General features: G+C 44.4%; 1 protein-coding gene across 1 annotated transcript; it reads right to left on the minus strand.

Moving 5' to 3' along the window:
- Positions 1–13,933: 13,933 nt before the first annotated feature.
- Positions 13,934–42,632, minus strand: PXDC1 (PX domain containing 1). The gene is made up of 5 exons (XM_082330117.1): positions 42,122–42,632; positions 28,772–28,863; positions 28,381–28,498; positions 24,335–24,446; positions 13,934–17,333 (listed from the first exon to the last, which is right to left on the minus strand). The coding sequence occupies exons 1-5, from the start codon at positions 42,375–42,377 to the stop codon at positions 17,216–17,218; spliced, it is 696 nt and encodes a 231-aa protein (XP_082186243.1). The 5' UTR covers positions 42,378–42,632; the 3' UTR covers positions 13,934–17,215.
- Positions 42,633–72,089: the final 29,457 nt, after the last annotated feature.

Below are 72,089 nucleotides of genomic sequence, written 5' to 3' on the forward strand. Positions count from 1 at the left end.
CCAGTCAACAGCCCCAGCGCGGCCAGGCCTGTGTCCCAGTCTACAAAAGTAGCCACTGCTGCTGCTGTTTGCCTGCCATTTCAGTCCAATGAAATGCTTCTCTGTCTCTAAGCTGCTTTTGGAAAAGCAGATGTGAGCTCCTCAGTCACTTAGGTATTACTGAAAATTCCACCCTGCTCATATTAATTAAGAGGAGAATAACACTCATTACAGATCCTAATTAGCACTAGATTTGGCAGAAGGTTTTGTATCATAAATGTGTGATATTTAATGAGTGTGTGGCAGATGTTAGTTATCCCATTTAACACACAGCTGGCAGAGGTTCCTCTCACAACAGAGTAGGATGGTAAAGAGGAGCCAACCACAAACACTGCTTGGACCTAAACTGTCCTTTGCAGAAGTGTTCCTGGGTTGCTAGCTGACTTGTGTTTGGTTGTTTTTTTTTTTTTTTTTTCTTTTTTTTTTCTTTTTCACCCCCATCACTGATTCCTAGAGGTCCACCTTGATTTTTGTGGAGCTGGCAGAGCCCCACATTTTCCCAGGGCTGCTGCATGTCTCAAAGATGAAGGCAAAGCTGTAAGAGGTTACTTTCATGAAGTAAAAGGGATAAAACCCTGCAGAGCCAGGCAAATGGTAGTTTACAGAGGCACACATACAATTATTGCTGCATGTCTTAGAGCAGTCCCAATTGTCTCCAAATTTGGTTTGACTAGAGCTGTGCTCTATGGCTACCAGCAGCGTAAGAAGTGACCGCCATAGACATCTCTATCAGGTGATTAAGAACACCAAGAAATATCCGTCAAAAATTCTCCCCATCAAGGGGTCGCTGCCTTGTCAGGAGAGCCTCATGGCTGGCAGGTGGCTGTTGTGGTGGCCGAGCATCAGCAGCAAGCTGTGCCCAGCCATGTGCTCGGCTGAAACCTATCCATCACAGCAAGTAGTTCCTTAACTCTTCAGCTCTGGCAGCATTACAAGAACACTCTATTAAATATGAATATCCTATGGTGTTAAGCTGCCACCTGCTATAAATAGCAAGGCATTCATTTTAATCATTTTATTGGAATATGGAAGCTTGGAAATGTCTTGCTTTGGGATTTGAATATTTATTGCCATTTGCAATGTTCTACTGCTCAGTAAGCTTCCCTAAACAGTTAGCCGCTTCTTCCATCAAAAATTTATTTTATTTTTCTTAAGTACTGCAGAGCTGAACTGTAGAAGTTGCAAATAAAAAGACATCTGCAACTTGGACTTTATAAGAAAAACACATTTAAAAAATTGGGTGGCTTTTTGGCTGTATTTAGCCAAAAGACTCATTTTTAACTGTAGTTAAATTAAGGTTTTATAACAATTAATGAAAATAAAACAAATCAGAATAAATCCTTTGATAGTCTTGCCTGGAACATCAGTTAGTCCCCTCAGTGTGTTTATCAGCATCTATGAGATGCAGCTGCACTCACCTTGGAAATTTTGTTGATGCTTGCTCAAATAAACAGTTCTGTGTTAAAGTGGTAAAGAGCTACAGTTAAACACTGTGAAGGAGCAGAACAAGAGAAGTCACCAAGGTCAATGTGTCATGTAGGATTTTTCTTCCTTTATTGCTTTTTCTTCCCCTTTCTCTTCATTACGGTCAGGACTTGCAGGAGAGCATTAACCAAAGTTACCTGACTGGCAATTACCACTCCAGATTAAAAATTTTTTGTAAAGCGTTGCTTAGTTATCCCCTAGCTCCTTACTCCAGGCTACAAATGCATGCAGAGGCTCTGTGCTGGCCTTTTCAGAAAGGCCTGCTAGCTCACCCACTGCGTTTGTAGTGCGGGCTTCCTCAAATTTTGTAGCAGAGGCAAGGAGTTCTTCAGCGACAGCCATGGGACCAAGGCTTGCTTCAGGTTTACAGCAACCCGTGTGTGTGACCACACAGCATCTTCATAAGAAGATTTTTGCACATTGTAACAACATGCCCTGCACTCCTGTAGATGTGTCCAACACTATTCCTGGGTTCAGCAAACCAAGTGCTGTACAGAGCTGGTCAGAGCCGCAAGTACTTGCCAATGGTACCAAGGAGTGCAAAGGCAAGGAGAGAACCACGCATCTCTCCCAAAGCTCCAGACTTCTCCATTTTATTTGGAGGAAAGAACAAAATGGAAGTGTATAATTCTGAATAAGAGGGAGAAAGCACTTTTCTTTCTTACACAAGAAAATTGCACAACTTGGTTCAGTAGCATATTTTGCAACATAGCCTGTTTCCTGCCCTTTAATAAACACTCAAGAGACCACAGAAATCAGAGTGCTTTCAGCCATCTAAAAAGACCTAATGGTAAAGGAGAGCGCTACATTTCACAGTAAGACAAGGGGGTTAAGAATAACATCTATTTTTCCAATTTCACATTGGCTTTTACCTAGGGTGGAATGGCCATTACAGATACAGAGCACATTTCCCCTGTCCCAGATGCACTGGTTTGTGTATTTGCTCTCTGCAGATCTCTCACTCCAAGAGCAGCCGTATCCTCGTAACCATGGAAACCACTCGTGGCAAATTCCCTCAAAACACAAAAGCAGAAGGATGGAAAGGAACAAACATTTTAAGAAGGTTGTACACAAAGAGCAAGACAGCATCTTATCTTCACAGAAGTGTTCCTGATGGCTTCGGGAATACGCAGGACAGGAGAAAACAACAGTTTCTTGATGCTGGAGGGTCAGTTGTCAGGCTGCTTACCTTCCTCACTGGACAATAAAATAGAGGACTTCATCTAATGCTTTTCTTTAGCATCACAGTTGTACTCTGCGAAGACTTGCATGCATGCAGTGTCAAAGCTTCTCTGAATATTTGGCAGATGAAAGGACTCAATAGTGAATTTTCATGGTAGTATACGACAACCTTGCATCATGCCTAGGATAGATGTGGTTTGAAATAAGAATGTAACTTAGATTTTGTCTCCCAAACTAAAAAAAAAAAAAAAAAAAAGGTATGCTTCCATGTAAAATCATAACAACAAAGGAAGAGTCACATCTGAGCAGACCTTGGTCCACCTAGTCCAGTTTTCTGCCTTCAACAGTGCCTGTAAATGAGGAAGAGTAAGTACCACTCAGGAGGCACTTTCACCCTAATGCTCTCCCCATCTCCGACTCTCCCCAGCCTCAGGGGACTCCCTGACCATGTTGTGGTTTGTCTAGATAGTAAACCTCAAAGAAGCTCTATTCCAAACACTTCTACAGGCTCCTTTCCAAACCATCCTTTGGCAGGTAGTACAACAGGCCTCATTCACTCCAGATGAACAACCACCTCCTGTTTGCATTGAGCCTACCTCCTACTAGTGTCACTTGATGGCTCCCTGTTCTCATGCCAGAAGAAATAACAAACAATCAACCTCTATTCACCCTTCCCATGTCACTCATGGTTTTGTAGATCTCCATCATATCATCCATCCATCCTTGGAAAAGGACTATGTAAAGTTCAACCTACTTAACTGTTCCTTGAACAGATCCTCTTATACCTTTGCTCACACGCATTGCCTTTCTTCAGACTTTCTCCTGCTATAATATATCTTGAGATGAGAGGATCAGAACTGCATGGAGGCAGTAAACCTTGGAGTCATGCAGTGGCTTTTTTATCTCTATTCTCTTCCCAGAAAGTAATAATATTTCTTCCCCACCCCCCCCCCACCCCCGTTGCTGCTGAGCGCTAACCTGTTGGTTTCATGGAACTATTACGAACCCACAGTCTCACTCTTAAGTGACAATAATGAAGTCATAGCTCAGATTATTATATGTGAGGCCAGGACTACTTTTACCCAGGAGTTACATTTACCTGCACTGAATTTCATCTGCTTACTATCCATCTCAAATTCAGCAGATCATTCTTCAGTCTACCCTTGAGCTCCTCCAGAACACTTGGGTGATTAGCACCAGCCAAAAAAAAAAAAAAAAAAAAAAAAAATCAGTTAATTTTCATTTTGTTTATTTGTACCTCAACTTGTTCCATAATTACTTCAAATTTTAGGCTGATCATTTGCTGAATCACTGCTAAAAAGAATGGCGTGGCGAATCTCCCCCAGGTTCTTCTACAGCAAGCAGACACAAATAATTATCTTCTCTGCAGTAGTCTTGTCCACATGGCTATCAGATGGCCACACCAACTTTCTGGTGGACTTTTTGTTCTCGGTGTTAGGCCCTGCAGCCTCTTCTCCCTCTCCCAGGGCCCTGATAGCCATTGCTCAAGGCCAGCCCTGATACGGTGCAGCTGTGAGACCTTGGACAAGACTGCTGGGAACAGAGCTGGGAAAAGCCTTGCTGGGGGCTTCTGCTCCTTCCAGAGCATTTAAGCTCAAGCCCTTGCCCTTGGTCCCTGCCCGAGCTATGCTGCAGGTGGCCCTGTGCCCACCCTTGCCCCTCACCAACCCAGACCCTGACCCAACTTGCTAAAGTTAATCGCAAACTTCCAAGTTTTCCCAGCTCCAGTCAGGGCTGTTGCTGTTGACATTTGTTACAGGGAGGGAGGGAGGGAGGGAGGAAGGAAGGAGCGTTAACTTCCCAGCCTTGGACCTGCTTGTCACTATGGACTCATCTGGCGAGCTGGACTCCTGGCTGCCCCAGGTCACTGTCACCCGACCCACACTGCTCTCTCTGCCTGGGCACTGTGGGACTAGGACCCATCATGAGGGCACTGTCCTACCTGCTTTCCTTCACCTTCACTCCCGGTTCCCCTTTCCCTGTGGAGCAGCCTCAGCCCCATTGCTGCTTGGCAGACAGGCTGGAAGGAGGACCAATTCCTTTACCTAGCTGATCCTTGGATTTGGATTCATATTATATTATCATAATATATTTCAAACTCATGAAGACTAAACCTGGGGAATATTTTTGGAGAGAGATGTGGAAAGGAGGAGAAACACGGGCCTCCAGTTTATCCTGGTGTTAGCGGAGGAGGCTTGACAGCTGCGTACTCCACACACATTCCCTGTGCGCAACCTTGATCTGGTTGCTTAACTGCTCCCTGTTAGTTTCTCTGGCTTTAAAAAGGGATTAAACTTTCCTCCTGAGAACAAAAGAATGCTCCTTCCTCCCTGTAACAAATGTCAACAGCAACAGCCCTGACTGGAGATGGGAAAACTTGGAAGCTTACAATTAACTTTAGCAAGTTAAGAAAGAGGCTTCATTTACAGAGCAGGGACAAGATGAACTACAGAAAAAAATTTGGTCCGCCTCTGTTCAACATGTATAAACACACTAGCACATGAGGTTGGGCATCGTTCCTGAGCCTTGTAAAAATACACTTAGAAAATTGCAGAAAGCAGCTTTTTGTTCTGAAGCACCAAAAATTTGCTAGTGAGTATAATGCATTAAATGGCTTGTGTCAACGTAGCCAGCTTGTAGCCTCAGCTAGCAGGCTTTCCTTTGAAAAATAGAATAAAATAAAAAAAATAAATCCATATTTTGGCAACAATTTTACTATGGCAGGCTACAAAGGAGATGACTCAGTTTTCCACTCCCTACGCTTTAGAAAAATCTCTCCTACAATACTAATTATCAGTATGGCCTTCAAAAAGAATGCTAATGCAGTTTTGATAACTGTGTTTTGAGGAACACATACAGGCACCGACAGTTACAAATAAAACTCAGCCTGAGCTCTCTAGTCACGTTTCAGCAAGCCGTAAATGAACTTCTGCAAGGCGGGGGCAGAAGCAGGGAGAGCACCTCAGAAAGGCAGGAGGTCAGAACACCAGGTTTTATTGGCATAAAACCCACCTGTGATACTAAAATACCTTGTCATTTTTCCTGATTCCATTCAAGAAAACTAAGGCAGTTTTACAGTGCTCTACATTTTAATTGGTATGATTTTTCCCTTCTCTCTTTCCTCTCTCTTTTGTTGCACCTTTCTTAGTGGTAAAGTGACAAGAGAGGAACAGGGAGGAAAAACTGGGATACAAATATCAGAGGGAAACAAGAAAAATTTGAATATATCTTATTACAATGCAACTGTTCAGAGTGAAAACTGCTTTAAAAAAAGCCTTGCCATAATGGTATAGGAATACATTGAAAAGCAGGCCTGGAGGCTGAAACAATATTTGTGGGTTGTTTTGTTTTAAACCAATAGAGATAGTTGGTAAAGTTTTTAGGAACATAGTAAAGCTTATGAAGGAATTCTGTACCTAAAAGCTTCACCTTTTCTCCCTCCATTCATGTCAGTTGCTCTTACTAAAACGTAACTCCCTACAAATTTTGCCTCTTAAAAAAAAAAGTTGGCATACGTACATTCATATCTATTTACATTTAACTCAGCTGCCCAAAATGTTTATCTTAAATCAGATTCCAGTGTCATCTCTAAGAATAAGCAGCACTGGCATTAACAGGGTAAAATGAAAACAGGCATGGTAATTTCCTCACTTTTAACGTTTAACATTAGTCCTGCATTTGAGTGTCCCAACTTGGCTTCTGAACGGGGAATTCCACGCAGCATCTACCCAGAGTATGGGAAAGGTTATTGATAATAATAATTGCAATGGATTACAAGACACTCCTCAGCTCTGCAGATTAAATGGAATAAGGACTTGGAAAGCTGGCCCGAAAGGCTCCCAGAAAGGGCTTAATATATACTACATAAACTTAAGCAACAGATCATAGTCAAAGGAAAAGGCCCTGAGGAATCAGCATCGTTCGTTGCATGTCACATCCCTTCTCCCAGCCCCTTGCCTTCAAAAGGTTTAAACTGTTGAGCTGGATCTAAAGAGAGAGGTAAACAGGCCTTACCTTAAATCTGCAAGGTGGTGCATCTACACTGGGTGACTGAGTAGCAGATCCTGCTACAAGCCTTGTGCTGACACTAATTTAGAGGTGGCTTATTTGGGGATAGCGTGGTTATCTGAACACCCTGCAGGATTGTGCAGAGCAGAGACATCTCAAGTCCTGATCTAAGCAGAAATTCAATTTCACCACTTTTTGAAATGTGGCAACAGCCAGGTGGGAAGCTGGCTTTTCCCACCTAGGGAAATTATTCCTATGCTCTAGAAAGCTCACTACAGGTTTTAATTGTTCAGAGTAACACTTCTTCCAAATGTGTGCCCCACACACCTCCTTTAACCAAGAATTCAACATTCATAAGTGCTATTGGTGTCTATGTTTCTAGGCTGTAACCGTAGCCTCCGCCGCAGTCTTAAGCCGTACGCAGCTATTTTTAGCACAGCAGCCTGGAGTCCCATTTGATGTGTGTTATGTCGGAGGCTGCTCTGCCAACCAGAATGATAACAGTACCATGCACAGGGAGCATATTTTTCCCCTCTTCAGGCTAATCAAATGTGTTAGGGGAGGTTCCCGAGTGAGAGCATCTAACTGCATATAAAATACAAAATATATCCATCTTCCTTCGCAGCTATTAACGAATCACCATTTACCCGCCTAATAAACTTGCACATTAAATTCTAATCGCATCCTGCTTCCCTCATTAACCTGAAGCACTCTACTGGTGAAAAGCCTATTCTTCTAGGAGGCACTGCAGTGCCTCATACTCCCCGACCAGGCTAAAACCCTGAGTCTGGATCTGCAATCTCAGAGCCGCCTAAAGTGGTAATTCCATCTTTTCTATTTATCATGGCCATGCAACTGCTCTGCAACTCTCTCCTGACTCACTGAGCTATATATTTCTCTGCCCTGCTTCTTGCTTCATAAAAATCCTGTCTGTCACTGTGGTCCCATGGAAAATAATGTCTATTTTCCATGTAAATGCTTCAGACAGCTTAAGCCAAAGCCCAGTAAGTCCATTATATATCGCTGTAGTACTACATAAACTGTTACTATACTCCTTGACTGGCATTCTTGCTCCTGTTTTGCTAACATCTGCTTACACCCATTAGCAGCCAGCTTTTTCTCCCCTCAGTCACGTATCTAATCACCCATCCTCCACAGCTGGTTTGCCTCCTTCATCATTTCTCAGGTTGTTAAGCACAAAGGAGACAAACTTAATCACGAGTCTTCTTCCAGCCTAGAAACTGCAGTTCTGCGCATTTCAGCACAGATTGGTTAAATATCCCTGTTGTCTCCTCGACTTGAGGAGTGGGACTCTCAGCCCCCTTAACCTGCTCACAACCAAACCCCAGGGTGTTATGATATTTTCCCATCTGCACTTCAGTTGTGATTAAGTAGAAAGGAGATCAAAAGTGTTCTTTCTGAAAAGCATATTGCTTGTACATTCAACACCACCAGCAGTGATTGTGCAGACTCTGTAGCAATGTCCCACCTATCAAAACCCTGACTTTTATGGACCGTCTGCCAGGGGACACCTCCACTCTTCCTCCTGCAATGATCACATTTGCCACCTGGAGTCACTGAGTATATGGCCAATATGGGTTTGATTTTATGATTACTACAATGCCAGCTCATTTGCCCAAATTGAATATTTACTCATTCTACAGAGGTATAACACCAATAAGCCGCTTCAAGTGAACTGCCCATTGATAAAGTCTGTACCAATACAGGCTGGAATCAAAAGAGGAACACAAGAAAATCTTGCAGTAACCAATCATCAGTCTCAAAGCCTGCAAATTGATTATTTCTGGAAGTTACATGTGAACATATTTCATCATTTTATTCTAAAACCCAGAACATCATTAATGCCTCATAATCATCAATGTCACATCAACGTTTTCTAGCAGTTGAGCCATCAAGCAGCTATACTCTCCAAACCAAGCTAACTACACTATTAACTCATGCATTATACAAAGAATATATTCCCGAGAACGCAGTCTCTTTAGACATCTCCAGGAAGTGCTCCCCTGTAGCAGGAGGTTCATGCTCATATCATGCTCATTGTAAAGACGAGGTTTCTCACAATAAGTGAAACAGGGGAACTCACTGTGAGCGGAGCAGGGTGGTGACAGCAATGGCTCCCATCAGCTATCCAGCAAGCATCAGGCAACGTACATGCCAGGTCAGAGGGCAGCCCAGAAAACCCCCACAACAGCTCTGGAGCAGGACTAAGGGCAGCCTGTCTTGCAGCTCATCATAGGAAAGAATTAAGAGCTCTGGGCTGAGCTGAAGCAGAGCCCCTGGTGAGAGGGTGTGGGTGGACTCCCAGGTGAGGGTGGTCAGGGCAATCAAAGCCTGTTAATGCCCTCACACCTGCAGCCACGTGCATTTTTAGTCCTAAAATATGGAAAGGAAGCATGCAGTGTAAGATGCATGAGGGGCTGATTGAAACAGAAGTTGAGTTGTTAAACCCTTTACATTAGCTGTGCAGTGCCTTAAAAGGGTCAATCACAATAAATTTTGTTGCTGCAAAATGTCTGTTTCCAAAAAGTTCAGCCCGCTCATTTTATACAAGGGCTCCTGATTAGACACAGACATCACCTCCGTTCAACAAAACCAACCAGGGCTCATACCGTTCCTTGCAGGATAACGGGTGAGAAACAGCGTGATTCAGCTCCCAGACACTGCCAGTACAAGAGTGCACAAGCCCACTCTCACTCTGACAAAGATGACTTATTGCAGCTTCAAGACTGAAACTGTCCCTGGAGATCTCCTCTGTTTGCACTACAATCCTTCCCTTATTTCTCCATCCCTCTCCTTCCAAGCCATCCCTGCGCCTCCTGCCCCCCCTTCCACATACACCCACTGCTTGCTTTTATATCTGAAGGTCACTTCAAGATGGCTGAATGCAGCATGTGGTATCACTGCGCTCAACCACTGAAGCCAGCTCCCATGAGACAAAAGGAAACTTGGCAAAATTCGGGAAATTTCTGTTTTGAAAAGAGCATGTGTTCATTCAGAAGCCATGGATTCTGTTCAACTTAATTTTAATAGCTACAAGGGAAAATAATGGACAATGGTTGTTTTGCTCATGGTGGTGCTGGTGGGTTTTTTTTTTTCATTTTACATAACAAAGTTGGCTTCTGGGACATGTAATTATTTCTATCTCCAGCCTGCCCAGTACAAGGTGATACAGCTAGACAAAAGGTCGTGATTACTTGCAGATGGTTCCTAAACTAAACTACAATGCTAAACGAAGATAACTTACTACTGGAAATTACTGAGGTCGCTTGGAGCCCCCCAGAATGCTGGAGGCATTTTAAGGTTACGACACAGAGCTCTGTAGAGAGGACCAGTGCCTCCGAGGAGTTGAGCACCTCCCGTGAGATAGATGCCAAGGGAGCCAAAGGAGGCTCAGTGGCTCACAGACCTTATAAACACACATGCTGCAACTGTGGCCAAGTATTGATTTTTGCCAGGTTGTGTCAGAAATAGCTGTACCAGGGGGACATGCAAGGTCTTATATGGAGCTCCAACATATGCTGTAAAAGATTTTAGAGAAGAATCCTCTATTTTTTGAAGTTCACTTGAAAAACACACACAGAGCTGATGCTGGGATGCTTTTAATCAAGATTAAGTGCTCACATTTGGGTTTTCTTCATGCCAGTGTATCAGCTGTCATTTCTATCTAGAAGTTTCTGAAAATTGTTTAGCAGAATTTGAGGACTAGAAGATAGGTGTTGAAGGCATCTCCGCAGCCCAGGTGGGGGCTGGGGTCTAATCCAGTCCTTTCTGGCAGTAGCAGGCCATCGCGCAGCTGAGAGCTGATCTGGAACCAGCCAGCTCTTCAGTTCAGACATGCAGGTAGCCTCACCAGACAACAGAAAATGAATTTTATTACTATGCAAAGTTTGAAAAGGTATCTTTAGAGAACAAGGAGCTTTCCTCTAAATCCTTACCTGAGCAGGTTCCCTTAATAGCAGCCTTTCAAGTGAAGGACGTCAACCTAAACCTCTGCAGCAGCTCCTGTCCTACGGGGCAAGGCATCTGCCTCGTAGATGTCCTGCTAGGACAAAAACTAAGCACTGCAAAACCCTGTCTCAGCCACCTCTTGGCATCCCATCTCCCCTTCTGTGATATGAAACTTCAAGCTGTTCTCTCTCTCAACAGAGCACGGTGGGGTTATATATATTAATTGTAAGAAACACAGACGTGACAACAGGGGTTAAGAAACCTCGAGAAAGTCTGAATTCATACAATTCAATTGTTAAATGCATCCAAGCAATTTCCACATCTTCACTGCTGCTGTGGACTTTTAGGTGAATGCAAATGCTCCATTTATTAAATCTAGATATATTGTGCATAATATTACCTCGGTATTTTTCCTTTACCTAAATCCCCCAACGTATGTATTACTAACAATGTTAATTACAACAAGAATGCTTTTAGAGCAAGAAGAAATTACCTGACAACACTGAAAATGGGACTGCTCTGTGTGCTATAAAACTTGGGAACTGCACTTCAGGGTGTGAATATTTCCATAAGAAAGCAATTACATTGATGAAAGCTGACCAATAAAATAGCCTGAATAATTTGTGTATGTGTGGGGAAGGGAGTTCAGAGATAGCTGACTGGAACAGGCATGAATATTATTATAGGAAGCAATTAGAAAACATTCATATATGTTTTTTTAAAGAGTTTGATGCTGAGCTGTAGAGTACTGTTGTAAAGAATGGCCTTGGAATCCAAGGCTGAGCTTTTTAAAAGTATTCGCTATAACAAAAAAATAACAAAAAGACTGGTGGACAAGACGTAGTGTGGTGTGATACCCTTTCTCTTCCCAAACTCTCTCAAGATTTGGCAACTTTATAATGCCAGCATATTTCATGACCTGAAAAATAAAAACCAAATGATTTTGTCATCATTATTCCTCCCAAGAGACACATACCTCCTGTTCCTTGACTAGGCACCAGCATACCTCAACTCTCTTCTGCTCATGCAGGTAATAGTAAGGGCTGGTACGCACAATCCCCCCGCAGCGTGCCAAAGGGAGAAGCCAAAGCTGCAGGGAAAATAAAGACCAGCTTTTTAACAACATGGCTTACATAGGAATTGGCTTTGTGTTGTGGAGAAGGGTTTGGGGATAAAGTCCTTTTGCTACTCACTTCTGTTAGACTCATAAGATGGTAACTCAGGAATAATGCTGAAAATTACATGCTCATTGTTAGATTTCTGAAGAAACGTGCCACCGAGATGGATTGCAGCACTTCGCATCCCCCGTGATATTTTTCACAGGGTTCTGCAGACCTGAGCATGGGGGATTTTACCAGCTACAATGGGTTCAGAGGGGAGAGGGCTGTTTAGAAATCTAAGAGATGGAATTTTATTTCAGCTACATTTTTCTTAAATGATGAAAGACGGGGTTTTGTTTGTTTGGGTTTTTTTTTGACTGCAATAATGCAGCAATAACCGAATTCTGCACCATGTTTCATGTCCCCAGAATATCAGGGTACCTGTTTAACTGTGGTAAAAATAAATGTACTTCCAAAACACGCAGGACAAAAATCCTGAGCATCCAGGCCCCAAGGGCACCCACAGGCCCAGCTGTCCCTGCCTGCCCCTGGGCTCCCCCCACCTGCCCACGGCCCAGGACCCCACGTCAGCCCCCCAAGGCCATCAGCCCCTGCCCCAGCAACACCACGGCAGGGCCAGCCTCCAGCTTCCCACAGCAGGCCCACGTCCCAGCCGGTCCTTGTCCCACCGCTCCTGGCAGGGCGGTGGGACAGGCCCCGGCTGCAGCCAGGACGCTCTGGCACCGGCGAAGGCTGCCCACAAGGCAGCTGCGGCTGCGGCCACGGCCCCAGCAGGCGGAGGGAAGGCAAGCCCTGCACGCTCAGCCTGCTTGCTCAGAGGTTTCTTTCCAGTTCACGTGAGAGTCACTGTGCAGCAACACCGGGAGCGTGCTTCGCCGATAGCTTTTGCCTGTGTGTTTATGCTCTCAGTACATCAAGAGGATTGTTTATATAAACCCATATAAATGGGCAGAGCATCCCCGTACAGATGGATGTGCATTAACTGCCCACCGCCACGGCTCCAAGTTGTGTATAAACCCACCCTCTTACTCCTTTTCAGCAGGACTGGCTGATGGAAATGGCCACTTCCCCACCAGCTACCATGAAACAAGGAATGGGAGAGCCTACCTGTGCTCCGGGACCCCCTGCCCTTGCCTGGGGATTGCTTTGTGCCCCCACCGCCTCAGCCAAGGAGCAAGCCAGGGCTCTGGTGCAATCAGGCAGCCATGAGCTGCACAGACACATGCTCTTTCTGACAGATCGGGTTCAGAAACGAGTGACAGCGGCCCAGTGACAACCAACCGTGGACAAAAATTAAGGCAAATATCCAAAGCAGAGAGATTTCAGGATGAATCCCTGTTTCTCAAGACTCTTTTTTTTTTTTTAACACACACCCCCCCAGCAGAGAAGCAGCTGCAAGAAGCCAGGAATGTTCTTTTTGCAGTCACCAAGGTGAAAGAAGAAGTAGTTAAGATATGTTTTTAGGTATTTCCTTTGCTGAAAAATACATTTTCTTCTGCAACGGCCTCTGTTGTGGCACAAATCCTCTGGCTTGAACATTCCCCAAAAGGGCTCTGTTGCAACCCTCCCACCCCCCAACAGACATCTGCAAGGCTGTTTTGGAAGAGAGTTACTCCAAAAGACAACAGACATTTGACTCACAGACTGAGCACTTGGGGTTCTGCTTTGCCATCTTTTATTTGCTTCTGAGCACTTGACGGTTCAGCTGAGGCAGGTACCACAGGCCCAGGTCTCCTCTCACTCGTGTAATGGCAAGGACATTACCGGGGAAGCCAGCAAGAGTGGCCCAAGCCCTGCATGAAGGGTTGGTGGGACACAGCAGAAGGTACATGCCTGCTCCACAGTGGTCTTGTGCCCTCTGGCTTTGTGGGTGAACCGCGTGCCAGTCCAGCCCCACAGAGTAATTCAGAGTATTATAAAACATGAGCTGGAGCACCACCTGCCCAGAATAGAAGACAGACAACAACAGGGCATGGCAAGAATGAAAATTTCAGCTGGAGCCTTCCTTTTCTCAGCAGAGTAAGAACTGCTTATATGGGCTTTCTGCTCCCCAAAAAATTCTCCAAGAGGGCCAGGTCCACTCTCTCATCACTAACACATAAGCTTAGGGCTGTTTTATCTTTAATGAGCAATAGGGTTACATCTTAGCACACTATTCACAACTCACATGCATTTGTAGTTGTGCATACATTTTTACTTCATACCTGTTAGCCCTTTATCACATTATAGCGATTGAGGAATATCTTTACTCTTCAGCATTGGCTTAACCAACGACATTTTTAACCATGAGCTTTACACAAAGGCCTTATTCTGCCTTGATGGCAAAACCTTCTCTTCTGACTGCATATTTTTAATAACTGCCTATGTTTATACTGCTACACTACAGGTCTGTCCCCTGGATCCAACATCCCTTTCACACCTAAAGTCTTCAGGATTACTGTATTAACCCATCTGCTGCTGAAAGTGATGTTCTCTTTATAACATGACATACTACCAAACACAATGGAAAGCAAAGAACAGTTGGAAAATTTGAGCATTCTGCTACACCAAAAAACAAAATTTAATGGAATGATATCTGCACAATGAGTTTGGATTATCTTCTTGTAGGATGTTATAGGCTATAATAGGAACTGGTTGGGAAGAAAAAAAAAAAAAAAACAACAAAACCAAAAAAACCCAAACAACCTAGAAAATTCTCTGTGTTCCTTTTCAGTCGTATGTTCAAACTAAGATTTTTTTTGATCAACAGTAAGGTATCTGTACATATGAATTGACCATATGCATAATTCATACTCTGAACCTCTCCCAGTTGTAAAGACCTGGTCCACATGAGAAAGTTGCAGTGATTTAACCAAAGAAGTTTTTTTTTTAATTGACTCTATGGACAAAGTAATATACATGGTCATTTGCATTCCTTTGATTTATCAAATAAACATACTTCAGCTAAGAGAAATAAATCACATGATATCATCTCTCGAAAATACTCGATCAAAATGGCTTTTGAAAAATCCAAGTGAAATGGGTGTACTTCTGTTTGTTAGCTTAGCTGGTTTTCATGAGGAATGTGGTTGTACATTTTAAAAATCAGCAATACTTCTCTATTTGTTTTTTAATCTATAGATTTTAAAGTGCTTTAAAAAAGATAAGCAGTTATCATGTGGTTAAAATTCATAGGAACATTCAAATGAACCAGGGGACATACTGCATCAAAAGCCAATGACACTTGGTGCTCTTCAAAAATATTACTCAAGGAAAAACTCAGGGATAGGAAGATTAAGTAGAATTACCCAAAGCAACATGGTAGGCTGACAGCAGGGCCAGGAACTGAAATCAAATACTCCAATTCCCAATCCACTGCACATATTTCCTAGATGCTATTTCTACCCCACCATGGTTAACTGAAAGCACTGACAAAAGAGTTAAAACTAATGAGAGTAAAACAAATAAACAAACAAAAACCATCCCTAATTCCAATTCAAGAGGCTGCCTGGAAAGCCTTTGCATGAGTGAGGACATATCCGTTTCTATTCCAGAAATCTAACATGTAAGAATCCGCTTTATCTTCAAAAAGAATAACTGCCAGATTTGATTTCACTTACAGTCTTGAAAATGCAGAATTCCTCTACTAAACTTAGTGGCATTAGACCACATACACCTAGACACAAGATCAACAGTTAGACGGAGAGGTTTCACATGAGTATACACTATACCTACAGCATGGGCAACAACACATGGAGCACAGAAAGAATTGCCGAAACTCAGCATGTTTCCAAAACTACTAGAGAAAGAAAGAAAGGATTTGGCATGGTTGGGAAAGCATCCTCAAAGGAAAAGAAAAAAAGGAAGTCACTGTTTTAAGCTGCAGAAAGTGTACTGAAGGCGAGTTATATTTTATTTCATTAAAATATATTTTAAAAACATACTGTGTAAAAGAATTAGGATTCTCAATAATTTATTATTTACATTAGCAAATTCTGTTTGACTGTTATTCTATAGATAGAAATGAAAAGTCTGCAGAAGGGAGTTGTATCTACTTATTCAGGACCAAGCAAGCCCCTTTACCAAGAAACAAGTCCAAAATGTGTTCCTTCCCATTTTGATCCCTTCAAATTCATGTTTGCAAACAGACTGCAAAAAGCTCAATGAAAGGTCACGTTGGTGAGTGTTGAGCACTCACAGTGATAGCCGGGATTTCGGAGCGCTCTGCAAGAGAGAGACCCCGAGGAGATTTTAACGTTGCACTACTCAGTAGTCAAGAGGCTGCAGGGTCCAATCCCGCTCTTGCTCCCACTGTCCTACCTCCGCTGAAATCCATGGCATTACATGACAACGAGGCCTGCACCCGGCCCCGCAGGCAGATCTCGGAAAGCTAGACAGACTCCTTGAGCCAGGCTGGCAGCGGAGAGAGTGTTTTTCCTACCACTGTAGACACACTGTAGCTTATCATTCTTTTTCAGTCCAAACACAACATAAATCTAATTGTCTTCCTCCCCAACCTCTGGGGAGAAATATGCATAGGAAATTATCTCTCTGATGTAAACAACTGTAAGCACCATTCATGTTTGCTGGTCCACATGAAAAAAAATCGTATCCAAGTGCCTGCCATAGCCTTGACCCTTCTTAGCAGAGCAGCTCAGCTTTCCAGATCTCCGAAATCATACAGGTACCCAAACATCACGCACAGTCCATTGCAATGCCAGCTGCTGTCTGCTTTACTGTTCCAGGAAAGAGTAGTCGCCTCTTCAGTGATTATATAAACTCCCATGATTACAAGTACTAAAGCGGTCAGCTCACGTGTTCTGTTTCCTGGAGGCACTGAATGGTATTTCTGACATCTCATGTAAGGCACCAGTCATCCGGCAGCTGAGCAAAAAGTGACCCGCAAGACCTCCATTAAGCAACTGCAGAGGGAACTGACAAAATTCAGCTGGTTTGCTCGCCTTCTTGCTTACGTAGCATAAAAAGTGTGGTCACGCCATCTGGGGAAGTTTCTGGTGGTATTCTAAAAGAGGAAGCCTCAACTTGCGCTGCAAGCCAAGGAGCATGGGTTACAGCATACTACAGCACAAGTTTCCGATGGCTGCGTCAGAGCAGCAATTCCCACAGACATAGCAGAGATTTCCTTGAGCCTCAAGAGGCCTCTGCTTCCTTGCTTTCATGGAAAATGAGTTTGTTGTCAACAGCGAAGCAGTCACCTCCTTACAAGATGTCTCCATAACACACAGTGGAGGGCCAGGTTACAAAACCTGCTTTGTGGCGTACTTGCTGCAACTTCTCTGCTGTTGGTCTTGCCCGCACAGCCTTATTCACAGAGATGCAACACCGGAGATAGCAGAGCCTGTGGACGAAGAGGTCGGCTGGATGCTGGCTGACTACATCACCGAGCAGCCTCAGTCCAGAATATCAGTCTCAAATGGGACCAGGTGGTAGTATGTCAAATTGGTGACATAAGCTGTTGGATCATCACTGTCTTCTAGCTCTGAGGTAAAGTCGCTAACACTTTCGAACCTAAGGAGAAATAAATAAAAAAAAACATTATGAACACTAATGTTCATTTAGAAAATCGAAGTCAAAGGAATTGGAAGAAAAGTACTGACGGAGAAGTCTAGGATATCTGAAGACTGACCCCTGGAAATTTTGAGAAAAGACATTTGTGAGGGACTAGTTAGAAAAAGGGCTGCAGGCAAGAATGCTTCAGCTGGTAGTGCAGTTAAAGTTCTGAGTAAATGTAGTATGTGGACTTGCTTCACACCAGAGCAGTGTTGCAATAGAAGTATTTCTAATGCTGGTTTGCAGCTTCAGCTTTGTGAAGCTCAGTTTACAAGACAAAGATCTAAAGTCCTAACTCTTTTTCCAAAGCTTCAGTATCTTACTCCCTCTCTTGGCAGCCTGAAACTCAAATTCGTACTAGAAGTTGTCAAGGAAGGTCCATTCAGATCAACTATGAATCATGATGCTATAGCTTCTCTGACATCAGCCGCCATATCATTATGCTAGCATACCCTATGCTGGAGACACCAGCAATGGCGTCTACTGTCACTTTCATAAACCAAGATGCAACACTTCCTAGAGAGGGTTTAGAAGTAAATTGAAACCATTGCTCTCCCTGTCCTTAAATAAACAGAAAGCCTGTTTCTCTATAACCTATGGAAATGAATGGGCTGAGGATTTTGTTTTCAGTAAAACAGGATGCCTGTCCCCTTTTGAAACTGTGCTAAAACACAGCTGTGCAGCATACTAGGAGAGCAAGTTCTCATCTCTAGATAGCAGTCTTCAGTAAAAGGGACTTTCATGACTCCTCTCTAGTATGACACTAACTCTTCACAGCACTTTTCATTATAATACCTGAACTTCCTATCTCATGGCATCTGGTTACCACATTGCATTTAAGATGAGCCAGATCAAAAACAACATTACTTTGTTTTCAGGCCCCAGGGTTCCCCTCCTACTAACGGATGAATGATTTCCTGGATCATAGGCTTTCTTGTCAGGCAATTCTGGATACCTCTACAATGAGATTTTTATGAGTCTAGAAGATCTTTCACTGTAATATAGGAAAATCTTCACAGAAAGTACTCAGAGCTGATCCCATCCACACCTCCTCCTCCTCCCCACACCCATGTGTATCGGAATAAACCATAGGCCAATGAGAACCATGGTGCATGTGAGCAAATCTTGTTACCCCTGACTTTCAAAGCTACCAGTGAGGAAGGAAGGAAGCAGCGGGTGAGCTCTGGAAGAGTGAATCATGCAGCTGAGGTCCACGTCCTTCCATTTTGTTCTCACAGCATGCAGCGGCAACACGAAATGCCTCAGTTCCCACAGAAAAGTGGAAAGGAAACTGTCTTTGTTTCCCGTCTGAACTTGGACTCTTACCCTTTCACTTCACAGTTACCTTCCCTGGGTTTGGCTTTTGTATGAGGCCAAACGTCTAACACAAATAGAAAACAATGACTACAGTGTCCTTCCTCCAGAGCCTTGCTATCCTCCCCATGGCAAGAGATTAAATTTTGACAAGCAGAGAATATCCAAATATAAGGAGATTCCCAAATTTAGTTTCATTTGTTTTGGTATTTTCCTTCTCACTTCCTAACTCCTGTGTTACAACCTGAACTTTTGCAAGGACTACCCACTGTCTCATGCCTACTCTCAACCAGAAGGTATCAACTTGTTAAAACCTACGCTTTCCTCACTTACACACATTCCCATTCCAAGGAGACTTGAATTTCTGCAGTAAGAAAACGTTTTACTTCTTCCCAGATAGCCTAGCAGTTAAAGGCAGTCACTGCAGGCCAAGGATTAAATCTCAGCTCAGCTCAAGCAAGGGACTTGAAGAACTGTCAGATTTCTTTTTCTCACACTCTCTCCTTAATATTTTGAAAGAACTTGCATTCATTCTGATAGAGTGAGAAAAAAATTAAATAGAAACTGAAAAATTGCACAAGATGGAAAAAGAAATCCTAACCTAGCTCTGACTATCGGACATGTCTCTAACACCTTTTTAGGCTAGCATACTTCAGCTCTCTGAGTAGCAGATAAACAGATGAAGCTTTAAAATAATTTGGTTTAAAACTGCATCTCACCTACACATAAACTAGTTAGACTCCTTTAGTTAAGTGAGGCAGCTGCAGACATCCCTCTAACCTCATCCTAGGGAGCCTTAAGAGTCAGGTATTTCAGAGGACCCAAAGAAGAGTGGTGGGGTAAACAAACAGATAAATCTCCCGCTCCCATCTCTCCCCAAAACTTTCTTTAGAAGCATCATGGGTTATCAGATAGCATGGTCTATACATCCTGCAACGTATGGACACAGCTCTGTCTTTTCCACGCTCCTACCTGGTCCTTCTCACCTCTTTTTTAACTATGAGGACTACAACATTTTTTGAGCAGAAACTCATGGGTTTTCTCCTGCAGTGCTGTTGCTATGCCCTTTACTTACAAAAGAAACAGAAACGAGACTGAACTTTGAATGTTTTTTGCCCCCATTCCTTTACTCCCTCCAGGCTGTTTGCTTGCCTGCATGTGTGGGAACATGTGCAGAGAGGAGTTGACTTGGTATCTTGCAAACACTTCACAGATCATGTTGTGCTGTCTCACAGACTGCTAGTGATCCAGGAACAACAGATTATGAAATACCAGTGGGGCAGACAGAACGAAGAAAGCAGAAGAGGAGTCAAGAAGGCTATTCAGATTCTGTTCCCCTTCTCTCATCAACTGTATAAAGCTAGATTATTACAACTGGAAGGTCCCACAGATTTTGTGGTTCTTCAGCCTCGCTCATAGGGTCCTATAAGCAGCATGTGAGGTACAAAGCACTGGCATTAACATGCTGTGGTTAGGCAGAAAGCTTTCCTTACCACCAGAAAGGAAGAGTCGGTACAGAAGCCTGCAAAGCACTGCTCTAGAGTGCCCATACGAAACCAAACCCAAAAAACCAGGACTGTTTACTACAGCTAGCAGCTGTATAGGACACCCAACAGTCAAAATGCTTTTGTGCTGTTACCAACAGGTCTTTTTCCCAAAATAAACTCTGTAAACTGCTATGGACATGAAGATTCCTAAATGCCCAAACTGCTGCCCTTGTTATTTTTTCCCCAAAGTACCTTGACAGACATACCGTCCTTCATAAGGGCCTACTTCTTGTGCTGTAAGACAACCTTCTTTATCATTTTAACCTCTGTTAATGCATTTGAGCTGCTGCTCACATTTGCCAGGAAGAAGAGGGAAACAAGGTACATAGAAGCTAATGGCTTGGACAGCCATAGTCTTCGCTGGGTAAAAAACTGGCTGGATGGCCAGGCCCAAAGAGTTGTGGTGAATGGATTTAAGTCCAGTTGGCGGCTGGTCACAAGTGGTGTTCCCCAGGGCTCAGTGTTGGACCCGGTCCTGTTCAATATCTTTATCAATGATCTGGATGAGGGTATTGAGTGCACCCTCAGTAACTTTGCAGACGACACCAAGTTGGGTGGAAGTGTTGATCTGCTGGAGGGTAGGAAGGCCCTGCAGAGGGACCTGGACAGGCTGGATCATTGGGCCAGGGCCAACTGTATGAGGTTCAACAAGGCTCAGTGCCGGGTCCTGCACTTGGGTCACAACAACCCCATGCAGCGCTACAGGCTGGGGGAGGAGTGGCTGGAGAGCTGCCTGGCAGAAAAAGACCCGGGGGTGTTGGTTGACAGCCGCCTGAACATGAGACAGCAGTGTGCCCAGGTGGCCAAGAGGGACAATGGCATCCTGGCTTGCATCCGGAATAGTGCAGCCAGCAGGACCAGGGAGGTGATAGTGCCCCTGTACTCGGCACTGGTGAGGCCACACCTCGAGTGCTGTGTTCAGTTTTGGGCCCCTCACTACAAGAAGGACATTGAGGTGCTGGAGCGTGTCCAGAGAAGGGCAATGAGGCTGGTGAAGGGCCTAGAGCACAAGTCTTATGAGGAGCGGCTGAGGGAGCTGGGGTTGTTTAGCCTGGAGAAAAAGGAGGCTCAGGGGAGACATTATTGCTCTCTACAACTACCTGACAGGAGGTTGTAGTGAGGTGGGGGTCGGTTTCTTTTCCCAGGTAACAAGTGATAGGACAGGAGGAAATGGCCTTAAATTGCACCAAGGGAGGTTTAGATTGGATATTAGGAAAAATTTCTTCACCAAAAGGGTAGTCAGGCACTGGAACAGGCTGCCCAGGGAAGTGGTTGAGTCCCCATCCCTGGAGGTATTTAAAAGATGTGCAGATGTGGAGCTTAGCGACACGGTTTAGTGGTGGACTTGGCAGTGTCAGGTTTACTCGGTTACGTTGGACTCTATGACCTTAAGGGTCTTTTCCAACCTAAATAATTCTATGATGTTTCTCATTAACTCACAGGAGTAACCTCAGTGTAAACACGGTGTGAGACAACAACCCAGCTCCTCTCATCACCTTATACAGAACCAGTACCTGAACAGATCTCCTCGTATCTCAGACTAAAAAGTACAGGGGAAGCATTTTCTTTTTCTGTCAAGAGTAGGATTTCTTTTTCCTGGAAAAATTACGTATCTAATTTCACCAGCTCTGTGCTGCTTTTGCATCGCCACCTGCGAAAGTCTCTCCCGCGGACCGCAAGATGCTTGTGACAATGGTAGCACCGTCCTGAAAATGCACATCTAGTGCTGGAGTGAGTTTGCCAAAAAGGCAGCATGTCCAATGCCACAGCCTCTGCTGCTGGCCTAAAAGACAGAGGCACAAACAGTCCTGGCAGGGGAAGGCACCTCTGGAACAAAACCAAAGCATAAGTTGGAATGCATGTATTTACCACCTTTCCTTTCAAAAGCACTGCAGAGTATTCCAAGAACCACGCATAAAAGGACTATTTATGCCACATGGATGCTGAGCACACTGGGTGCACCACATTTGGCAACAATATGGTGGACTGCCAACTAAAATTAGAGAGAAAATGAAGGAAGCAGAAAGCAACTACTTCAGAACAACAGAGTAAGCAACTACAACTTGCAAAAATGCTATAGTTTCTTTTGCAACAAGTATAAGACTTTTCAGCTGATGGATCACTGGGTAGGTAGCACTGCAGGCTACAACAGCTAACCAGTGCAGCAGCACTTTGGGGAATGAATGCTACCTGCTGAAGTTCCCAGTGCTTCTCTCCAAAAAATAGACGTCTGCTTTGCAAAATGTCTGATTCAAGTACATCAGCAGCCAAAACCCAAAAGTCATACAGAGTTTAATGTTGCTGAAAGGAAAAAGTTCCCATCTGAGGGTATACAAGTCCACAAGGAATTAACTCTGATTTCAGAATAGAAAACACCAATCCTGTAAATCCAATTTTATGGAGACCAAAAAGGAACTGCATGGGATTTTGAATGATTTTAAAGCTTCCTTTCTGAACTACTAACCTACATTTAAAGCAACAGTATAGAAAATTTCTGCTTTTAAAAAAGTTCAATTTTTACAAAACAGCTGTGCTACACAAGTGCCACTATCTGCTAGCTAGTACCTCTCAGCTATCAAATACAGCTACAGGATGGGCAAATTTAGGGCATCAGGTAAAACAGACATTTGAAATTTATTAACTTCTTGACTCTTGATTTAACTTCCTTCAGCGAAGTTAAAATACAAATGCACAAAGCCAGGCTGTTATCCTAGATTTATTTCTTCTGCCACAGTTTCTGGGAAACCATGCCTACCATACAGTTTTTATCACATTAGTGTTTTCTGGTCTTGATAGTCTCTGACTTCAATGGGGTGACAGTTAGACGATGGCAGTTTCTGATCCCAGACGAGTAAGTTTTGCTTGGGCTGCAGCACATTTTTAAAATCAGAACTAGATTTTATTATTTTTTTTAATAATTTTTTTAAAATAATCAAAATAAGGCAGGAAAAGGCTTTCTTTGCTAATTTACTCCTATTATTTGTCACTCTCAGTACTAAAGAGTGATCCACTATGAACTATGACAACATTGGCCTTACAGAATTACCTCCAGTGTGTCGCTTCAGCCTCATTAATACAAGATTATAAGCTTAAGTGCTGTTAGCAAGGTCAAGGTTCAAAACACTAAGTGATAAGTTAATAGAAAGACTTCAAGAAATTACACTGGAGCCAAAGATACACCCCAGCTCCTGAAAAAATCTTGCCAAGCTCTAAAGCTTTGCACAGACTGGCAATGACCACATTTCAAATGTGGGAAGACAGAGCACTGCACTCAAAGATAAAGCCTCCATAACACTTTTAGTATTCCGTTTCCATCATTTTGACTGCTCTAATGAAAAAGTAGGTCAATGTTTCTCATTAAAAATATTTAAATGCTTCACTACCTGAAGCTCACTGAAATATCAATCACCCGCTATGACAGAAATCTGTAGGAGCAGATTTCCATCAATACTCATCTGTCAACACAGTCACTGACTTCAGACCTATATGAAAGCCCTCCTGGTTACAGGTCTCTGACCCCAGAATACCTACATGCGTTAGGAGGCAGAATTTACAAATAAGACTAGCCTAACTTCCCTCTCCCCTAATGAAATACAGATGCTTCAGAAGTCCTAGCATGCCGCTGCACCTGAGCAGCTGCTGAGCTTCCTTTGATTACGTTCAGGGGTGTGTTCCCCTCCTCTGAGGATGGTGTTTTGCTTCCCAAATAAAGCGTACCCTTCGCAGTAGGATATTCCACTTGTAAGGATGTTTGAGTTCCCAGATTTGGGCTCAAACGAGCTCTCATCACAGTCATGAAAGAAAGAAAAAACTCCTCTATTCTCACCTGGCAGGACCCCTATGACAACCACAGCTTTTTTTCACACACAGAGGACTGAGCTCCTTGGGGTCAATCATTCTCACCAACAGCCATTTTATCCATTTTAATAGAAAGAGCTGTGAAGCGTTAGCAATCAGGCCCAGTAATCTTTAACTAGTCAGAATGACAGCTGTACCAGTCTTGCTCCTAGACAGAGGGTAACATTTTGCTAGAGGAAGGTGGGAAAGCTACAGTTTATCTGAAGCTGACAGCATTACTCATGCACAAACCCCACTTACAAGTGTTCTGCTGAATCTACATCCAGGTGCTTCTCTTTTCCATTGGGTATACTGTGGTCAATGACTATTGTTTCAGTATTGGCTAAACAAAATCCATTTGATCGCATGATTTCTGTCGGGAGAAGAAAGAAAACAAGATGAAAATCCCCCCAAAAGCTGGGAAACAACTGCATATTATATGTAATTAACATGGTTATGAACCGAGATGTATGCGTGACATTGAAAATCTGCACATGAAAATAGGAATGAAAAGTTGGTTTCATAGTTTCTTACATCTGCAAACTGCCAGTGCTTAAGCGATTTTATTCATGTAATCAATTCATCACACAGAGCATTTGAAGCAAGGCCCAGTTTCAGCCCTGTTATTGCCAGTGGCAAAATTCCCATCCCCCTTGGCAGAATGGCAGCCTATCCATATATTGCAACCTACCACTACCAAAATATAATTTTGTTTTTCCTAGGCAGTCCCAGGCTTAAGCCAGTTAAGCAAAAATCAAAGAGACAGGAAAAAGGAAATCAAAAGTGACCTTCCAAGTTAATTCAACCACCATCTTTAAGACATATAAAGCAATACCATCTTCTACACTGCCTTCAACTCTGCTTATTTGTTTCTCACTGTGTAAGAAGCCTCCAATCCAGAACAGCTAAAATTTACACCTAATTCCACTGACTTACTACCATGGGGAGAGTATATAACTAAAGAATAGTACTCGATGAGAAGTTAATCCACGTCTGTCGTACATGGAAAGGCAAACTAGGCAAGTCACAAGGATTTCTTTCGGTCACACAATCTTAGATGAAGCTAGGGCCACCACAAAATGAACATACATCTGTATATAAATCAGCACTGACTTAAGTGTGATGACTCGTGATCTGCCTCAAGGTACAAGGACCCCGTGTTACAGCCTTGCATTATCAGCACAAACAAAAGGAAATTAGTCTGTGGCAGAAAATATGGTAGGCACAAAAAGTACGTACGGGGAACCTCTAAGACCTTGCCTCAAACAGACCAATTTCAACTACACAGTTCAAGTAACGAGCAGGAGAGGAGAAAGAAGAGGGGTAATTTTTTTAAGTGTACATTTACATATTCCTACATTAAAGTAAAGCCAGAACTCACTTCCCTGTTTTTCTTGAGAAAGTAATCTTTGGCTTTTAGTCTGTATTTCATTGCGACTCACTTTAGCAGAACACATTTGGGGGTAGTAAAAAAAACACAGAATCCCAGTAGAATCACACTTCAGTCATGACTCACCTTGAACCAACATTGTACTGCAGAATAAGATTTACACCATAAATTCAAGTTCAGCTTTCATCTAAGAGGGCAGCCCCTTCTCTCTTCCCCATCACCTACCACTCTGAACAGGACCGTGTGGGGGACAGTTTGTTTTTTCAGAGAATACAAAACATTTTTGCCTGCTTTTCTAAGTCTGCAAGCCATGTAGAAAGCTGCACTATGACTAACAGGAATACCACAGTGTTTTCCCAGTGTCCTTGACATGACCTAAGAGTTACAGCATTTCGTTGCTGCCTGAACTGCTTTAGACGTTAGCATTTGCTGCCATCTACTGACAACGCCACCAGAAACTGAAACCGTTTCCAGTGCGCACCATTCAGACCAGGCAAATATCAATTATCACCAAATTTCTGCCTGCGTTCTTAAATTCTTTGCAGCAATCACTTAAATGATAAAACTAATTACCAGAAGATGCTTTTGGACAGCTGCATAGGTAGGAAAATCTTCCTCTAATTAATTAGGTATGACTCATCTCTACCAAAATTAATTCAGAATTAAAACAAAACATGTTATTATTCAGCTAACGTGGTTTACACAGGTCCTCTACATACAGGCTGGCAGGAGGGTTCCCTGTGCTGCTAGCCTCTGTCCAACAGCCAGGCACCCTGACTCGGAATTTAGGTTCATCTTGACCACCTTCTCTCTGTTGTACCCAGCAGGTGACATATTCAGTCATGCACACACAGAGTATGTGTGCCCTAAGGAGGTACACATCCTCACAAAAATTATATTAAATCCTTCCAAACAGCAAAAAGTCCCAAGCCAGAGCAACACTAACCAATTGGTTTCTAACCAATGCAATTCCAAATACATTTATTCTTGCTATTTGCCTGTTTGCAAAAAGAACAAGGTATCACTGACAGAAGCCACCCTTTGAAACATTTTTACAGCGTATAGTTTGGGGATCCTTCATTTCACAACAGGCAGGTGCTAGGACCTGCTTTGCAGCTCCGGTCTCATGGCATAGCAACCTATTTCAGACAAAACCAGTGAATATGCTCTCAAGGGTCAGTGCTGAGAACAAGTCCTGGTGCTTGGGAGCAAAGCGAGTAACCACATCCAGCCTTTGGAAGATGACTAATGTCAGGAACACACACATGAGGAATTTTACCTGAAGTTTCCACATCGACTCAAGACACCATCCAAACCTCCCTAGCCATAGATAGGGCATGAGACATGCATGTTGGCCGCCGTCTCTTGCTCCCAGGAAGCCAGACCTACGTCACCCCCCTTTGCAACAGGGCCCTGGGGGCTCTTCTTTACAATCCCTGTGCAGCACGGCAGCCTGGGCTCAGGGGGCCCTAGAAGAAGGCACCAGCCCAGACAGGCTGGCAAGACCACGCTTCTCACTGAGGCTCTGCATTACATGGTACACTTCTAAAGAGTTATTGGTGGGCTCGTAAACCGTTTACCATTTTTTTAAAGGAATATTTATTTAACAGAAGACTAGTTTGCTCAGAACCAGAGGTCAGGATCAATTACAAAAAGTCTACCCTGTGTATAATATCGATCCTTAAGACACACTGTTTACACCTTTAGCATGTTGATATGCTGACTGGCCATTAACCGATATACTGTTAGTACCCAAGAAAACTGGTATCAGTTTCATGCTAAACACTTTATGCACCTTGGAGAACTATGTAGTATTTCACTTTATTTCACTCTCTGAAATAAACTCTTCTGGTGGCATAAAACCAGCAGTTGCCATTAGGCTCAAACAAAATGTTTCAGTATAGAAATACAAAACCAGGCACACCAAAAATTCACAAACATTTTAACAATGGTCAAAGTTGAAGACGGCAAAGGCTGAAAGAACAGGCAAGGATAGAGTAATACTGCTCTCCATTTTACCCACCAACAATCTGTGGTTTAGAAACTTCCTATGTCTCCACGTGTGACAGGTCTCAATGTACTTTTCCTCCACTTGCTTGTCTAATTCCTTTTTGAAGTCATTTATGCTTTCAGTTCCACCATATCCTATGACAATGAGTTCCACTACTTAACTGTGCTCCTTATGGAAACTAAACAATATTATAACCTTTCTTTTGTTTGTTTAAAGCCTGCTGTCTGTCAACGTTATTGGATAACCTATAGTTCTTGTTTCATGAGAAGTACGGGGTAATTCACCTCCTTCTGTTCACAGCTTTGTAGACTTCCATCATATCCCCACTCTGTCACCTCTTCTCAAATTTGAAGTGTCCTTTTTTATTTAACCTTTTTCTTAGAGAAGCTGTTCAACGATTTACATCCTTGTCCTTTATTTGTGTGCTTTTAAATTCTATTATATCCTTTCTGAGATAGAGAGACCAGAATTGTGCACGCTGTATTCAAGATGGGGTGGTGCTCCTTTCTTCTCTTCTCCCCTCCTTTCCTAATAATATCTAACATTCTCACTGCTGGTTTTGCCCACTACTTGGCACTGAGCTTACATGTTCTCAGAACTGTATCAATAGCCTCAAAATCTCCTTCCTAAGTGGTAACTGCACTATCGTATGTGACGATAGTGAGGACTGCATTTTCCTCACATCCACTTCTTCACATTTATCAGCCTTCAATTTCATCTGCCACTTTTCTGCCTGAATGCATGTTGCATATTATGTCAAGGCTAATTATAAGTTTTATATTATAAAGCAGACTATGGAGAACTATCTTTTGAATTGCTGGTGAAGAAAGAATAAGCAGAACAGCAAATAAAGTAATTTTCATTTTGTAATTCTTGTGTCAAATGTAGGAAGCTAAAAACTCTTACCTGATATTTTAACTGGACTTTGAAAGCTTGGCTGAATCTTATGGACATTGTCATTTTTTAGAACTTGGTCCAAAGGAGATCTCTCAAAGAATGTGAGGACAACTTCAGATCTTGAATACTTGAGAAAAAGAAACAGATATCTGGTTTTACCAGTAGTTTGCTTTGTCCCTCTTCTCCCTTTTCGCCCCTTCGTAATACAACAGAAAGACTTATTACAAGCAACAGCCTGGAGACGTCATTAGATGGTTCTGGCACTCAGCACTTCCCCAAGATACCCAATAAATTGCTGCTTCTTTTAGAGTTTGGCAAAGCCCATCACTTTCTAATCTCTGTGTGTGTCACCATCAAGGAGGAGTCAGGCTGGGTTAAATGTGGAACTTGGCTTACTCACCTTCCAGGGCATGTTTATAATAGTCTTCAGAAGCTTTTCCACTTCATTAAGTCTGGCTTCTATATCATGGGCTTCTTTAATTGTGATGAGCCCTAGAAACAAAGTAAACAGATCGTGAGCATAGACAAAAGCACACTTTCATGTGCACACACACTTCAGCAGCCAGAAGCAGCTGCTCAAGAAGCTGTGGAACGCCCTCAGATATCATGCCTCCCAGAAATGTCTTTTAACCCACACTGATGACAACGCGTGTACCCCAAACTGAGGCTGGTGTAGTTACAAGCAGAGTTGCAAGCCTGACACAAATTCAGCTGTTTATGATCATATTTAGGAGTTGCAAGACGAGCAGAAGTAGAACCACCTACTCCCTCACCCATGGTTTCACTACACAGCATTCCCAGCAGTGATAATCAAGCAGCCTGTTTTCTGCTTTCAAGAACCATGATTCATCCTTTTTTCTGTCAATAAAAAGCAAAAGAAAAACCAAAAACCAACAACCCACAGATAAGAGGAAAAGACTAAACATAAGCTAAACAAAAGGCTTTGAGGGCAGTCTTGTATTTCTCTGAATGTAAGCCCCAGTGAGAAGCCTAAGGAAGATTTCTCAGCATCATGTTCTTCAAGTGCAAAACATCTTCTTGGATTTTTTTGTTGTTGTTGTTTTTGGTTTTTTAATCACTGAACTATGACAGTGCTGCAGAAGAGATTAAAATGGAAATTTTGCTGTCCGGTGTCCAGAATGATGCATTACAACGCTTCTAATTTTGAATTGCTCAGCATGGGCATCTGCAACTGTAATGCTATATTTCGTATGCATAACTTGCAGGACATCTGTAACTTCCCTCTCCCCTGGCAGACTCAGGGAAATATAGCACAGGTTATATGCACATACAGGGAATATGAGGAGAAGTAAACCCCAAAAATCTTACATCCCTCTAGCAGCCCTTTTATTTCTGATCTTTGTAACCTACTTCTTCTAACCCAATCATCGTTTCACATCTACATTTGGGCAGCTTTTCCAAGGAATAGAATGCGCACATGAAAATAAAATACCTAAGAAACTATTAAATTTAACAAGCTTCACTGGTAAAAAGAAATACAAAAAGCTGGAGCAGAAAAAGACCTAATAAATCAAAAGCATCAAAACCAAAAATCTGCAAAGCAGTCTGTGAGAAACCACTTCAACATACTGAAATTGTGTTAAACTCTAAGTGCGTCTTCATCTCCCAATTCAAAAGGCAAACATACAGAAAGAGCCATCAAACGTGCACAGCGTGAGGACAACATCCACAAACAGCTTCAGTCTGCATCAACCCTTGCTGTTTGTTACCGACAGGATATGATCCCATACAAACTTCCCAGACAAAAGTGTAACTTTGAAGCTGTCAGCTCTCCTCCAATTACAGCTCTAAATAAAACACATTTTTCTCCGGAGCAACCAGGTTTACTTGATGGTTGTCCCACAAAAGTAGTCTGGTTGCATAGGCCTTCCTATTGCTCGACAGCCCCTCATTTTGCCTGTTTTTGTCAGCATTGCTACCACCTCGCCTCGGTACAGCTCGCTCCCTCTTACGCCAGCAGAGCAGAGTACACCAACAGGCATACAAGGAAGGCAAGCAGCATATCCCGCCTTGACTGACGTGCACTACAATTGGGAAGTTTTGCATAGAAATTCTCTGAAAGGCTGTAAACACGAATTAACTCATCTGCATGGGTCCACAGACTGCATATTAGCTGGGTTGCGCTTGATGTTATGGACCTGAATTGCAGACCAGCACCCTTCATCTTCCTAACTACTGGGTGAGAGCAGGCCTGGGTGGATCTGCTTCACCCCTCCACAAATATGTTCCCATCCCACATCTGAATGAAGTTCAAACCTTCCCAAAAAAGTGTTTTCATCTTCCCTAAAAAGAAGCTGCCAATGGCCCCACGGCTCAGACACCCACCTATGACGTTAGAAACACACTGTCGCCCTGCCGTAGCCCACATCAGAGAAAACAGAGCTAGCCACCCCGGTGCCGGCTACCGTGGGGTGCCTCCACTTCTCCCGCTGGTCTTGCTCCAGGCCACGTATCAACACTGACACAGTCAGGGCAGAGACTGCCCGACTGCAGCTCCCACCTTGCAGGCAAACACCTCATCGCTGACCCGCCCCGGGATTCAGCATTCAACTGCCCTCTCTCAAATCCGCCCTTGACCTCGGACCCTTTTCCAAATAAGCATTTACTGTTGCAACTAGTATTTTACCAGGAAGAGGGATACTCTCAAAAAAATGAAGATATTCAGACTGGGAGGGGGGGGTGTGAAAGAAAAACAAAAGAAAAAAAACACCTCACCAACACTGAGCATTCGTCCTGTGAGGAAAACCAGCCAAGCAGTGAGGATTTTCTCTCATTAGTAATCAGGGAAAGCATCTGCAGCTCCACAATGCCTTTTTATGCTTCAGCAAGAGAAGTCGGACAAGGCTGCCAGCCTGTCGCACTGTCACAGATCACCCAGTAGGAGGTTTTACAGCTTCTTGCATTCACCAGGACTTTCCAGCTCTGGTATATTCCTCCTTCCAGCTCTTGGAAAGGCACCAGCCGTGCAAACCCACACTCTGACTTGGAAACTGGCACAGATGACTTGTAACATCTGACATGAAAAAAACGTTTCTTAGTGAAGCTTTTAGTAATATCAAACCCAAAAGGCAGACGGCGTAGGAAGGAGAGTGACACATCTGCCTGGACAGCTTCCTATATACGTGCTTCATGATTACAGATGCACAGCTTTGGGGTGCAAAGCTGCTGACCTTACATGAATTCCCCGTACAGGGAATTCAGTTTGGCTAGGCTAAAGCTTCACTTTTCATATGTCTACAGTCCCAATACACAGAAACCACTGGACTGGCTCTCTATATATTGAACCCTGTAATTTCTTCTTCAATAGCTGCAGTTTGTAAGGCCCTCATTTATCTTAATTCTACAAGTCTGTTTTTAAGAGTTAACAGATGCCCTCCTGGTTTTCAGTTAGTTGTAGCCTATGATCCCACAACCCGAGGGATTGCTCACAAGCCCACAGCCACGCTACCCGGAGCAAGGCACTGCCTGCCCAAGCAGCCGGGAGGAGCGGAGGCCTCAGTCCCTCCTTTCAGCGCGGGCTAACTAGCTGCTGTCATCGACCACAGCACATACGTGCATGAGGAACACTGTGGTTTCACAAGGTGAAGTCTCCAGTGGCAACACTGGTGTAAGGCGCTCACACCCTCCCCTGCAACTCATTTCCTCTCCCGCACCACAACACAGGGCCGCCTCTGCTTTGCAAGCACAATTAGGTGAGCAGCGGGGAATACCTCCAACCACTCCTGTCAAAAGCTTCACCTCAGGAAACCCCAACCTTAGCACAAGAAGCAAGAGACTGCAGGTTAGGATGCCCGATTCAAACACCTTTCTCACCCAGGTATTAGGTATTCATGCAAGCAGCCCGACTGAGTTTGAGCGGGAATCAGGACTTGTGTAAAGAAGGGCCACAGAACTGCACCCGAACTTTCCATCTCTATTCTTTACTTTGTGGGGGTTTCTGCCCCGCCTGTCGTCTTTTTCCTGTTTGGAAGCTTTGACAAGGCAGAGAGAAAGGAAAAAAAAAAAAGCCAGAGACTGGTATAGGATCTCCAGATGCTGGAAATGCCTGGACAAACAGACACAAGGCACATGCCAGCTGATTCTGCAGACAGACTCCAGCACCTCCAACATCCATTAACCCTGGCACCAACGCACCAGAGTTCATGGGACTCCCTGACCACATATGCAGCATCCATACAGCAGCGACAACACGTCCTGAGGCTGTCGTTTCTCTGCCCACGGACCATAAATATGTACCTATTTTTCCATCTGGGGCTTTTAGACCCCAAAACCCCATATTCAGACAGTTTGCTATAAAACAAAAATAAGACATCAATAAAGCAACCAGTAGCCTAGAACCAGCTGCACTTTCTTCCACTTGTTCAGTCATGCAACAGAGCTGAGCTCAGCGCTGGGAAATCTCTCCGTGAGGTCATGGTGAAAGGCTGTTCTCATGCCTTTTCCTCTGCCCCGGTCCCTGTCTGACTGCTAATGGAAAACATGCACAAACTCCTCCCAGGAAAACTTTGCTCTCTGTCTTGTTACTTGTACTGTGCTTGGACAATCAACTATCATTTCAAGTGATTTAAATGCTATAAACACCTATGTTTATAGGGCTCGAGGTAAACTGGAGCCCCACTGGCTCCTTTTTACCACAAACTATGTTGCCAAATACCACAAACTTCTAAGATTTCTTCACCCTGTGCACAAGGGAGCCCACACACTCGGTGACACGAGGGACAGTACAGGCACACCGCCTAACCCAGGGTGGCAGTGTATTTGCTTTTAGCAGGGTTCTGCTGTGTGCACAAGCCCCGTAATCAGCGACCTCATTTTAAGAAAGGAGGAGGCAATCCCTTTGACATCTCCTCTGCCCCTTTCCTGAGCAAAAGCCCCAAGCAGAGTCCTTAAGACTGGATGAAAAGGATTTGCCTGCAGTTTGAGACCACGCATACATAGCAACTTCACGCATAGCAACACACGTCTGGAAAAACACGGCACAAACAGCACCAGAGGCCTGCAGCATCCTTCCTGCTCTGGGACCCTGGTGCCGGAGCAGCTGCAGGAGGCTGAGCGAGCAGGCCAGCAGCTGTGTACCTGGCACGCTGGCTCACCGCGTGGGAGAGGGGCCCAGAGCTGCAAACGAGCAGGAAACGAGCTCAGCAGAGGAGGAGAACGAACTGGGGCCAATTCCTGATGTCAACACACAAGCCTTGGTAGGCCTGTCCTATTACTGCCATGTGAGCCACCAAAACTGCGACTCGTGACATTTTGACAACCGCAGATAACGCGCTGCATGCTTCTACCAAACGAAGCGGGACAGGAATCGCAGCACGTGCTCCATGGCTCGTCATGAAATCACAATGCAGTCCTGACGGTCGGTGTCCATGATGAGCACGTCGTCTCAACAACCCTCTAGTGCCTTTCAAGGAAGAGTAAGTTCATGCCTAAGTCAAATAAGTCTCATATGCCATCTCTCAATGATCACACATAGAAGTCTCTTTTCTCTGGACATGTGTTGCTATGTACAAGTCCTTTTGTATACAGGATCTCAAACTGTGGGCAAACCCTAGTTCTCCAGTGTGAAGGACTCCACTTCAGGCTTGTGGTCAGGAGAGGAACAAAGAATGTCCAAGAGATCTCCTACTTTCTCAAAATCAGTGCAATATGTATAGAAGGCTGAGCAAGAGCAGAAGCCAAGGTGTACTTTCTGAAGATGTGTGCAAGATGGAATGGCAATACTCCTAAATGCTGTGTATTTCAGTATGTACATGAAGATTATTGCATTGAGCCCTCCTCACCTAATCCTCTCTCCATCCCCTATGGAAAGACTGTAGAGTAGATATCAAAGTGGAAAAAGTAGTAGCAAATAAATCCAGGGAGAAATCTTGCTGTGTTCTGCTAAGCCACACTGCAAGAAAGATTTAAGGCCTATAGATTCAGATCTTGAGCCCATCCTTATCTCTTTGCACAAGCCCATGAGCAGCAGTTAGGGATTTCAAATCTTTAGGGAAGACACATAAGCTGTCTGGCACAGAAGACTGCTACTCTGCTCTCTCTTGACCAGACTGTATGGCTTCAACAGGAGATATGCTCCTTTTTCCCAGTTACAGCATTCATTAACACTGCAGTGCTCAATCTTTTTTATCTTGTACTCTCATGCCTCCTTCTTTCCCTCAGATATGTTCTAACCGACCCATGGGCAGACACACAATTCAGGAGGCAGATGGAGCAGGAAGGTCCCAGCCACAAGAGGACAAAATCACAGAATAACGTCCAGTGGAAGAGATTTCAGGCAGTCATTTGGTTCATCCAAAGAAGGACCAAGTCCAAAGCCAGATCAGGCTGCTGATCTGTCATGTCACCATGTCAAGGTGACTTCTGAATATCCCCGAGGACTGATATTCCACAGAATCATGCAGGAACTGAAACTACCCAGCTGGGACGCGGACCAGGGCTGAAAGGTGGCAACTCGGCCCAGTGATTTCTGCTGCTTTGCTCCTTTGCACTGCTTCCCATTTCCTCCCTCTGCTGAACTGGGCCCTTCTCAATACCACTTCAGCTGGCGTCTTTTCCTGCTTCATGGCCATGACGCCTCTCCCCCCCAGCAGCTGCCCTGGTAGCTTCCCACCTCCCCACAGACACACGTTCCCTGAACCTCGCTGCCTGGGAACTATGGCATTAGCCATCTTAGACTGGACTCTGGGGAGACCAAAAGAGCTCCCACCTACAGCAGCCTCCTCTCCGACGGAGGAGAATAGGATAAAAGGTTGTTAGAAGGACAAAGGAATACTCAGTGGTATGTAAAGACAGGAAATTTTAAAAAAAAAACAAAACCAAACGAAAAACACAGCAGATGGGAAAGCTTGTTTCACACAACTTTTCTTCAAAAACTCTGCAGAAATAACACCACAGGAATCCCTTAAGTCCAAAGAGCTGATAAGATCCAGACAAGGGCAGATAATTACAGGCAATCAGGGATATCAGATCTCCAATTACTAGGGACCAGGACTGTCACTTTTCTGTTCTCTGCTGGTTATTTATGCTGCCTTCTGCAGCATCTGGTTCTCATCATTACGGATAGGATCCCAGAGCCAGCTACAGCACTGGTCTGACTTAGTCTGGCAGCTCTGGCAACTCCTCTTTGGTGCCTCTTGCCTGACGCTACAACAGCCCTGTCTTGGGGCAGACACACTTGCCCCTTCCCCTCAGGGGGAAATTCATCCATCTCATATGACAAGGGTCACTACAGTCTCTAAAGCCTTTACAAAGGGTTTACTATTTATGCAATATCACTGACAAGATCCATCTTGGTGGCATTACTCAGGGAGAAGCTAAAAGGATACAACGGAGTTGAAAAGAGAAGTGCGGGGAGGTGGATTTTTGAAATTTGTTACATGTTGTGCTGCTCTTCTTAAACTTGATGTTGAGGAACAAAATAGGGACAGGTTTTTTTAAGAGGTATGAGTATCCAAGGTGCATGTAAGTCACTCCACACTTTTAGAAGTCCCACTAGGTAGCAATGAGCATATTGAACATACTGAGAGAAATCTCTTAGATGCAGAAAGAAAGAGAGAGAGCTTTCAAAACCCTGCCCACACTGCACACCCTTAGCTCTAACACAGGCCATTTCTTCTTTTGCAGTTCATATGCAGTAGATGTAAAAATACAGACAGAGCAAAGTCCTATCCAAACAACTGTCCAACTGAAATCCCCCAGAGCAGGGATTGTGACCGTGACCACCTGAGGACCCTGGCACACCCGAATACCTGTGCAAAGCACAGGGGGCAAGTTAAAAGCTGAAAAGTCCAGACCCTCCAGCGGATAGGTTTTCCACACATGTATTATTTAGTTATGGGACTTCCTAGGATCTCTGGAGGGCAGACGGCACCTCCTGGTGACAGAACTCAGCAGATAGGCTTTCGCCACGGAGCTCCCTGTCTTGATGCCTGATGAGCCACAAGAAACAAAAAGATGTCAAAGAAGCACAAGATAAAAGCAAACAAAGCAGGCAAAGCCTGATGAAAAATGCAAGCCCCTACAACCATTTTTAGCGCTCGTTTCTTATCAGGTGAGAACTGTCACGAAAAAAACCACCTCATTTCCATTCCTTTCCACCAAAAGCCTCTCAGACACATTGCCTTGGTCCACCACAAAAAGACAACTTGTGCCTAGCTTTATAACGACAGAGTCAGCTTCATTTATCTCCATTATTACCGATGACCCATGAAATTCAGCTAATAGAAAACAAACCCAGAAGCCCCAAACTTAATTTTGGTTATACAGCACTACTAGAGCCTGATAACCAAGAGCTGCATCCTTTGTCTGCCAGACAGAAGCTCTGAACAAGCTCCACTAATGAACTGTTGACAATGTCAACAATAGAAAGAGCACAATAGATGCAGTGTATTTATCTGTATTGTGACAGCACCGAAACAGCTGCTGTCTGTGGAAACCACTATGCTGCTTCTGTAGAGCTCCCTCTTCTCATAAATCACACTCCCAGATGGTCCTGTAAACAACAACAACACTGTAATGTGGCATATAGAAAACCGTAAGTTATGAATGTGACATTTGCAAGCAAACACAATGTTCCTGGGCCGGCTCTTCAGGATCTGCCTTCTGCCTTGGGCAAGTCCTTCCAACGGCAGCCCTGGAGTGGCTTCCCATGTGCTTCCTGGTGCAGAGCCACTTGGACACAGAAAACAACTGATCGTCTGCTTCTCGCATCAAGCAACCACGCCGGAGGGCAGGCACAAGCCTCAGAGCTAGAGCTCAGCATTAGGTCATCTGAGAGGGACTGATCAGGGTCTGCTGCAGGTGAAGCGACCACCTCTACGCTACGAGGCAAGCCACAGACGCAAAGTTTCTATAGGAAATCTCCACTGCTACTGGAGAACTTCTACGGACGGACAGAGGTTGAGTGCCAGCAAGGCAGAAGGGAACAGAAAAGTTCTAGAGAGCCACAAATAACCACGGATGGGAGCAAGCTGGTGAGCGAAACCTGGAGGCAAAGAAAGGGAACAGAAAGCGGTTCAGAGAAAGCAAATTGGAGAAGCAGAGAGAAAATAACAGAAAGAAGAGCAAGGGGAAAAAAGGCCACAACAGAGCAGAATGAGTCAGAGGAGGCATGGAAAGAAGGAAGGGGGAGGAAAATGAGCACTTTGGGAAGAAAGGGCCAATCTAGTACCAAAAAAAAAAAAAAAAATCTGTAAGACAGAAGAGAGTTTCTGACTTGACAGCTCAGAGTAGAGTATCAGAGCAGGACCAGGTGCTACACATAGGCGCAATATGAACAGCAACATTGGAAGAGCATCTGAGCCTCTGTTCTGATGACAAAGGCGACAAAACAGGGGCAGAGGACGATTGCCAGAAACCACCCTGCCACTCCAAGGGCAAAACAAATCCCAGCTTTGAAAGGCCACTAATGCGCTCCTCAGGCTTCCTGGGCCAGCACTGATGGGGCTGATCCTGCCCACACTGCGGTCAGAGGCAGGTGCCTGACTGCTGCCTGCACTGAAGCTGGATAAATCCAGCTTAAAAAATAAACAAATTTATCCTTCTTCTAGGATAAATCTCAGATGAGAACATCTCAGAAGTAGTATTTAGAGAAAATGGGGGGAGAGGGGGAGGAGAAAGAGTACTTACCCAGGTTTATACTTCACTTCCAGTGTCTATTTGGTCTGTTGCAACTATTTCTAAATCATCAATTTTAAGTTGGCTTCTAAGTCCGTAGTGCTGCCTTTCTCAGGAAGACTGATTTAAATACAAAAGTTGTTTACTTTGCATATAGAAACAGTTTATTAACATTAGGCTGTGCTCTAGCTCTGCTAAGAGTGAACTAGTCTGTGTTTTTCTGTGATCCTCTTCTGTGCATTTGCCTAGAGCAAGGGATGGGCACATTTCAGACACAAATAAAACACTAGCAAGATACTAGTAACATCACCGTGAATCATATTTAGTCACCCTGCAGGTACACACATATCTAACCTTGTTTACCAGCTTACTAGTAAGATGCCTTGCGTTGTTGAACACCCTTGGCCCTTAGCATGACAGTACGCTCCAGGTGCAGAGTGCCCTTTGCCACGTGTTCGTACTAGTTATCAAAGACAAGAGCAGATTGTGTGAACGCCATACGCTCCCCGGGACCTCCTCTCTTCTCCTAGCAAAGAAAGGGTAAGATGAACAGCCACTGCAGAACACTATACCTCCCATCCCCTCCTCTCTAATCTCAAAGCACTCAGCAGCTCCAAGAAATACGGAGAGGGAGAGCGTTGGGGAAGTTGGTCCAAGGGGACAAGGGGTGGAGAGAGGAAAGGAGAGGATAGTTTGCTGGTGCTGAGCAAGAAAAGGAGCACGTTCCTGCTCAGTAGGAGCTGTTTGTTGAAACCAGCAATAATGGTAACAACCAACTCTTTCTAATATTGCTGACGTTTTCAAAAAAAATAAATCTTCTTTTAAAAAGTTAATAACATCAAATAGCTCACGCTTTCACTCCTCAACCATATCCCTTAAATGTAAGTACTGCAGCTTGACTGAGCTGTAGGATAATGTTAGTCCTTTTAATGCTCCTTAAGCAAATCTGTAGGGACTTTGGAGTTCTTCAATGCAACGCAAATTTGGTTTGCGACATTTTACCACTTCCTCCAGATAAAAGGCCCAGCTAATATTCACCTTCTTTCAGAAAGCCTAACACATACACATATACAAACTCACATACATATGCATACACATTTGTATGTATATAAAAATACTCACACACAAACGTATATGAGTGAATGCTAGCACACACGGGAGTGTGCTTTTGTCAGGTGTTTTTGTTGGGTTAAGTATATTGAGCTTCACTGTAGGCAGCAGGACATCTGCTTTTAAATGGGACATTAAGAAACCACGTTTACCCCATCAGTTTTGTAAAGACCGGACATGCCCCATGCAATCTCTTCTTACATCCAAAGCTTTGCATCAGTGTCGCTTAGTTAAATGAGATTTTTATGTTTCAACTTTGTGAAGTTACACAAGGCTGTGGCCAGTCACTTTAAAGTGCTGGTATGGCGAAGTGTTCTCTACGCAGAGAAGCACACTCTGCAAAGTAATTTTCTTTAGAGCAGGCGCAGCGTAATTTTAAACAGAGTATTACTGAAATTGTGAAGCGCACTGTGATTGCTTAGAAACTACTCCTGATTTTTATTCTGTCTCTGTTGCAAAGTTAACCCCCAACCCCTCACCAAGCTGAACAGATCACGATCTGCTTATATTGGGTTTCGATTTTTCAAATCCTGGACTGATGCTTTGCTCATTCCCGATTCTACTGAAGTCAGTACGCCTGTTCCTGAGATAAGGGTAAGTGAAGGTCGCTCGCTCCAGGTCTTAGGCAGGAATTGAGCGTCGCAGGCTGAGGATGCTTACTCTGCCCCAGCTGTTCATCCACTAACGGTGTATGCTAGCTAGGACTGTCAAGTAAAGCCAGTGCAAGGGACTATAGTCCCATCTGGCTCCAGCTGCACAAATGATGCCTCAGAGAGATGTGAAAACAGGTTAATACTTTGCAAAAGCCGTGGCAGGTCTTGAGGCAGGAACTATGCTCACTTGAGAGAGGTGCTGAGGAATGAGAACGGCTTTGGGTCGCGCAGGGGCTCCTGTGCCTAGGCGATGGGGAGGGAGCAGGGAGCACGCTGTGACGGGCAGGAGGCCAGGGCCAGCAAGGACCAAGTCTGTCTGTGGCCAGACCCAGCACGCACCCCAGCCCAGCTGCCAAGCTGCTCTTCAGAGCCCCATAAAGCCAACAAGCACAAGGACTACCGGCACCCTGAGAAGTCAAATTTTAGTCATAGTGGCAGGTGCTGTGCCCTGCAAGCCACAGGCAGGCTCGCTCCAGACCTAGCCAGCATCCTCAAAAGCCAGGGCCCACATGCCATATACACTTAAAGGCCATGTTATTTAGAATTTAGTGCTGCTCGGGACTACTAAAAATAATGCTTGGTAGGGCACCCACAATAGGTAATAAATTTTCGCAGTATTTTAGATCCCGGGTCAGCCACCTAATCGCGTGAGACACTGTCTAAGCACACAGCAGAGCTGAGGGACGGGGTGCGGGATCTGCAGGAACAGCCAGAGGACTCCCCCGCTCCCAGCCCGCACCCAAGCTGGGGGGAGGCAGCCCAGCGCCCTCCGGCACCCCGCGCCCCGGAGCGGGCGGCCAGGGGGCGGCCAGGCTGCCGGCGGCCCTGCGCCCATCCCCGCCGGCTGCAGGGGGCACTCGGGGCCCGCGAGTGGCGGCGGAGCTCCCCGGGCCCGGCGGGGCCGAGCTGCCGCCTCCCCGCCGCGGCAAGGGGAAAAGCCCAGCGCCGGGGGACGCCCGCCGGGGAGCGGGCTGCGGCTCCCGCCGCCGCGGCGGGAGGAAGGTAAGGAGAAAGAAAGGTATAGGCAATTTAAAACGAGGCACAAAAACCACCCCCAAAACCCTAAGCACCCCCCCGAGGTCAGGGATCTGGCAGGACAACAGAAGACGACCTGTCTCACTTCAAGCACCCGTCGGAGAACATCCTTGGGCGGGGGAGACCCGCTGGGGCTGCCGCCGCCCGCCGGGAGCAGCGCCCTGTCACCCAGGCAGGGCCCAGGAGTAAGCCCGCTGGATTTACACCGGCACGCAGGGTGGAGAAGCAGCCCCCAGAATGTCAGGAGGCAGACCCTCGGCAAGGGGGGGTCGCACTAGCAGGGTGCGAGGCGAAGTGAGAGCAGGGGAGAACTTCTCCGTCCTCTCATCGAGGAAAACACGCACAAAACACCAGCTTCTCCCCGTTACTGGTCAATCAAATCATTTCTGTGGTTACTCAAACAGCCGGGGAGACTGGAAGTGCCACGCACACGTCCATTTCCAGAGGAGCGGATGCTCCGCACCACTGAAAATATTTTAGAGCAAAACATGCAACTGTATCTAAAAAATACCCCGAAAGTTAAACAAACGAAAACCAAACCCCAAGACAGCCTAACAGGTACATTCTGCTTCTGCACAGAGAGGCCCGAGCATGGGCAACATCCCCCAAATTGGGTTAATCCACTTCAGAAACGAAAAGAGAAAACACGGCTCTGACCGCTGGTGCAATTCCCCTGTTTTGCAGAAGTTATGCGAGGAATTATGCCAGCTCCCAGAGTCGCTCCGTCCACTGGCAAGCGCCGCTGCCTCTTTTTTTTTCCCCCTCTTCTCCTTGTGGCAAACAACATACCAACACGCGGAGATTTTTCAGCTACAGCCCTTCTCCTGCCAACACCCCCCCAGCCCTCCCCCGAGAAGGCTCGGGGAGGCCGGAGGCAGCGGGGAGGGGCAGCGCGAACAGGGACCCCTCCGCCTCCCCAGCCCAGCCCGGAGCCCCCCGGCCCCGCGGAGCTGGGGGCAGCGGCGGGGCTGGGGTCTCCCTCCCGCGGGAGCCCGGGGCTCGCCCGCCGCGCCCCCCCCCCAACCCCCGTCCCGGGCTGCGGGGCAGCCCTTCAAAACCACCCTATATTTACCAAATACATACAACAGAAATCAGCAACCCGGGTGGAGTTTCCGACCGCAAAACGCCCCCGTAGCTTTCCAGCCCCCCCCGCCCCGTCCGGCTCCGCAGCGGCTCCGGCTCCTCATCCCCCTTCCCTCCGCCGGGGGGGACCCCCCGCCCGCCCCCGCCACCCCGGGGAAGCGGCAGCGGCTGGAAGCCCGCCCGCCCGCCCGCTCGCCAGCAGCGAGAGCCGGAGCCGCGGAGGCTGCTCAAACCTTGGAGCAAGGGGGAGCGGGAGAGCTCGGGCCGGTCCTCGGGGAAGGAGTCGAGGAGCCGCTTGAAGAGGCGGCCGAGGTCGGAGTAGCTGCGGTGCAGGTAGAGGATGTTGCGGTCCGACCACTCGGTGCGGATCTCGTAAAACTCCTCCTCGTCGCCCCGCCGGCTGATGATGAGCCGCCGGATCCCGTTCACCCAGCAGCCCCGCACGTACATGTTCACCAGCGAGGTGCCCTCAAACACGGCCGAGGCCATCCCGCCGCCGCCCGCGCATCCCCCGCCGCTGGCGGAGGGCGAAGCGCACCGCCCCGCGCCGCCGCGGCCAAGTTAAGAGGAGGAGGAGAAGGAAGGAGGAGGAGGAAGAAGAAGAGAGAAGGAGGGTGCCACCCGCCGCACGGCCCCCCCCCCGGCCCGGCCCTGCCCGCCGGGGCTGTGCCGCCTCCCGGCGCTGGAGGGAGGGAGGGCCCGCCGGCGCCTCATAGACGGCGGCGAGGGGCCGGCCCGGGCACCCCAGCCCCTGCTCGGCCGAGCCCCCGGCACCCAGCAGGGCGGCTCTCGCCCCCTCCCGGGGCGGGGAGCAGGGTGGCTCGGCCCCTTCTTCCCCGGCGCCGCGGGCAGGCCGAGCCCCTCCCGTCCACGGCGGGGGGGAGCGGGGCTTCCCGCGGCCGCTCTGACCCCCCCGGCCCCGCGGCCAGCGCCCACCCCCTCCGCCAAACGCGGTCCCCGCGGCGGGATCCTCCTCTTCCTCCTCGGGACGATTTCGCAGACGCCACAGACAGGACGAGGAAATTTTTTTCCCCTCCCAGTGACCCCAGAAGTTTTTTTCTTTTATTTTTCTTTTTTCTTTTTAAAAAAAAAAAAAAAAAAAAAACTTCCAGCCGGGCCAGCTGAGGGAGGAAGGGAGGGAATTGCTTTCGCCGCCTCCAGCTGCGGCATGCGAGGCTGTCAGCCCCCAGCCGCGCAGACGGCTGCAGGGCATCCCTCTGTGCCCTGGGCAGCCTACACGGGGACCCGGCTGCCGTGCCGGGCTCTCCGGGGAGAGGGAGGGCCATCACGGAGAGGAACAGCAGGAGACAGGGAGAGCGCGGCTGGTGCCTGGGACTCCTTCGGCCTTTTCGTAATAGGCCGGTGGGACGCCATCCCTGAGGGAGCCTGCAGCAGCACCGCATGCGGGAGGGAGATGGGGAGATGGGGAAGCCTAGGCTTGCAAACACAACCCCTCCTTCCCACGGGGACCCCAGGCACTGTCCTAGGGCACGGAGAGCGGGGCACTGGGAGAGCCGGCGGGGGCTGCAACAGTCGGAAGCGGTCACCTGGCAAAGCCGGAGACACACTGTAAAGCAAGGAAAGGTGTGGGAGACAGCTGGATGCCTGAAAATGCCTAGAAGCTGCAAGGTTAAGATACACACGGTGAAGGTGAAGTGAATGACAGCGCGGTGGTGCGGGATGCATCGTCCGGGACGGGCCTCTGCTCGATGGCAGCGGCCTCCGGCGCCGGGCTTTCTGCTGCAGAGGGGCTCGGAGGGAGGCGGTGGGCGACGTCCCGGGGCCATGCCGTGGCCTGGGGCGGGAGAGACCCTTCCCCTTTGTATCACTTGGGGAGGTTGGAGGTCATGGCACTCACACTACATACTATCAGATTTAAGCCGTTTTTTCGCCAGCGTGACATCTGTGGCTCGGGAAGCCAGGAATTCACACGGTGACAATTCAGGTGCTGTTCAACTGGTCAGGAAAGTCAGCAGAGCCCAGAGACAAGGCCACCTTTATGGGTATCAGCCAAAAAGCGATGCTTGGAGAACATCGCAGCTGGATCAGCTTGGGACAGTACAAATAAGCACGGCGGGGGGTGGGCACAGAGGTGAGAGATACTTAATAGTTTTCTGTAAAGTGCATGATGAAATAACCAAATCACACTGTTTTCAATAGAAAACATGTCGGTAGTAACTACCTAAATCCACGTGCCTCTGTGCTAAACCAACTCCAAACTAACAAATGCAATGATGTCCCTATCTCCCTATTCAAATACATAATTGTGTATTTTATCAATTTAACTTCTACATAACAAAACTGGTTTTAGTTCTCTTTGAAGCACAGTCATATGTAAAGAATGCAAACAACTGAGCCCCATCTCTCCGAACAGAAAGGCACGTGCCTGTTTACTGCAGCCTTGCTCTACAGCACCTGCAGACATTTCTTTAGAGAAATCTGCATTTTTTAAAACAGGACGGGCGATACTCAAGATGTCGGAGTGGATCCTGAGGCGCTCAGCACCGATTCCTACCAAACCAACTTCCCTGAGAACAGTGCTGGGCCCGTGGCAGAGATACAAAACCAGACAAAGCAAGCAACCTGAAGGCACACGCTTTCCAAGGAGAGCTGTGTGCCCCTGCCCGGAGCAAAGCGTGTGGCAGAGGCCCACCCACTTCACCTTGGATCACCACAAAAAGGGTTTTCACATCACTGTTGGGCTAGACACCTCCCGAGTACCCCATATTAGCTGTTCGGAGTATTCAGCGTGGCTTCACAGGAAAGGAATTGTTGTGAACCTTTGTACTGTAGGAAGCTCTCCACACAGCTCCTTTTGTTCGGGGCAGGCTTTTGTAATCCCTCCTCTTGTTCCAGTACATGGTGGTCTTCCCAGTTCTTCCCTGCAAAAACAAAACAAGAAAATAAAATGCCTTCTCTTCTGACAGTTGCTGTGGTAACCCAAAATAACCATGTATCCTAAGGAAGCGAAACTTCTAGGAAGAGAACTGCGAGAATAACCCCCCCTTTTTTAAAGATGTCAGCCTTGCGTTGCTTCTATTTAAGCAAGGAAAGCACTTGACTTCTGCTCATTCCCACTGGTATTTTCTGCCTTTGAAATAGAATTATTTTTGCCGTTGTTGGCCTGCCCATAAACTGCGTGTCACTCAATAGACCTCCGAGGCTCTCAGCACCTTGTCAGAGCTCTGGCTTCAGCTGGGTTCTGCAAGGTCTTGGTTTGGAGGTCCTCAGCTTCTGCTGGGCTAAGGGTGGCGTGCACCATCCTGTAGGCTCGAGCATTAAATGTTTGGTTCTGTTTTTCTCTTTCAGGCTGACTGGTGCCACGCTTCCAACTTAATTAAAATATTCAAACCACGCAAACCCCTATGTGCCTGTCACTGCCTGCTCATGCAAAATGAGCCTATGCTGAAAATTCTACATCTAAAGGGCTTGAAGCTGACATACTGGCGCCGGATCCTGAGTTTTAGGAGTATGAAAGGTAGAAGTACTCCTATGCCTAACACTGCACATGCAGGATCAGTTGCTTATTCCCCCATGAGTACAATCTTGTTCCAGAAAAAGGAATCTTAATTCAGTAAGTACAGAGGTACAGCATTTTCGAATGAAAAGTAAAATGGTGGCACAGCTTTAAATCCTGCCACTGAGCATTTCTGGTGTGGCCACCCATTGCCTGTGGGCGAGTCGGTAGCCCACCACCATTTAAACTCATCTTCAGCTCAGGCAGCAGGACGTGCCTCTGTACGTCCTCTCACCACCCGGGTATGCTCCTGAGCGGCCCTATTACAGCAGCGTAATGCCGGCCAGCCATTAAATCTGGGCACAACTGCTGTTCATGAAAGTTGGGTTAGCAATAATCATCTCTTACTGTGTGGCTTGAGAAAATGCTCACGCATAGAAAATAAATTTTTGCATTAGATTAGAGGTATGCCAAGGAGGACGGTAGGACTCACAAGATTATCTGCAGCGTGGAATGTAAAATGGATGTGCAGGAAGGACGGACAGTCCCAAAGGACGTAGACATCTCCCAGATGCAAGTATCTTTTATTAACAGCACCTTTTATTGTTGCTCTACAAATTGTATCTGTCACGCACTTTACAAGTACATAGAGGGTGGGCATTTGCATTTGACAAGTTTTTTATGTGTATGCGGCATGGGCAGAGGCACTGCGCAGCAGCTGCTCTTCAGCAGAAAATGGGAAATGTATTTGCCTTTCTTTAAAGAAAGGCTGTCATTGAAACACATTTTATTCATTCTTGTGTGACGTGTAGGGTTACTATTTTCCATATTTAGGTTTTGAGACAAAAGTAATTAGTGGCAATTGCACCTTAGAGAATAAAGATGCCGACTGTGTATGTGTTTTATCCCCTTGCATTTTTGTGATCTTACTGTCTCATTGGAGTCGTAAAATACTATGGAAATGCATGCATTCTCTTGGCCACTTATTAGTTTTATTTCTACCTAACAGTTTTCCAGTCTGCATTTTAGTTTCACAAACTGGTAAACAATTTCATTCATTTAAAATACATGCAGAGTACCTACCACATACTGTTAATCAGCTTGCTGAAAGGGCTCAGGCCCTGTGAAGGTTACTCTGGCCAAAAATTTACTCTCAAGTCTTCAACTGATGCAAACGCAACCAAAGTGATGCAGCAAAATTGTCTGAATTTGAAAAGAGGCCAGGGCCAAATCACAGGGCTCAAGAAGCCCAAGGGCAGGTAACTCTTGCCTCATGCACTTGTGATGTGACCCATGGCTAGAGACACAAATGAAGTTGAATGAGCCTGGGGTTCTAACCTTGTACTGCACCGTGACACCTGTCAGCCCTGTTTTTTCAGGTTTCTTCATTGGTATAGTGGAAATGAGAGGGATACTTGCCTTCTGTCATATACAAGCAGGCTATGAAGACTTCTGAAAGCTATTTCCATACTATCTACATTTTCTCCATGTGTCCTACACCCTCCAGTCCACTGCAGCACCTTCTTTTGCCCTCACAAGTTATAAGCCCTGACAATTATCTCCCAGACTGCATCTGCATTTGGGAGGAACCTCATCTAAATGCCTAAGAAGATCTCTCCCTGTTATGGTTTGAAAGTCATTTTAGGGGTCCCTTTTGCCATTATGCCTTCAGCCCCCTTAGCAGAGAGGCATGATGATTCACCCTTTTTCTGTCCGTATCCATGAACTATGTACTTCGCAGGGTAGGAAGAGGATTTTGTACTATATTCGTAGTTAAAGTCCTCATTTTTGGCAATAGGCTTTATAGTAAGTGATAGGGAGTATCCACTACTGCAAACATGGGATAAAGAAAGTAGTTTTCATCTTAGGGAAAAAATAGATGCTAACTTTTATGAGTGTGACCAGTGAAGCTGGCAGGTTTCACTACTTCAGTTTAGATGATTAACCTCTGTAAAGGAAATAAACAGATTACTGAAATAGCAGCAGCCACGAACCAGCCAACCTGCATCTCCAGCAGAAACAGAGGTGAGAGGTGTTGCAGAGTCTCTGGGGCAGGAACACCTAAAGGCGATGATTCTCATGGAAGAGCCAAGTCAGCGCTCAAGGACAGAGGCAGGCTGTGACCTGAAGGCAGCCTGGCTTTGGCAGCAGTTATATTTTCTGCACCACAGTGACTACCCCTGCCAGGGGATCTGGGTTAAAACCATGGTATTGAGGTATGGAGCAAGAAGAACCAGCTGGGGGCAGAGAGGGGAGGTATTTCCCTTCGCTGATACTGCCACCAAAACTCAAGTGTTGGAAAATGCTGATCTGAAGAAGGAGTCTGAATAGCTTTGGTGCATCACCCTGGAAAGAGTCTGAGAGGGGCAGGAGGGGGACAATACCTGCCTTGGGGTAAGAGGCTCTCTGGTTGTTCAAGTCTTCCTTTGCCTAAGGAAGCTGACTTTCTACATTCTTGTAAATAAGCAAAAATTGCATCCAAGGAGCCTGGCTCCATTAGTAATTGCTCTTTCTAACTATTCGAGACCCAAAGATTTCATCAAGCCGCTTAACAAGTCAAGAAGTAGTCACAGCTCCCAAGCCTGGAGTCACCAAAGACCTCTTGCCTGGTGACTCTTTAAAATCGTTCCTGCCACGAAAACATGGACAGCCTGGACTCTACCATGAAGGACAGAGTCACATTTCCAGCCTCAGCTAGCAGATTCGTAAACATGGGAAACCAGAGCCTTCGCAAAGACGCTCAGTTAGCTCATTCTGCTCTGTTGCCAGTGCAGTGTTGGAATACATAAAATGCTCACCTATTGCTCAACAGTACCAAACATAATTTGGAAAGCAAGAGGGACTGAAGTTTTATCCACATACTTACACGAACAGTGAAAAGAAGATAATGAATGAGCTTTAAACAGCAGCCCACACCTCTGTAATACCTGCAAAGAGTGTGCAGCGGACACTTTTTTTTCTGTTCTCCCACAATGTGCTCCCTTCTGTTAAAAGGGTTGGGTTTTTTTTAACATGCAATCCAAAGGCAAAGCAGCTCCTCCTGTTTTAGTCTTTAGTTCATATGACAAGATTGTCCCTCCTGAACACCTCTGGTGAGAGGGAGCCCTTGCTGAAATGAGCTACTGAGTGAAATGTCCTTTCATGCTCCTGTGGGGCGGTTTGACTGCAGAAGGTTTGCATGCACAGCCAGAGCACTGCTGGGACTGTGTATTCTCACTTTGTTCTCCTCCTCTCTCCCCCAGGCTGATTCTGTGAAGTACTGAGCCCTCCTGGAGCCAATGGGAGTTAAAAAAGTGCTCAACATTCTTTCAGCTTTGGCTACTTCATAATATAGCCATTAATGTATGCACAACCTATTTTTAGAATCTGTAACATGTTTTCTGGGTAAAAAACTGCTTGAAAGATCCCTTCCTCTCCCTCAGAGTTGACATTGAATTTGATTTAATAGAAGAGCCTGAAATTCTTTCCATTAAAAAGTGTATTATAAATGCTCAAGGAGCTGTAACTGCAGTTGAAAGCTAGGTATATTCCTGCCAAAGGGTAAACTAGCTTCATCTAATAGGAGAATATTTCTAGTGGAACAGTTTACTCTTTATGAGCCTTTTTCCTGGAAACAACATAGAAAGTATATCTTCTCTACGTTTCCAGCAGAGCAAAATAAATTAAATATACCTGGAGGTTACTAAAAACAACATTGGCATAAAAATATGCAAGACAATTTATCTGCATTTTCAGACTCTTAGCCTAGTGCAATCAGCCAGTTGGGCAATAAAAGGTCCACAGTATTAGCCTTCAGTATAGTTTGTAATGATCCTTTGTATGGCCTGACACTGCAAATTTGTATTGCACACCGAAATAGAAAGCCTGAAAGTGTTCAAAAAGGCGAGCATTATTATTCTGAGTCTGCAGAAGGAGAGACAGAGCCACAGAGCAGAGAAAGCAGCTTGCCTAGGACTACAGAAAGAAGCTGTCCTAAAGGTTGAAATATTTGTAGCACTTGGCACGTGGACTTGTATACAACCCTTAGAGAACATACTGTTTTGCAGGGGGTGAAAAAAAAAAAGTCACATTGCATATGTCCACTAGAGCCATAAATGCACAACAGAGCCATTTGCACGTGCTAAGAAGTCTTAGCTTTTTTTTTTTTTTTAAAGGATGAAGCTGCTCTAATGTTCTTCCATTTTTTTTTCTCATTATTGTGAAGAAAAATCACTCAGCTTAAAAATGGTAGGCGGAGGATAATAACTTCAAGTTGGGCATTTTTTTGCTACTGTTGTAATTGGAACAAATTCTTCCTTTGCTCTCGCTACACTACCCCAGGACAAGCAATTGGCCTTGGTTTAGACACTGAAAACTCTGGCTGTATCCTAACCAGTGGTAACTCTCCCTTAAAACGTTCGAGCAGTCCAGCTGACCTGCAGTAGACCACTCGTGCTCTTAAAATTAAGGACATGCTAAGTGTTTAGCTATGTGAATATGCAGCCCTTCAACATCTGCTCAAGGCAAGGAGAAGTTCTCAATGAAAGAAATACATAAGGAAGTCACAGCAAGAGGAATGCTGAGTATGAAGGACATGCAGGATTGGACCCTGAGCCTGATGAACAAGTATTACTGAATTGCATTCATTCACATAGCAGCATCCATAAGATACAGCTCATCAGTGTTTGCTGCTTCAAATACTTCAAGTCAAAACAAGCGTGAGTGATTTGATGTGTCTACATGGCATAATTAGAGATATAAACAATGACTGCCGTTGCAGAAACTAGAGCAATATGCTAAGTAATTACCTGAGTTATTTCAGTCTGGCTATATTCTGCATCATTAGTATAATTACGGGAATTAAATTCAAGCCCATCATACCTTTGGTAGTTCAGTTTGTGCACAACAACCTCATCCTCAATTTTTATGGTGGTTCCCTGATCGCCAGGGTGGCCCATGCTCTCCCCTGTTTTTTGTTATCTGAGCCACAAAGGGAAGACCCATTCTCGAAAACAAGGTTAATTATGCTTTCATCAGAATGGCTTCAGAAGGGATTCCTTCTGAGAAACAGCAGAGTGGGGAGCCCATTCGTTCTGTTCCCTTCCTCCTTAAAAAATAAAGTAAAACCCCACAATGAATGTCTCTATTTACATTTCACAGTTCTTTTCATGCCTGATATGCCCGTGTGAATGTACTAAACATGAGTGAAGCATGAGTAATATGTGACGATTTTTCCTTTTTTTTTTTCCCTATGTTGCTCAGCATTCTATTTTTCTAACTCTTCCCAAGAGCACGAAGGAAACCATTTCCCCTGCCCCCTTCCTCTTTGTTTCTTTTTCTTCTTATTCAGGACAGGGCTTGTAGTGAATCTGTTAGGACTATTGTGCTATATTCATCAGTTCTACTTGGCGCAGCTCATGTGTGAATCGAGGCTCTTTTCTCTATGAGAAAAGATATTTCCCTTTATAGTGTTCTAAGTCAATTACTGTGTTGGCCTTATGTATTTTTTCCCTTCCAGCCAGACATATGATAAGTATTTTCCCTAAAGCCCTTTTTAGTATTTGTCATATTATAAAGACCAGAGTACCTTAAACATACATATGGTTTGGTTCATGTATACTTAACACGTACTGAAAAAGGTCATGAAAGGTAACATAGCACCTTCTTCTTATAAATAAAGGACTAGATCTAAGGGACAACTCTTATCGCTCTCAGTATAAGGAGGTTAACCAAAAGCCTACAAAATTTCTGTGTTTGCATAGGACAGTGACGGTTTCTCCCTTAAACAAATAAGGTCAGTTGCTTCCACCAAGGGCTGACTCTCAACTGAACACACTGTGAAGCCTCAGAGTAACATGAAGAGTGAAGCAAAAGACATACAGTGTTTTTAGTACAGATTGCTGGAAAAACAACCTCTACCCATGTTAAAAACCTTTGGGCTTGATTGCATAGATGCTCCAAGCACAAAAATCCTGAAACCCCACGTCACAGAGCCAATAAACACTGCAACATGGTGCGCCAACCCAAGTCATCTTGTGGGCGAGGGAGGGTCTTTACGGTCAATGCCAAAAGTCTAAGTCCTTGATTTCTGCTGCAAGCAGAGGCTATGCAGCAGAAATTGCTGCAATATCCTACTGCAAGATTACTGTAAATGCAATACATGTTTTCTTTAGGCCTCCCCAGCACAATTTTACCCCTAGTCATCACCATATAAGCCCAATGCAATCCTTAGTCCAAGATCATCTCTTCTGTTGCTTCCGTGAAACTACTAAAAATAGAAATTGATTGTATTAGAAGTTGGCAGTTGTGCATACAACCATTGACCCCAGAAAACAACTGGAAATTAAGAGACATCAAGGAGCCCTCCCCTAGAAGGACTAGGTTTTAATGGGAATAGTTAAAAAGAATTTGACTTAAAAAAATTAAAGATGCAATACAATGAGTAAGCAAAGAATGATGCAATACAGACTTCTTATGGAAAATGCATATTGTCTAAGCAGAGCCAAAAATTAACAAAAGAAATCATAAATATCTGAAGATAAAAGAAAAGGTTTCTGAAGAACTCTAGTAGGGGATTTATCAATGAGGGCTGAAAACTTTACTTAACTTCAATGCAGGGACTAACCGTCAAAGAGATTTTTCACAATCTTTGTAGATGGGAATCTCTGTATGGACAGGAGCTCATTGCTGCAGGAACACCATCTTGGTGCCAGACCCTTCTTTTATGCCAGACCCTAACAGTGTCATCACTAACATTAAATGATTTAATTATATAAGGCAAAGAGACAGGATAATACAATCTTATCTTAATCTAAGTATGGTAAAAATTGCATCCACTGGCTAGTTTGTTGATCAAGCCGCTTCTCTTCAGTTGTTGCCTGCAAAACACTAAGGCTTGTTTTTCCTCTCCTACCGCTTAGGTTTCTCAGTTGTCTTATTTCCCATTACCCTAACTCAAGCTGAGGTGACAAAAATTGCCTAGAATGGTTACTTGTAGCTGCTAAACTAGTACTCTTGTTTTTTCTCCTCCAATCTTTAGTGAACATCCTATATTAGTTCTTCTGTTATCTCATGGTAACTACTGCACTTAGGCCTACTAAAAAAGTTAAGATTAAATGAGAGGTACATACAGTTAGCTAGAAGTTTCTTATCGAAACAAGAGATGTACATTCCACTATTATGTGCAATTTTCTTTGAATTTACTGTTGGAAACCTGTTTGACAGTGTATATTCCCAGTGCATGCTCTGTTTCCAAAAAAATATATATTATGGTAATGGTTTTGTGAGGATCTGTTTTCTTTGCATTTCAGTTGCTTTCTCATAGCATTTGTGATCAAAAACCCGTAACGCTGCTTGTGCAGTGAACCTTCTGAACAAAAAGATCTGGAATTAAAAGCACTGTTAATATTACAAGGATACTGTTTGCTCACAGGGTTCCAAAAGCAAAGCAAGATTTGTTAGTTGCTGCAAGAATTTTCTAATAATTCAGCTTACAGGACTGGATAGGAATAGGGGGGGAACAGTCTTTGTGTGGACTAAAGGCAACAGGGGACGCCTTCTCGCTCAGCCCTAAAGGTATGCCCCATAAGAATTGGAAATTTTTCTGCCTCTGAACATTTTGGAGTGATGTAACTACACAAACACAGCTTCATCGGTGCAAATCACTAGGGAGCTCTGATCGCTCCCATGTACAACTATGTGTCAGCACAATTAAACACAGATGTCAATTAAAGCCCATGCAGAATTAAGCACAGAATCAGAGCTTTATAGCCAAATGTTTCAATGGAACCAGATTTTCAGTTTTCTTTTCCTTTCTAAAAGGAGTCACCAAGAAGGATCTAGAGAAGACAGAAGCATCTGCATAGATGAAAAAGAGATAAGAGACCTTGGGAAGACGTACAGGGAATAAGAAAACCGACAGTCTAAAGCTTCAAAAGCACAGCAGCATTCTTTTCTTTTTAAGCTGCACAGAAAAATCAATGCTAGGGCCCTGTATCCTCCTATCCTGAAAGGAAACAAGAAACACAAAGCAAAACAGCATAAATATCAGCCATCTGCTTGGGGGGAGCTGCCAGTCGCATGGTTCCCAATAGGTGATGGACGGACACAAGCCCGTCCTTCGCAGGTGGGGCAGCGGCAAGCTTTTGTTCCTGCCTTGCCTTGACTCACAAATGCCACCTTCTTTTGAGCAAGAAGTTGAGCAGCTTCTCTCTTTACAGTGGTTTGATTCCACCACATGCCAGAAAAAAAACAAACAACTGTCTCCAAAGTAGTTAAGAACATAACTATTTTATATATAGCCAGCAACTTGTGCAGCAGCTGAGTAAAACAAGGGAAACTCTTTCAACTTCCTCTTCTCCACAGTTTTCATTTTAAAAAAGCGTGTGTGTGGGGGGGGGGAGAGATTCAACTGCCTCCTAATTGTTCCCCAGCTTCCCGTCAAAAAGGTCTGGACCTAAATCCCAGGAAACCTCTCACTCCCTGTCTGAGGCAGGACTTGGGAGAACAATAGCTGGCTACAATCAATGGTGCTGCAGCAGAGACTTGTTAAAATACATGTTTGCATTGCTATCTTCCACTGAGAAGTGCCAGTATAAAATAGCAGCACATAACAGTTACAGCAGAAAAGTATTAGTAATCTAAGTGCTGAAAATCACCAACTAATTTATCTTTTAGCTTCTCTGATGATTGCTAGCAAGAATTATCTCCCTTTAAAAAGAAAACCAGATGGATGGAATGAAGAGTTCAACAAAGAAATTTACCACAGTACAACCCAAACCCGTGGCCCAGTGTGGTTTAAAACAAGAGCTCTTTTTTCCCCCCAACGCCATCATTTTTCATATTGATTTCAGTTCCAAGGATTGGTGATGCCATAACACCTGAGATGGTGAAACAGGGTGGCCCTAGAGTCATTATTCTTCATATCCTTCTCAATGCTATATCACAACCTTCAAAACTGATAAGTGGTTTCTTTCGGTGTAAGCCCAAAAGCTGTTTATCCTGTAGTAGTTTTCCAAAGCCATATTTGGTACTCAAATGAGTTGGCCTCATTTTCTCAGAAAAAGCAACCTTTCTTTGCCTTCTGGAGCAATGACGAAGTTGTCCAGCATGGAAGACAGAGCCTGAGCAGCTACCCCTTCACGTGGTTGCCACTACCAGACAAGAGACCCCAGCACATGACTGAGGGAAATAAATATCAAAATACGTAACAGGCTATGTCCTTCTATTAAGTTGCCATTGTCTCCAGCTTACTTCCCACCACTGTCAGCATAAATCTATTAAAAATACATAATGCTTTCCAGGTTGCTTCAATACACATTATAAAATCTCCCCTATAAAGGTCTTCCTTTTCAAATCCTGCTCAGATTTCCTCTGATAGCAGGGGACATAAAAAAAAAAAAAGTGGGGGATTTCAGGCTGACTTCTCTGGGAAGAAGGTGAAGTGTCATCTCTTATTTTTCTCTCACATTGCTGACACTCAGTTGAGTCTCCTACTCAGCACTGGGATCATCCAAGATATCAGCTATTCCCACTGATTCAGAAACATGAAAAAACAATTCTGAAAACAGTGAACAGGACTGGAGGCCCAAATCCTGTTTGTCTGGCTTTAAGGCAGAACCGCACATTGAATCAGTCCTCCTTTCTGCAAGAAAGCACGAAGCATAGATGCGGCCGTATAAGCACCAGCGACTTACTCGGGGAGATCCGGTCAGACCGCAGCACATCAGATAAATTAAGACGCCAAGCGGAGCACAACATCCTCTCTCCTGGGAGGTTTGATGATCAAACTCTCTCAAAATCAGACTGCTTACTAGAAGCATCTCTGAATATGAATGTCTGGTGCCTACCCACAGGCGCTCAAGCTTGACCAAGTCACACAGCCTAAAAATGTCAAAATCACCAAGGAAATTCTGTGAAAAAACAGGAATAAAACCCTTATTGTCCTATCACTACAAGGCTTGCTTTCTTCCTTTGTTACAGTAATTCATTTTGTACAGATTTAACAAGCTAAATCTTAAAGTCCATCCTAAAACAGATTTGGATCCGAGCTGCCCTGCATACTAGCTGGCATAACTGAGGTCAGAATTCAGACTTTCATTCTTCTTCATTCTTTTCCAGGCAGCCCTCCTGCTTCTTCTAAATAAAGTGTAGATGCCAGTTACAGAATTAAGAGTTCATCTCTACATAAGTAATTAGAAGTGCATGGGTTTTTTGCCGTACTTTTTGCCTTATTAATAGCACCATAGTATTTCTGGAAAGTAATGGTGGCTTTAACAACTAGTGATCATTTTAGAAATAGAAGTAACACTTCACATTGCTTTTCCTAATAGGATTCCAGAAACACAGTGTGCAGTAGAAACCCCTGTTGTGCATCTCAGTCTCCCATGGAGATCATTACTGGGGTGCACGTGTTTAACAGAAGTGCCATCACCACCTTTCTATTCCCAAGGAGAGGAAAGACTACTGGAAGGAATTCATCACAGTTATTAGGCCACAGATTTCTTGTGCTCAGAAAGGATCACCGAGCTCTTAACTCCTTTAAGAAATAGTCTTCAGAAGGCTGAAGGGCTTGCTTCTGCACCAGGGAGGAATACTCTGAGGAACAAGCCCTGGCTTCAGTGCTGGCTGGGGCCTGCCTGGCCAGGGAGCAGCACTGCTGAGCAGGACCTGGGGGTGGTGGTGAGCAGCGATCTGGGCACCAGCCACAGCCTGCCTGGCAGCCGGGAAGGCCAGCAGCATCCCGGGCTCTCCCAGCAGCATCCCAGACAGCAGATCAAGGGCAGTGATTATTTCCTTTTACTCGGCATTCTGCATCTAGAATATGGCATCTACTTCTGTCCCCAGGGCAAGAACGAGGACAGTCACGTAGGACAAGTCCAGAGGAGGGCCAGGGGCTGACACACAGGTCTGTGAGGAGACGCTGAGGGACCAAGGCTTGTTCAGCCTTGAGAAAGGATGGCTTCGGGGACCTGACAGCAGATGTCCAGCACCTTTGAGAAGAGACAAGAAGGGACGTGCACAGCAGAGAGACGATCGCCACAAATTGAAAGAGGGACAGAAGGGGGAAAACTCTGCATTGGGACAGTCAGGCTCAGGTTGCTGAGAGAGGTTGTGCAACCTCAGTCCTTGGAGAATTTCAGGACCTGACTGGATAAAGCCCTGAGCAACCCGGTCTGATCTCATCGCTAATCCTGCTATGGGCAGGAGGTTGGACTAGAGACCTCCTGAGGTCCCTTCAAACCTAAATGGTTTTACAAAATATTACAAAGCAATAAAAGTTGCAAGATATCTACACAAACAAGTAAAAAAAAATCCACCCCTTGTTACAGCAGAACTGCAAAGTTTTATGAAGCATGATTTTTCAGATGCAATGTATAAAACCAAAACCAAACACTCCCCCTCTCTTCAACAACATGTAGTATTGAGCCATTATACTAAAATCTACTCCAGATATCATTATCTGACACTTAAACTTTGTCCTGACCAATCACTTCAGAGACTAATACATTTGGGATTCAGAAGAAAGAAATCCTTTCCTTTCTTCTGGCAGGTATTCGTAGCAAAGCAAAGAAGGGAGTGTATTACTAAAGCTTAGTTGAAGCTTTTGAAATAGGACTTTTGCCTGTTTCTTCCAAGAAAATCCCTGCTCCCCTGCTCTACAAACATAAAACCAGACTAAATCCACCAGTGTCATCCAGGGAGATTCTTATCCTGTTTACACTGGCTCGAGTCTGAACAACTCCCCAAGAAAGAAACTCCTCCTGATCTACACCATGGGGACTGAGAAATGCATGCCTTGCTGATTCTCAGCATAAATGACTGTACAAGAAAAAACAATCAAGCTAGATATTGCTGAAGAAGAATGAAAAGGCATCAAAAGAAAGCAGCCAGTGCATATCACTTTTTGTTGGCACAGGTAGGAAGCTGCATAACACGCTCAGCTCCTAAAGTTACGTGCCACGTAAGTTGGCCAAAGGGGCCTGTGGGACCTGAGCAGGGAACGCTGCTCTCCACCATGTGCACAAGGACTTCTAAAGTTGTATGGGAATATGCATGAAATGTCCAGAGTGCTTATTGCATGTCCCATCAAAGGGCCAGACAGGGTACTGCCTTCTCACAGAAATGAAAGGAGTCAGAAACCACTTGCAGCTCATACTGCTACATTAGCTCTTTTAACATCGAAAACCACAGGCCTGGCTTAATTCTTCGTAATGACCTAGATAGGCGATGACCAACTTGAGAAAGATGTGCAGGATCAGGTTCCACATGAAGAAGAGTTTTTAACTAGATCCTGGGTGTATTATAGATTTTTGATCTGGAAAGACCATCTATGTGGCAACTTACAGGGTGAAGAGTAAGCTCTGTGCTGAAAACTTACCTCATTCCATGCTTTGAAATGCTACACTCTGTTTTCAAATTAACTCCCATTGCTGCTTGGGTAATGCAAGTTTAAATACTCCTTCATGTACATCTGTATTTTAAAAAGCATTCCAGAATGAACTCCATCCACCCTGCAAGAAAAATGCTTTGGGGAATTTGTAGGAGGATTAGAGCTTTAACAACAACATGCAGAATAAAATATTAAAATCATATAATGCCTTTTCAGAAATCAGCCTTTCAAAAAGTGGCATTTTCTTTGGCAGTTCCGTGGTAGAAAGCCCTGCCCATGAGTCTTCTCTGCTTTGAAGTCTTAGCACTTTTGCAAAATAGGAAAAATTGGATCTGGAGCATAGGGATTGTAATTATACTCCATCATTCAAAATAAGGGGGAATAAAAAGCACATGCTTCCTTGAGTCTTAAAGCTGTAATGGTCATGACCATGAGGATATGATGGTAAACCCTCGGGATAAAATTCCAGCTTTGCTGAAGTTGACAATCTACCATAAGATTTCACACTTTGGATTTCACTCCAAGGGCTTGAACCTGGCCTTGTGCTGGTGCAGGTCTCATTTTAATGTTAGCGTGCAACGATGCACAACTCCCACATTTCAAAGGGAAAAACCCTGGGTGCAAAATTCTTCTTTTCCTCTGCCTCACCCACACAAAAAGAAGCATTCAAGTCTTTAGTTAAGTAAATAATACAGGAATTTTCAATAAACAGAAAATAAATTTTCTCTGTTCAAGAAGAACAAATTTCAGTTCTAGGTAATATTTAGCAGCCTGTAATTACAAGAAGTTTACAAAGCTTTTCCTTGCAAAACACAAGGGGTAATTAAACTTTTTCCTTCAGAGCAAATATATCATTCACTATAACCAAAGTTCTAAATGGGGCTCATGAAGAATTTTATTATGTGTATGGACTGCATTCTTTTCAGGAGGGTGCTGTGTGTCTCCAACATATCCCTCAAGACAGGGGAAGATGTTCCAGAAACAGATTTAGTGTTTATAATGGGGAAGAAGGCCAATGATCATGAACGACTGTGTGAAACAAAGATTAAAAATAGTATTTTTACATTGTATATACATCCTAGTAAATGTAGGAAGGAACTATTAGCACTCAGAGGATTTAATTCTTCCCTTTCTTGGAACGTTTCCAGTGTGAAGTTTTGGGGTTCCTACTGACAATCAGCGACAGAAGGAAAAATAAAGAATAACATTTAAAAAGGGAAAACCCAGTGCTCAGTTTTGCTTGTCTGCAAAAAATGTATTGCATGCAAAGGAAGACAAAGGAAGTCAAAAGAGAAAGCAACAGTTTCTCTTGTCATGGTGGGAAGCAGAAGATGACCTATGGTGTATTTGCTGGCAGCCCCTTGCATACCGACCCGAAGCATGATGTAATAGCAGCTCTCAGCTGTATTTAGGAGCAATTTCACCTTCACTATACTTGAAGTGAAAACTTTCATGAACAGTACCTCATTACAACATATTGTCATGCCTATGCAGCATCATGTGTCATGCATGCATAGTGATACACTAAAGATCAGTGATACAGGTCAGAGATGATAAGTATTTACCACTTCGTTCAAAAGGAAGCACATTTTAATGTTACTGCTATCTAGTCTTATCACATATATTTTGTTGAGCATTCATACCTTGCTTGCAAATTATGTTTTGCATCATGCCTGTAACCCTGTAATTCTGGTTGGATCAGATCATCTGCCATGGATTGCTACCAAGACCTGCCCAAAAGTAATAGTTTTGGAAAAGCTTTTTTAGAAGTTTCTCAGGTCGTTCCTTCTTATCTCTCATCACTTCCAGTACAGGACTACAGCTACAACCCAAGAGCACCTGTTAATACAGTACATCATTGCACTTGGCATATAATTTACGTACTCTTTTGCAACAGGCAATATTATGTTGTTACATTTGATCGTGCCTGGAGTAAATCTCAGCAAGATATTACAAACTTTTCAATTTTAGATGTATTCTCAAAGACATTCTCCTTGGGTAGTTCTCATGCCCCATAATTTACCTTCATTTTAATCTGCTTTCAAGGATTAAACCTCAAATGTCCTTGCTGTACTGTGGTGGTGCATCATCTGTGACATGTATCCAATGAGAATTAAATGTACTGGAAATGCTAAAGCCTGTAATATCATCATCTTCTCTTCTGCCATGTTTATGGTCATTCGCTGTCCTGTGGTACATGATGGACTCATTCTGCTGAAAGCCAAGATGGGACAGTATAGAAGGAAACAGGTTCTGTTAAACTATTGCCTTGCTTTAAATGATGCATAACTCTTATCATCATTGACTGTGAGTAACAAAGTAGTCATTTAAGTGGCAGTAAGTCCTGGTTTTGGACTACATTAAGTCTTCTGGGGTCATTTGGACTAATAAATGAAGTAAGATCTTCCCTCAACATCTATTCCCCCCCCAAAAAAGAGATCAAATTATTTTAGACAAGCACAATATAATATTATTACAGCATGTTGCACTGGATCACCCAATGCTTCCAGACTCATGGTGACCTCTGCCTTTGCTGCTCCAGTTCCCTCAGAGGTAAAGGGACCAAAAAGCTTGGGTGCAACATCTTCCACTATGTAGAACACATCCACATAGTCTTAAAGCTGATATCTGACAAAGCATCAGAACTCAAGAAATTCAATAATTTACTGTAGTTCAAAATTAAATAGTCCTTATACCACGTAGCAGCAGAAAAATGTGGTCCAAAAGAATTTAGGGAAGAACAGTATCTACTGCGTGCTCCATGTTGTCATTTTCATTAAGATCATAAGGAATTATTATTTGTCTTACTGTACGTTTCACATTCTAGAAAAAAAATAAAAACATCAGGGCCTAAAGAAAGAAGGAAAAGAAAGTTTTGATTTGGTGTGCCTATTTAAAGATAAACAAAACCCCTGCTTACGCCTGCTCTTTCCTCATCTTTCTGACATCACTGGATTTTGGCTTATGTACTTTTTAAATCATGCCTGAAGAAAACACTTTCCTAATTGGGGCCTAAATAGTTCAGAAGGCAAAACTGAGGGCTAAAACACAACGACAGGATCATCAGCATTTTGCAGTTAAGGAAACAAGAGAAAAGGAGAGGAGAGCAGCAAGGCTGAAGGTGCTCTGGAGCCCCAAAGCCCTCTTGGTGTCACCGTGGACCTCCACTGTGGTGTGCCCTCTGCAAATGCAACTAGAAACAGTATTTTTAAATCACGGGAATAGAAGAGCTTTTCTTCACCCCCCAGTATTGAGTCTAGTCAGCTTATTTGTCCTTCTTAACTCAGTCAGTCATAAATGCTGGAGTGGAAGATGACATCTGACTCACCTCCACAGTAATTGATTGTGATTTCATAAAAGCATCTTTACGTTACTGATTCAGACAGAAGAAAATTGAAATAGATAAATAATAGTTAACAATTACACATATACCAACTATAATCATTCTATGTACTTGTAAAACCCTTCATTCAAGGAATTACACCACATCTGATCAAATATGATGGAAGACACATGGAAGGCATATGTAATAATGTATTTTAGCAGTGACAAGTGTTCCTACTCACTAAGTAAGTCATTCAAGTATAACACGGACAGACACTCTAAAAGGTTAATTCAGAATAAACCACTGAACTAGGATCAAGGAGATTCACCTCTAATTCTCCCCAGCAACAGAAGTTTCTCCTGAAACTTTTAATGAGTCTCTTGTAATCAGCATGATCTGTGAAATGATTTTCTCCAGTCTAAGAAACTCCAGTATTTCAGTAACTTTCCTTAGTTTGTGTCAGTGCCGTAGGCTCTTCACTGGGTTAGCAGAGACCAAGTCTGAATGCCTTGATACAGATCAAAAATTCATATGTGATCTTCTAAACTTCAGGATGTTTTGTGGGGGTGCAAATGACCAGTTTGGCTGTAGGACTTTGCTTTTGATAATTCTCTTTTGTAATCGAAATTCTCATCCCAATAACAGATTTCCATTTCTAACATTTCAGAAGCACAGATAGTCAGAAGTCACTCTTCAGTTCAATTCCTCTAGATGCAGGCAACATTTCTCTTAGTGTCTTTACAACCCACAACACCACGAAGTATGCATTTAGCTTTGCTAAGGCAGAACGCCCCAGAAAATAGAATATTCAGGACCCCACAAATACAGCTCCCTTCAGCTGCCTGCAGAGCAGAGCCCAGTTTAGTACATCATGGTCCTTTCTTGCCCACACACAGCAGTTCATTAACCTCTAGGTCATCCTGATGAAAATCCTTTTGAGACCAATCCAGACTGCAGACTAGACCAGGTAAAAGAAGAAAGCCTTGGGTTTAAAAAACAAACAAACAAACCACAAAAAAACCCCTCCAAACAACCAAAAAAGAAAACCAACAACAAAAAAAACCCCAAAAACAAGGCAAACAAACAAAAACCAAACACCAAACCCAACAGGTGGTTTCACCTTTCTGGTTGCATAGCATGGCCTCAGAAGCAATTGCTCTGGCTCCTGTTTTGAAGAGGAGAGCAGCAGAAACAACCCACACTCTAATTTAGCTGGTCCTGTATTCTAGTCTCATTTTAGTCAGCAGCAAATCTCACATTTACTTTATCAAATCTTAAGTTTATACATGTTTGCTTCTATTTGTCACTTCAAAAGCTCAGTTTGTCATAACTGGTTCCTACTCTGAGTTTCCCCTTAAGCACTTCAAATGCTCTCTGTCTAGACACTACTTCTATATATCAGGTCAAAATTATTTTCTCAGTTGTGCTCAGCTCTGGGCAGTAACTCCCTCCCGTGTGGTAAATGCTACAAAGACCTTCCCCTTCAAAAACCTCAAAGGAGGATAAAAGCGGTATTTTCCTCACATAGAAGTAGCCCTCCCCTCCCTTTGTAGACCCAAAGAGAAATGTTTAAAAATGAGTTTTCATTGAAACTCTTTCCACTTTCATTTGCCTACATTTTCATTTTGAGATGTGTTACAAAAAGGAGCAGAAAAACAAGTTTCTGTATTTTGTTGGTTGTTTTGAAATCCATCAAAAGGGTTTTTTTCCTCCTCAATTTCATATCCAAAATATTTTCCAGGAAAAGAACATAAAAAGTAATAGAAAGCAATACCAGCTTCTCTTCTCTCCACTAGGAATAAAAAAAATAAAAAAAAAAATAAAAAAGGAAAGAAAAAAAAGAGGAAATTATAGTCTCTCTCCACACCTATATATGCTGACTCTTATCTTCTCCATTAGAAATCTAGGACATTTAAGAGCATTTTACTACCCTTTTCATTTCCCTTCATGATTTTATTAATGTTTGCAGAAAATGAAGTCTATTTTCAGTCAGCACTCCGTAAGAGCATAAGCATTTTGAGAGCTCGTTCAGCAGAACACCTTATCAGAAGTTGCTCCTGTTCATAGGAGTCAGACACAGCATTCCCAGGCAAAGCCCAACCCTGCTCTGTAAGAAGCTCCAGAAAGAGACAGAGATTCAACTTTGCCCATTACTTCGTTCTTCAATAAAACTAACTGAAGGGTTGAAACTTCAAAGGTTGGTATGTGTTCAGCCAGGACTAGTGGGTGACTTCTGCCCTCAGCAGCAAGGAAGCAACTCCACCCTCACCGAGCGTGATAGTTGCCGACATCAGAAAGGAGCCTGGAACACCTTCAAAGTCAGGCTCAGCCTTTACTTCGCGGATGCAAATCCAGAGGAATGCCGTGTATCCCTGGAACTGCATTAACGTCCCATGTTGGATAATGGGATTTGGCCCATGTACATCAATAAAACTATTCTCAAGTTAAATCTTGGTTACTGGGGACAACAGAGGTATTTGAGTACACCAGGAGCCCAGCACAGAACCAACTTGGGCATGCTGACACATAGTGAATGCCTCTGTGACAAGGAGAGGAAAAGGAAATTCTTCACACATACACAAACCAGATTTTTGTCATTTGAAAAGGGTTCTTTTAAGGACAGTCCACAAGGACAGGTTTAAGAGTTTTTTTGATGGCTGCTATGTCACTTCCTTCTTGTCTAGCAAAAGATGAATTGATGCTTTTTGACAAACTCGTACTCACAACTCATAATTCCTAGCCAGCCATCACATACCATACAATTTAAAACACCATAAAGATAAAATAATGTGGAAAGTTTAGAGTTTTTAAGAACAGCCTTTCACAATTTCAGCTCGAACTTGCTGCCACCAAAGACAGTTGGTGCTCTGGGGCTTGCAACAGTGGCAGACTTAGCTTTCAGCTCTGGACACCTGATCCAAAAAGAGCTTATTTTCAGGTCAGTTATTCTGAAAGTCTAAGTGTAATGGTAGAGGACGCTACCACTATACCACCATGTAAAGACCATTTGCAGTTATCAGCTTAACTTATTTTTGAATAGGAAATACGGGACAATATGTGCGCTGGGCTTGTTGGTGTATACATTTGGGAATTGGAACAAGGAAGAAAGACAAGGAAGATCTCTTTGTACTGCTGGATATTGGCCTACTGCTTTTGGGGAGTTCTGCAAGCTGCAGAACTGCAAACCCCATCAACTGCAAACATGGCCTTGGTGAACTTAGTAACGCAAGGGAGCATTAAAGCTTACAATGTAGGAAAGGGAAGACTCCTAGAACACAAGGCATGGAAGGTTAACACAAGCCAATGAAAATTCATTTTTGATACCTGAACATTAACCTACACTTTTGTTGCAAACATAAATGGGACAGTTTAGTTGTAGGATACAAGAGGAAGACCATAGAAATGCCTTCTCCGAAAACTTTACTAACGGCAAAGCATTTATTCTAATGCCTTCAGCATGTCCTTTTGAGACCTATCATCCATATGCATTAAGTTCTTATTGCTGCTTTAAAACCAAAACGGTCTCCATGAAGGCCCTGGATATCTTAAGTAATGCAGACTAAGAGCTACTGATGCAGAAGGGCCCACAGAAACAATCTTCTCATGTTCAAGCTGATGTTTTGGGGCACTCTGTAACTTCTATCACTGCTGAATGTGATCAGTCCTAGCGCTGTAAGGAAAGCTGGAGACATCTATGGGCAGAAACCTATTGGTCTGAGTTGGAATGGGTTTAAGGTCCCCTCCCAACAAGATGGTGAGATAAAGAATGGCTAGTACCTTGTTGGTAGCCTGAGCCACACCTGCAGTTGTGCAGATCACACAACAGCAGGCATTAATACTCCAGTCTGCCACTGCTCCCTCCCTTACCTTAGCCCTGCTTGTCTCCTGGCGTGCTTTAATAGGTGACACCCTGAAAGGCCAAATGGCATAGGGGAGAACTGGGCAGGTTGGGGCACATCAGAAACCCCTGGCAGGATGGAGCAGGGAAGGGAGGAAAGGAGCAGCGAGAGACACACGCAGTCCCCCTGCAGTGAGAGCAGAGGGGAGGCTGCTGTACCGCAAAGGGCAGCGCTCACAGCTCCTGCCAGGCAGCCGCAAGACACGCGCTCTGAAAAGGAGGATGGTAAGATGCACAGAACGTTTGTAGTCGCAAGAAGTACTGCAATGCAAAAATTCTCCCAAGTGCCATGAAATACAGCCTATGGGAGCAACAAAGCATGTAACCTTGTAGTTCAAATGCAAAACCAAGTTATGCCAGTTCTTAGTAGGTGACCTCTTAGATGTACGTACGCATGCATAACAAGATGAGACAGTTGTGTGCAAAGGAAGAGCCAGCACCAGCGATCGGATATAAAATGACAAGCCTTTTCAAAATAATGCGCTTGTTTCAGATAAGGTTTAGACTAACAGGCTATTAGGGTAAGCCATTGCAGTCCATCTAATCTCACAAAGGCCAAGAACTGTAGAGCTGGAAACCGAGGATTAAATCTGAATACGGTTACAGATCAGTTTTGACACAAACGTCCAGAAAACTCTTCCAAGGTGGCAACAACCACTGTGCAAAGACTTCCAGGGCTGTGTCAAGGCTTCTCTCAGGTCAGAGCCCAGCTCCAAGAGGAGGTAGACCATCTTCTTAGAGTTTCAGATCCTGCCTAGAATCACCATCTGCACCTGGGGATTGACATCTGGAAAATACATGCATACATGCAACAGGGGAGAAGCACAATGTGCAACTTGGATTTCTCTCCTGGGGAAAAGAAAATAGCAGGAAGCAAGAAAAATAAGAGATTCTATATAAAATAGGGAGGCAGTGGTTGCAATAAGTGTATTAGCCCATGAACAGCACTTTCCAGTTTGGAGGCAGTAGAAGTGCAATCATGAGCAAGATTCGAGGTGTGACAGATAAAGGCAGAAAGGTTAATTGCAAAGAAAAATGACAGATGTGAAGCACCAGCTCATGAAATCATGTGAGTTTTGCCACTGATTTCAGTGCAGCCAATCCTTTGCTGCAGGTTTCTTTAGGGCAAGCTATGGCAATTTCCTTGAGCTGCAAAGGAAAGCATGGAATTTCCTCTCTTTCCCTCCCTTGAGACATTTTCAAGTTTACTGAATAAGGCACAGTGAGGACTTCGCATATGCCAGGGTAAATCATAGCCTTTGCGTAACTTCCCCTGCATCTGCTGGAACAGTATTCACACCAGGGTTAACTTTGGCTTGGTAACCTCAGTGGATGTCTCGCTCCTGTTGGCAGTCCCTCACAGAGTTTGTTCCTGCTGCAATGTATGATCTGGAAATCTCAGGTCTCTGATAGAGATTGATTTGCAAACATCTCTTATGTCAAATTCGTTATGCTGCACTGCAGTCTGGGACAGAAGATGAAGGCAGCACATTTCATTAGAACACCTAAATGTTACAGAATACGGCACAGGCATTAATATCTAGGATGGCTGCTCTCCCAAACCAATGCCAAATTTACATTTACATGATGTGGAAACCCTCAAAACAGAACCCAATAGATGCTACAAAAATTACTGTGCTTATTTCAAGCCTCAACTCCATGCAACTAGAATATGCAATGCTCGTTCTGTGACTGCAAACTAAAGGAATCTTGTAGAAAAGGAAGCAGCATCCACCAGAATAGTCCCACTGCCCTTCTGAAACCCCCTTTGGTGCCATGCCTCTTCACCCATAGCAGGTATCCCATTTCTCTTCTGAGCTACATGCTTACCCTCTTTTGAGAAAGTCAGCCACTATTTTCTGTCTTCATATCTCCAACCCAAAAGGCTTGCCTTTCAAGACAACCTGCAAAGTCCACAAGAAGCGTTCCCTCTGCCTCTGGGCTCAATTCCACTTTGGTCCTCCATGGTCTAAAATAGCCTTTCAGCTCTCCCCAGGCAATGTAATCTCTTTAATAAACCTCCATCAGAAAAAACATTTCTTGCATAGCTCCCCTGGACCTTTCCTGCACTGAGGCAGAAAAGGAAAGAGCAACTTCCATGTTTCGCTGGAGACCCTAGTTTGGAGCCTCTGAAACAGCAGCCTGCACCAGCATTTGCCTTCATTGTACTGGCTTTTCCTCTTTGCAGGTTTATACATCCCTGCAGGGTTCTTTCCCTTCCCCTCCTCCTCTGGCTTGCAGCCAGCTCACTTGGATAATTTCACTATTATCACCCCTTGGGTCAAGAGCTGCAACATGTCTCTCCAGCAAGTTCCACAGAGAAAGCCAAAAGAAATATGCATTGCACAGTCTTGCAAGCAGCAGCCTTTGGCGTATGCCCTCTGTCATGAGCCTCTGATCAAGCAGTCAAGATTATATCCTTCTCAAATCCTTTGCTTTGTGCTTGCCGAGGTGGTTCCTGTCTTGTGGACTCGCGCATGAGAGCCAGATACCAGCCTGTTGACGTCCTCATGATTCATTTATAAGCACATTCAAATCTATACAGTTAACATTCAGGTAGTACGAACTTGTGTAAAGAAGTTTACACTACATTCAGATTTTTGATGAAACAAAATCGAGAAACAGATACCTGAGAACTAAACTCTGGAGAAATCTTGATTCTATTATTTATTCCTCCCTTGGGTTCTTCTCTGCATGTTTTCAAAATTCTTTCTTATTTCATGGAAATAGTCTCACCCTTGACTCCTGCCCTCCAGCCTCATGGGTTTTTCTGTTCTGCAGAGCCAGCGTGGGCCAGGGGAGGGAGGCGCTTCCTCCAGCAGCCAAGGGGCCACTGTATTTTCAGTAGTGACTCAGTCCAAAGTGAACCCCACAGGGTAGGGCTGGCAGCGACGGCTGTCCTGGTCACGGCACTGTACAGCCACACTGTTTCTGAGCTGTCCTCTCCATAGTGAATGATCTGCAGGGGGGGAAGTGAGGTGTTGCAGCCCCCAATTTTTATGGTTTCTCCTCTTTTAACATCTTTATCTTCTGAGGACACTTTCCCTGCAGCTCCAGATTCAAGCCCAAAATCCCATGCTTTCTTCATTGGAAAACCGATAGCTATTCCTTGCTCCTGAATAGCTTGCAAAAGCCTGAACATTGCTTTTCCAACACAGATCGATTGGTATTTCCACAGGGGAGGAAAATAATGGTCTATATTAATACTTTGACCAATACTCAAAGATACCAAGCAACAAATAGCATCCAAAATTTTTCTAGGCAGAAATGAAATCTAAAAGAAATCTCTTATTCTGCCACCCACAGCTTCCTAACCCAGGCACACCAGCAAAGGTACAGAACTAGAAAGAGCTCCCATGGCCACTTTGGTTAGGAAAATCATGTTACGATTACCATAATATGAATTGTTATCTCATTCACAAAACACATGATTAACTGTATCCTACATCTTCTCAGAAGACCTGTGAATTGCTTGTTTGCACTATAGCAAGGGAGAGAAAGTGCTATGTTTGGGACTGTTGCCTCGGCTGGACCTTTAAATGTGCTGATTTTTTACTTCTTTAGTTAATTTGTTTGTTTGTTCAAAAACGTTAACCTATGAGAAAAGGAGTTTGCTGGCTACCATTATATTATTTAGTGCAGTATCTACAGAGCATCTTACAGTGTTGGTGAATATAATGCTAGAGTAGCAGCAGCAATCCTGTAATTAAAAGAGTCACAAGGGGCAACTATAATAAAAACTGGCAGCACAGAGCCCTGGATTAGCTAGGCTGAATTTCTTCAGCTTATAAGGGCTTCGGAAAACACTGCAGAAAAAATTTTGAGATGTAATTGGTTTTAATTTCTCTGCACATTGCCCAGAAGTCAACTAAATCACTGCTAACAGTTGTTTGAAAACCCACGTGATACACAGTCAATTTTTTTTTAACCTGATCACTTCAAACCTCCTCTGTGATTTATTAGTGCTTGCTGTGTCTCTCATCTGGAGCTCATATAAGTTTCAAAGAATCCCAAACCTCACTCGAGGCTTGCAGGTGAACAGAAAACATCATGACCATGCTGCTCCTCTTTGGGAAACAGCCATTAAGTTAAGAAAAATATCTTCTGTTCTTAAATATTTTTCTCTGCCCACTGTTTTCAACTGACATCAGTAACTCGGTGTCAAGTGATTAGTCTAGAAGGTTCATCAGGATGCAGCACTCACACCATAATTCTTAGGGGAAAAAAAGAGAAATTAGAAAAGACCATCTCCAGTGAGTATTACTGCTACACAGTCAACAGCAGGGAGTCAAAGTGTCTGCTTCTTACCTGGAGGCTGAGATAATTGCATCGTGTGATCTTTTTGGCATCTGCCAGCTTAATGAAATAATAACCCAGAGCTGCTCCTGCACCCTTCCATGATCTCATGGGTTTAGCCGCCATGCAAGCTCTTGTTTTGACTCATGTGGAAGAGAGTTACTGCCAGTCTCCAACCTCTGCACTGACCGCAAAGCAAAGGGAAAACAACGAAGTCTGAATGCATCACTCATAAGAGACTGCCAGGGTTTCCTTTTACTTGAGATTGCAATGCTTGGAGTTAAGGAGTTTTATTGCTATCGTGTCAACATGGGAAGCCTTTGGTCTGTGAAATCATTCATCCTCCCAGCATTTCCCCTCCTGGATTTATGTCCTTCAGCCAAGCCAATCTTCTAAGTATTGCACAATGCTGCAATTATCGCTGTCTCTTAGCATCAAAGCAAGCACAGAGTGAGGAAGCCCGCATAGGTAACCGTAGGAATGGCTCAGGAGAGCCAAGTTTGGTGAGCAGTGCTGAGTGACATTACCTCCTGGAGGGGTTCAGCTGCCTTCCCGGCCTGTAGTAAACACATCTTCCCCTCTGGCAGAAAGGAGGAGTCATCAGTAAGTGTTACCTACTCCTGCTGCTATTTATGAGCCTAATGCAAACTTTGAGGTAGCTTCATAATTTACACAGAGAACTTAATTAACTTCTAGTGGATCCAATTACAGGAGGGAGGGCTGGGCACAAAAGCAGAGGAAAGCACCACAGCTTCAATTTTTAAAGGTAATTAGGTGATATTTCTATGCATGAAGAGCCCTAAATGTCATTTTCAAGAGTAACTTAGGTCTGTGGAGCAAAGTCTCAGTGACGTGCAAGGGGATTGCAATTGAGTCACAGCCTGAGGTGAACTTCAGCCGCCCACATCACACAGGCCGTGCAAAAAGCGGAAGGACACCCAATAACCTGTAAAATCTGAGCCTAGGCCCCCATTCATTGCCAGCACTATCAAACTTAGCAATCTACATTTTATTTATTTTCTAAGGGATACACCCCTTTACTCTTCCATAGTAGAGGGACCAAACCACTGATGAAGCGATAAACCTGCTAGAGGGTGCAGGCAGCACTTCAGATACACTGTTGCTAATTGTCTGATGATCTACCAGATCCAATTTGTTTCAAAACACAAAGGCAGAGTGGTCTTTTCAAATAGTGAGCCAACTAGTAATAATACAAAGTATTTACTTTAGAGCTGCAACTATTTGGAAAGGAAATGTGATTTATCTTTATATATCCTTTAAATATCTTTAAATACCCCTGTTGTCTCCAAAGACCCCTTGGGGAGCATTCCTTTATAAAATAACACAAAAATAACACAGAAATAACACAGTCACTCAGGCAATCAGATTATTCAACAGAACGCGAAGTCCTCAGTAATGGTAGGAGAGCTCTGCAACATAAAGAAAGCACGACTCTTAAGAAAATGGTTGTAGGTAAAACAAAATTACTCCTAGGGACATAATAATATGGCCAAGGCACGTGACTTGTAGGAAAAGAATCTCAAAACTGTTTTGAGAAAGCATCTCACTGAAAAGCTCAGACTGCAGAAAATTTGCTGCCTCTGTGGAGGTATTTGGTCCTGATTTTCAGAGGCACTGCTTTCATGAGAGTCACAGTTTCATGGCTCTTCTACTGTGGGTCATGCATAAGGAGCAAGAATTAAGATGAAATGACCCCCTCGAGTTTCCTTATAATGCTATGTGGGCAGCTGGAGAACTGCCCGCAGTTTGCCAGTGGAAGCCTGGACCCCCTGAAGGCCTTTTGTATGAAACCCCCCTAAGGCAGAGCACAGAAATGCACCCTTTGCGAAAGGCCAGGCCCTGTGAGCCGCAGGCTGTTGCTGAAGAGGAACACCCCCAACCAAGGGCGTGCAACAGGGTACGGGATGGAGCCGTACGCGTGGAAACATGCAACACGGGACTGCAGTGAAGTACGAGAACCGGGTAATACGATATGGCTACGGTTTTGTATAAAGGCCCAGGTCCTTTTCAAAGCATCCTGTTACTTTAAGCACATGCCCAAAGTCCTGAATAAAGGCCATCTGAGCAATGATGCAGACCCTGGTAATGGCAGTGACATGAGGAAGAGGTACCACATGCCTTGGAAAGGAGTAATTTTATCAGGAAACACACAGCAAAAGCTAAACAATACCCATAAAATCTGAAACGGCCGGAATATAATTTATTTCCCTGGGAAAGGAACTTTTCACGAAAGCTTAGAAGGTTCCATGTGTTTTCCCAGCTCCACAACAGCTATTTTCTGTATGGCACACGGGTCAGACCAAAATAATCAGTCACGTAACTCTGGTCTGGTCCTGAACAAATCCAGGCAAAATTAATCTCGGTGTGGACTTTCCCATATAGGCCCTGCAGTTAGCTTCATTTGCAGACCCCACACATTTCTAAGGGTCAGATAAGACTGACTCACAACTCCAAACATGCCAGTAACTTGAATCAAATGCATTGTCTGTTAATTATCGATAGACTTCTGGCTATAGGCTGAAGGATACCAGTGACTGTGTGGACCAGTGCATGCAAGGGAGTGTCAGATCTGCGGTGGGAATTGTTGTGAGCAACCCGCTGCTGGGCAGGAAGGGATGGGAATAACCTAGGATGCCTCTGCCCACGTGGAGGTCATTTCTGCAGCTGGCAAAAGGTTCTGGGGGAAGCTTCGGAACGACAAAGATGCCAGATTCCTTCTTTGCAGAGAGCATCCATCTATCACCACTATCTTGTGAAGAAAAATTACTTAAGCAGTTGCCAAGCACCTGATAAAAGGTCAGTATTGTTATAATAGTCAAGGCTGCATTGGGGAC

Source organism: Platalea leucorodia (genome assembly GCF_965183815.1).
Source record: "Platalea leucorodia genome assembly, chromosome: 1".
Taxonomy (NCBI): Eukaryota; Metazoa; Chordata; class Aves; order Pelecaniformes; family Threskiornithidae; genus Platalea; species Platalea leucorodia.

Bases quoted from the DNA above. Each gene is read 5' to 3' on its own strand.
- PXDC1 (XM_082330117.1), bottom strand. From the start codon at position 42,377: ATGGCCTCGGCCGTGTTTGAGGGCACCTCGCTGGTGAACATGTACGTG. The intron at 24,447-28,380 runs GTAAGAGTTTTT...TTCTCCCGACAG, and splicing joins AAGTCCAGTTAAAATATCAG to AAATCATGCGATCAAATGGA. The intron at 17,334-24,334 runs GTAAGTGGGGTT...ATTTCTCCTTAG, and splicing joins GTAGATTCAGCAGAACACTT to GTTCGAAAGTGTTAGCGACT.